The sequence below is a fragment of the Lactuca virosa genome, chromosome 3 (genome assembly GCF_052849685.1).
Source record: "Lactuca virosa cultivar CGN04683 chromosome 3, Lactuca_virosa_CGN04683_v6, whole genome shotgun sequence".
NCBI classification, from domain to species: Eukaryota; Viridiplantae; Streptophyta; class Magnoliopsida; order Asterales; family Asteraceae; genus Lactuca; species Lactuca virosa.
Window position 1 is genome coordinate 313,067,966 of NC_136428.1, and position 72,089 is coordinate 313,140,054.

The window sequence follows — 72,089 nt, forward strand, 5'->3', positions numbered from 1 at the left end:
TTTATGAGGTTTTTCTTAGCTTTAAGTAACTTATATGTATTTTAAACCTTTTTCTTGTAAGATAAGTTGAAATAAGTGTTGTGTTATACCAATATCATCATCCTGTGGTAGATCTTTAAGTTCATGAAGTTGACAACACATAAACACACACACACACACACACATATATATATATATATATATATATATATATATATATATATATATATAGAAAAACACACAAAATCATGCATACACATAGATCTACACAAAACAACTTGTATTCTCCCCCAAAACAAAGTAAAAATCGAAAGTATGGGGTATGAAATCACATTGCTTAGAAGTTTTTGGTTTTTGGTGAGGAAATGAGAAGATCTCGGCCTTTGATATGTTCATGAGAAGATTTTCGAGATCTATGATGTTCTAAGAGCATAGATCATGAAATGATGTGGGTTAAGAAGAGATTTTTGGTGTAAAGTTGAAGTTAAACCATAAAGTCAAACAAGAACTTACCAAAAGTGATGAGCTTTGATGAAGAGTTTTTGATCTTTCACAAGATACATTCAAAAATTTGGAGATATGGTGAGTGAATTCTTGATGTTATAGAGAGCTTTTTGGTGGAGTTGAAATGAAAGAAAATGAGAGTGGTGAGACACTCTTTGCCCGAGAGTTAAGAAGAAGAGAGAATGAGAGGGAAAACCTTGCATGGAAGTATGGGATTGGGTAATTACATGAAGTGTAGTAAGCTTAAGTGCATAGAGGATATTAATGAGGTGTCATGATCTTAATATGTCTCCATATTTCATTTCTTTTTTTTTTCTTTTTTTTATTTGGGCCGAGAATGGGATAGTGTGAGGAGAAATATAGTTCTAGAATTGAACATACTTGAAACTACAAGGTCCAAGGTGGAAGTTTTCGGCCCATTGGGCTCTCTTAGGGGTTTACGGCCCAAAAGAGTGAACATAATAGGTTTTAGGCCCATTTAGGTTCAAGAAAACATCTATGGCCCATTAAGGCCTATAAAAATGAAGTGAGTCATTTTAGGCCCAACATGGCCCAAAATACTTTAGCTTGATGAATGTGGGTCCAATTAGAGTCCAAATAGGGTTCCTTGGCCCAACTTACCCAATTTGAAAGTTTATTGGCCCATTAGGCCCAATATGAGGATCCTAGTCCATAATAAATTTGAACCGGGATTTTTAGGGTTTTCAACCCATAGTTGAATGTACGAGATGTATTGTATTAGGTTTTGAACTTCACTCAGAAGTTTTGATTCAAATGGGTGATTTCAATTTAGTATAGAGTATGATATCCGCTTAGAGTACAAGTCTTACAATAGTTGATGTTTACATGAAAACAGAATTTCCTAGCTAAAATGCTAGTTGTGACATTGTAGCCCGTGCAGGCATTTTTAATATGTCCCAACGTCCTTTAACGACCCCAAAAGCACGTTCTACATCCTTTCTTGCTGATTCTTGTGCCGCATTGAACCGTTTTTTTTTTCAGTTACTGGATATGGATATGCCTTCAAAAATACAACCCATGATGGATATATTCCATCCGCAAGACAGTAACCATGCTTGTAGTGTTCATCATTCATATAAAACGAACAATCGGGTCTTGTTCCAAAATAATTGTCATCAAACAGTGGTGATTGGTAGAGGACGTTTAAATCATTGTTTGAACCGGCTACACCGTAGAATGCATGCCAAAACCATAAATCATGTAACGTCACCACTTCTAGTATCATTGTTGGATATTGATAGTCACCCCTCATGTATTTGAAGGGTTTTGAGCATTCTAACACTCCTATGGTGTACATGCAACCCTAAAAACCTTAGATGGCATACCTTTTGATGGAGCTTGAAGTCTTTAACTTTAAGAGCTTAGCCCCAATAGTGTGGAAGCCTCAAGTGGAATCACAAATCACCAAAAACACCTTGGAAAGCTTGAGAGAACAGTGACCACACTAGAAATCGGCCCACTCTTGTATACTCACACACAAGTGCCATTTCATGTGCCAAATACCTCTTTATATAGTATGGAGGATTAGGGTTACATTCATATAAACCCTAATACCCATGACCTTTCATTTCCATAGGATCCATGGGTTAAAAACTCCATGGACTATCCATACAAGCTTAGCTCAACCTAAATGAACTTGGCCCATGCTATATATATAAGAGTCCATATTTAATTAGTTCCTTTTGATCACTAAATTAATTCTAAATTAATTCTTGATCAATATTAATTAAATAATATGATTTCCTATTAATATATTACAACTCATAATATATTAATAAACCATAGACATACTATTCTCAAAAGAATATCCATACAAATGTTCCGATGAAGTGTAACCCAAATGGACCATGCTACTCTCGGGTCAAATACATACCAATAATAGTTATGGGCTTAGACATCTAATCCAACAGTCTCCCACTTGGATAAGTCTAAAACTATTATTGCATATGACTCAAAGATCCCGACTAGCAATCGTAGCTCATAAAGCCGCTGCCGAACTTTGACCTTGTCAAATGACTTGTCCATTAGATAAGAGATCATATATTCCTCCATTATAGATATCATATGGACTGAGACATGGATTATAATCATTCTCTCTGTCCATTTGTTGTTTTCCGATTTTCGATTTATGACGACTGGCTAATTGAACAAATCAAATCAGTCCAGGCTTGGCCAAGCACTTAGAGGTGTCATCACTAAATCATCAAGGGGCCCACAGATATCGCTTTTATCCCTCCAAAGGTAAAAGGAATGGATAAACTTCGATTCATATGTTTGTACTAACCATTTGTTGAATCATACACAAATGCACGTTTTATAACATCAAGTTACTGAAGCGTTTTCGTGCAATCCATGTATAACCAACTCACAATCAACAAATCATATCTCTAGGTTTGAAGAATATAATATATTATCGTCTCATGATCACTCGTGATAAAATCCATGAAGTGATTCAAATAAGTGTGGGTTTAATCCAATACTCGAATCTCATTCCAGGAGCACTCATGAATGTTGTAGCAACTCTTGCTATGTCTAACACCTTATACATCTACAAGCCAACTTCATGACAGTCTTGATTCATATCTACTTCCAACATATGATTGACAGTGGAAAATTTGAATAACCTAGTTATTCGGGAAGTCAAAACATGCAAAGTGAAACACAAGAATAATACTAATCCTATATGGCCCCAAGCATCTTTGAGAGTAAATAAAACACCTTTTATTTAAACACCATATTGATAACTCATTATTCATTGTATTATGTTTCGTATAATCACCTTTATACTTGAATCTGAAACAATAGTAATGCCATGCTCCAAGCATGCACACTAAGTTTGTCCAAACAATAGTTATGCCATACACCAAGTATGCACACGATGTTTGTCTATGATCCTTACTTTGTGGAATAGATCAATTCAACATAATTCCAATGATTCTCATTTCACAATCCCAAATCCTTATCGTAAATGTAAGAATTCCAAATTCCTTCCATTTACCGAAATCTATTAGATTCTAAACTTATATGCACTGATCCTCTTGTAATGATTATGCACAAAGTCACAAAGACTTGTCAACAGAAATTATAGAGTATTCCAATGTAGATCAATTCCATTGAAATGAAGTCTCATATTCAAAGTACATTCGTTTGAACATCCTTCTTGCATTAAGTTTTCTAATCTTACACAGATTGAATAACTTCCACCTATGGAGACATTTCCACATTCCTATTTTGACTATCACTTCTGAACAAGAGTTGCCTCTTTTCAGAATATGTCAATATGGTCCTTTCCAAAAATCTACACCATACTTCCAACTGTCCATGAGCAACCAATCTTTGGTAAACCTTAGATTGTCATCGACAATTGCTTAATCAATTTTAGTCATGTCCAATTCCAGACCTTTTCCCCTCTTAATGCCCTATGCATTTGGAAAATTTAGAAAGGATAAATATTATAGCACATGTAATCGATCTTATATCCGAAACATATGGGACACGACTCATGATGTCTCACATAAAGACATGATCCCAGACCAGTCTTTTGCTACAATATTTTTAATTTGCCATGTTTTCATAATTCGACTATGAAGAGGGATGTCGTAATCATAATCGAATTTTGAGAATGCAATATATATAGAATTTCCTTAAGTTGAACCATTCCAACATAAAATTCACACACATATATATATATATATATATATATATATATCCTTGACTAAAGATGATTAAAATCTCAATCTAATCTTTTAGAATTGAAATGAAGTATAATTTCCTCTCCCTTAATTATAGCAAAATAACTTTTCCATTTGAAACTTTTGTTTTCTATAATTCACACTTAATATAATAATCATGCTCCTACTAACATGATAATTATTAGCATAACACTTATGCTCCCACTAGCTTTGACATGTACTCAGAAATCAACTGGACTTCTAGAAATCAATACTTTATTGACTTTCTTACCAAAGTTCAGATTTCTGATACGAGATGCTTTGATAAAACTTTATCAAAATCATACACCTTTCCTTAGATAGCTCATATGTGTGTCTAAACAATTTTAGAACTATGAAAAGGGATGCCGTAATCATAGTATCAATTGTTTAGACCTTTTCCATTTCTCACAAGTCCATGTTAGTGTGCCGGTTACCCACAGACGCTCCACTAACGACTTTAAGAATTCAAATATCACAATTGCTATCTACTTAAAACCTACTTAGTGAAAGCGTTTCCTCACCATCATTTTCATGAATCGGAGAGAAACCTTATGACACTTAGATTTTATGGTGTATGTGTTCTTATCCATATGAATTTGTCAAAACCATAATCACAAGACAAAGTTAGTGACAAATCCAAACTCACATGGACTGAACTTGTGCAATCTTAAATTCTTGCCACCTGGCAGCACAAGGGCCTACCATTGCTTCCAAGTTGTTATGAAAACAGCCGAGAACATGTAGAACTCAGATGCATAGTCAACTTTAACTGGAATGGGCACAAAAATAGGAATATGTCAACACGATAGGTTACAAACCTCAAGTCGTGTGCTAGTGATAAACTACAGGTTTTATTCTTGATTAGTTCTTGAAACTCTTTCAGGATCTTTTAGACTCCCACTGTCCTCTTGACATATAAGACTCTCTTGCCAAGAACCATTCCTTGACAAACAAATATTCAAGAGATAGTGCGGATTCTTATCAAGACAAACACTTCACACAATTGCCGTTAGTTGGTCTTTGTTTTATCCAAAACATCACAACTTACCAATTTCAAATGTACAAGAGTAGAAAACATTTTACTCTTACATTTGACAAGTGTTATAAACCTTCTTTAAGATATGTCACTCAAGTTACAATTTTGGAGTATGACTCTAAGAATTGTTTTGGAACGAAGTATGACTCATCTTCTTGATTTAACCACTTCAACAATTCATGACTCCTCTTCTTAGCCATAAGAATGCACTAAGATGTCCTTAGAGGATGAATTGTGATATGGTTTCATAACCATTAAGATGATCATAAAACATGATACTAAATTACTCTCCCATCTTTTCAGATTCGAGAAACTTTTATCTTTCTGCCTAATTTGATTCTTCTCATTCATTCTGCCATACATCGAAACGTTTCCAATGTTTTAGAATTACACTTAAACTTGTAAGTGTAACCATATTTACTAACTTTTAGTAAATCATGATGAATAGCCTTATCGATCTTTGTGGTGGACCTGACCAGCGCACAACCAAGTGTACCCGATCCCTTTGTCCTTCACTTGACTCACATATACATGTGAACAAGGAATTAATCTTAATTTTCCAAAGATGAAAATTCTCATTCATCATACAATACAACTTGCATGATTTCAAGTTTCGGTCCAATTGAAAACTTGGGTGATGAGAATCTTTCCTTATTTGGTAAATTTAGACACTACCACAAAAGAAAGAATCAAATTCATATCTCCATTATTGCTAGAAACATACAAACATCAATTTTCCATAAATACCATTGCAAGGAGATATAAAGTAAAACAAAAACAAAATTTTATTTATTTATAAAATGCGGAAAAACTTTTTCCATACAATGCAACTTTAAATGAAAACTATGCGATTACATATTTCCTAGCAATCTATCATAACCCGTAAGTAGTAGCTCAAAAATCCGATCTTCGAACCATGCGATTGAAATCCATCTTTGCGATCAGATTCAACATACTCTTCTTTTAAGCTTCCTTCCCTTTGCTTGATCCTGCAAAACATCAAAATGCAACCTAGTCACATCATGTATTAAGAATCAACAATTAGGAACTTAACAGAGTTAGATAGTGGACTTACCTGAAGCAGAGTCAAACTTTTTGATTCTTCATTCTCTCAGATCTTTCAGTTAGTTAGGGCAGCTTCGCAACCAATGACCCTTCTCTTGACAATAAAAACATACAGACTCTTTGGGAATGGTACACGGGACTATCACATAATTATCCTTTCCCTTTACCTTTTGGTCAACCGAGTTGACCAAGGCCGATCCCTTTCCATTGGGAAGAGAAAGCTTTTCTGGACTTCCAATGTTACCATTGTCAATGTCCATGGAAGTTTGAGAAATAGACCTTCCACCCAAATTTACTTTTCCAGTGCGCCAAAACATTTCTGATTTAGCAGCAACAAGCAAATAAGAAAGATCAATAATGCTTATGTCGTGATCTGTCACATAGTAGTCCTTAATGAACTCACTATACGACTCAGGAAGTGACTGAAGAACCCAGTCAATAGCCAACTTCCTTGGAACAACGGCACCCAACATTCTCAACCTGTTAATGTGTGACTTCATCTCTAAGACATGAGTACACACAGGTCTTCCATCTTTATGTTTCATTGCAAGTAGGGCTTGAGTGATCTTGAACTTTTCAAGTCTTCGAACTTGTGGGTCAGGGAGAATTATTGGAGGAGGTGGAGGAAGAGAAGTATGATTTCCAGGATCCAATCGCGGGACATCATCTTCATTAGGAAAGATTTTTCCATGGGATTTGTGAAGACCATAGTTGTCTGATCTAGACATCTACAATGGGAGAAATTCAAGTTAGTTGATTTAAGTCCTTAATATAACACCCAATCTGAAATATTAAGGCTACGACCCAACACAATATTTTATAACTTGGAAGAGGGATGCCGTAATCCAAGCTATAAAATATTTGAAGGTAGGCGAATGACGATTCACCAATTTCCACCATGAAAAACGAAATAGGCATTAGGTTTTAATTGGATTGAAACTCCTAGATCTTTTGAGATTCATTGAAATTTTCAATGGAATGTTTAAATCTTGATTGTGCCCTTTCATGTTTTGTGACTGGGATGCCGAGGATCACAAAACAAGATGTGAATAACCATGCAAATTAACTTGGTACTCTTAATGTTTATCACCTAATCGATGTGTCGGTTAACCACTCGCGCTCCACCGATCTATGATAAACCTTAAGCCACCCTTTGCCAACCTTGTTAAATCCAAGTTAGTGTGCCGGTTAACCACACACGCTCCACTAACGACTTAACCAAGGTGCAAAGTGTAATTTCATGGGTTAGCACCAAATTCACATTTTCCTAAAGTAACTAAGATTGAGAATTTATAAAAGGTTTAGTTACTTTATATTTATCATTATACTTATAATGAGAATTATAGTCCTTTTCCTACCCGTTCGGCTAATGACCCTCTACCAGTCAAGGAAGCGGTGGGTGAGAGTGGACACCCATTAAGCTGCCATTTTATAGGCAAAAACCTTATACCCCCCTTATAGACCGGCTTCGTGAATGAGGTCTACTAACGGTAAGACTGACTTGCTCTTATATATATATATATATATATATATATATATATATATGTATATGTATATTATTAACTTATAATACTATAAAGTATAAGGGTTGAATTTTAACTTTTAAAACTCTAGGGTTTGGAATTAAAGTGTGTGTGAGACTTTACAAATTCCAAAACTTGAGGGCAAGTTTTGAACAATTCAAAAAAAGCTTTTGGATTTTCATAACTTATGAGTTTAATTAAGGTTTTTTAAAAAACTTTTTGAAGAGACTCTTGAACATCCATAACTTGAGGACAAATTATGGAGTCTATAAAACTATTTATGATAAAGACTCTTCAATCATGTAACCTATGAGTTTTTAATGGATCCTTAAAAGAAAATGACTTTTGGTAATCCATAACTTGAGGACAAATTATGGACTCCATTAAAACATTTAGATCAAGAATTAACTAACAAACAATTTGCAAATAATTCCTATGATCTGCCAAAACTCATAAGTGTATGAACAATCATATCAACAATTTCAAGAATCATATAAACACATATAAAACTTGAAATTTTGATAATAACCTTGAAATTGGTTTATCATAATCATTACCACATCAAAAAACAGGTTTTATAAGTCCAAAAGAGTTTAAGGTAATGATTCTAGACCAACTCCAGCACCAAAACTCGAAAATCTGCACTCAGGCCTGCCAACTCATCGAGTACAAGAACTGACTCGGTGAGTTGGTTGAATATATGTATGGACTCGTTGAGTTCCATGAGGGACTCGACGAGTCAACTGGGCAGAGTGCAGAAATTCAACATTTTTCAGCAATTTGCATCAAGTATAAAGAAAACAAGCCTAGGCTCTGATACCACTTAAGGATTTTGAGCATTCTAACACTCCTATGCTATACATGCAACCCTAAAAACCTTGGATCTATGTTTTCTCTATTATACATGCAAATATTTGATATTCCAAAGTTTTAATCCTAACTAGCATAATATGAAGCAACTATACTACAAAATCCTAGTTAGATGACATACCTTTTAATGGAGCTTGAAGTCTTGAACTTTAAGAGCTTAGCCCCAATAGTGTGGAAGCCTCAAGTGGAATCACAAATCACCAAAAACACCTAGGAAAGCTTGAGAGAATAGTGACCACACTAGAAATCGGCCCACTCTTGTATACTCGCACACTAGTGTCATTTCATGTGCCAAAGACCTCTTTATATAGTATGGAGGATTAGGGTTACATTCATGTAAACCTTAATACCCATGACCTTTCATTTCCATAAGATCCATGGGTTAAAAACTCCATGGACTATCCATGCAAGCTTAGCCCAACCTAAATGAACTTGGCTCATGCTATATATATTGTTGGGTTTTGAGCATTCTAACACTCCTATGGTGTACATGCAACCCTAGAAACCTTGGATCTATGTTTTACTATGACACATGCAAATTTTATTTCCAAGGTTCATAACCTATCTAGCATAGCATGGGGAACTTTTGAACATAAATGCTAGTTGAAGAACATACCTTATGTTGTTTGGATTCCTTGAAAAACCTTGTGAGCCTAGCACCTCAAGTGTGATGCCTCAAATGTCTCACACAACACCACAATACTTGGAATAACCTTGAGTGAAGTTCACTAACACCTCAAAAACGGCTAGCCCTCTTTCTTGCTTGTACAAGTGCCGATTTTGCTAGTCTAGGGATCCTTTTATAGTTGTGGCACAATTAGGTTTACACCATGTAAACCCTAATTGGCATGGCTTTCCATATTCCATGATCCATGGGTTTGTAACCTCCATGGACTATCCATGGAGCACCTTATGGGTTTTAGCCCAATCCAACAAACCATGGATCATTAGCCCACTATACAAGAATAGATGATTTACACAATCAACCCCATATATTTAATTAGTCTCTTTTTGATCACTTAATTAATTCCAAATTAATTCTTTGATCAATACTAATCAAATAATATTATTAATATATTAGAACTTATAATATATTAATAACCTTAAGTGTCCTTTCTCTCATTTTGGTCTATCCAAGCATTGCAAAGCCATGCAACCCAAATGGACCATGTCGGTTCGGGTCAAGTACATACCAAATATAGTTATGGACTTAGACACTATATCCAACAGTCTCCCACTTGGATAAGTCTAATAACAATAGTTGTAGATATGACTTCAAAACCCGACTAGCAATCGTAGCTCTTTCAAGGTCTCGTGGAACTGAGATACTGATGATACGCCATTTAAGATAAGTGATCATATAATCCTCTGCTCTCAAGATATCAGCCGGACAAATACATGGAACATGGTCTTACTTATTATCCAGCATTTGTTTCTCGATCTCTGATCTGTTTGACATAGAACTAAATTGAACAAATCAATTAGGTTCTGACCGGGTCCGGTACATAGGTCAAAACAGAATCATCGAGGGGCCCAGATGTCGCTTCTAATCCTAGAAGGAACAGATAAATGTCGACTCATATGCTTGTACTGACTACTTATTGAATTATGCACAAAAGCACGTTTTATAACATCGAGTTACCAATGCGTTTTCGTACAATCAATGTATAACAAACTCATAGTCAACAACTCATATCTCTAGGTTTGAAGATTTATATGATATTACCGTCTCACGATCACTCGAGATAAATTCCATGAAGTGATACAAGTGAGCGTGGGTTGAGTCCAATACTCAGGCCTTATGAGCACTCATGAATGTTGCAGCAACCATTGCTATGTCTAATACACCTTAAACAATCTACAAACCCAATTCATGACAGTCTTAATTCAATACCTACTTCCAAAGTATGACTGACTGTGGAGAGTTTGAATAATATAATTATTCTGGAAGTCAAAACATGCAAAGTTGAAACAATAGTAAACGATTAACATAATATAGTAACACTTTACTCATAAATAAATAACAACTTTTATTTAATCATCAAATGTCAATTACATTTTACAAGTTTCAGAACTATCTAATTATTAAAACTAATATCATCCTTCATCCTGATGCGCCTCGCATGCTGTAAATGCTTAACCCTACTCAGTCCCTTCGTGAGGGGATCTGCTGGGTTCTCATCTGATGATACCCTCTTTGCCACGAGGAGTCCTTCTTCTATTTGATGTCTAATGAAATGGTATTTTCTGTCAATGTGTCTGGATCTCCCGTGATCCCTTGGTTCCTTAGCTAAAGCAACCGCACTTTCGCTGCCACAGAAAATTTCCATTGGCTCTTTTATAGCTGGTACAACTCCAAGGTCTCCAATGAAGTTCTTTAGCCATATCGCTTCTTTTGCTGCCTCGCTTGCTGCTATATACTCTGATTCGCAAGTTGAATCAGCTACCGTCTCCTGCTTGGAACTTTTCCAAGTTATTGCTCCTCCATTTAGGATAAAGACCCAGCCTGACTGAGAGCGGAAATTATCCCCATCATTCTGAAAGCTAGTATCGCTATACCCTGCCACTCTCAAGTCATCACTGCCACCAAGGGTAAGGACCCAATCCTTAGTCCTTCGCAGATACTTGAGCATGTTCTTTACCACAGTCCAGTGAGCCTTGCCAGGGTTCCCTTGATATCTACTGACCATGCTCAAGGCAAAGGCCACATCAGGGCGAGTACAAGTCATAGCATACATGATCGAGCCCACAGCGAAAGCATATGGTACATGACTCATCTCAGCTATCTCAGCCTCTGTACTCGGACTCTGAGTCTTACTCAGTTTGGTGTTACTCTGGATCGGTAATTCTCCTTTCTTGGAATTTTGCATGCTGAACCTATTCAGCACCTTATACAAGTAGGTACTCTGACTAAGTCCAATTAGTCTCTTACTCCTGTCTCTTAAAATCCTTATCCCTAGGATATAGGGAGCTTCCCCAAGGTCCTTCATAGCGAAACACTTCCCAAGCCAGGACTTAACCTCCTGCAAGGTTGGTATGTCATTTCCTATGAGTAGTATGTCATCCACATACAACATCAAAAAGCTAACTATACTCCCACTAGCCCTAACATATACACAGGACTCATCCTCGCTCCTCGAAAATCCAAACTCTTTGACTTTCTCATCGAAGCAAAGATTCCATCTACGAGGTGCTTGCTTTAATCCATAGATGGATTTCTCAAGCTTACACACTCTATTAGGGTACTCTACACTGACAAAACCCTCTGGCTGACTCATGTAAACATCCTCAGCCAACTTTCCATTAAGGAAAGTGGTTTTGACATCCATTTGCCATATTTCATAGTCATAAAATGCAGCAATGGCTAGCGTAACCCTAATAGACTTAATCTTTGCTACTGGTGAAAAGGTCTCATCATAATCAACTCCTGGAGTTTATGAAAAGCCCTTTGCAACCAGTCGCACCTTATAAGTGTGTACATTACCATCCATGTCGGTCTTCTTCTTGAAGATCCATTTGCACCCTACTGTCTTGCGACCTGGTACATTGTCAACCAAGTTCCAACCTTGGTTGTCATGCATGAACTGTATCTCACTCAACCAAGTTCCAACCTTGGTTGTCATGCATGAACTGTATCTCACTGTCCATAGCCTCTTTCCATTTAACAGCCTCAGGGCCTGCCATGGCTTCCGTGTAGCTATTAGGTTCATCCAGACTTACCAGTGTACTATCACTGATAAGCGTATCACCTTCCGCAGTAATATAGAAACCATAGTAATGCTCAGGTGCATTCCTAACTCTCGTGGAACGCCTCAGAGGTATGGGCTCGTCAATCGGATCAACATGAGTTCCTCCTCAGGTTGATTGCTCGGGTTTGAGGTTCCTTCACCACTTGACTCTTGAATTTCTTCAAGATCAATTTGCCTCCCACTGTTTCCTTGGCTTATGAACTCTCTCTCACGAAAGACTCCTCTTCTAGCTACAAAGACCACATTCTCACTAGGTCTGTAGAAGAGGTAACCAAAGGATCTTTGTGGGTAGCCGATGAAAATACACCTCTCACTTCGAGGTTCGAGCTTATCATGAGACTCACGTCTCACAAAAGCCTCGCAACCCCAAATCTTGATGTGGTCCAAATTGGGAACTTTCCCAGTCCACATCTCATGAGGTGTTTTGGCAACCTTTTTAGTAGGGACTAGATTCAGGATATGGGCAGCAGTCTCTAAGGCATACCCCCAGAATGAGATTGGTAACGAAGCTCGACTCATCATGGAACGAACCATATCCAACAAGGTTCGATTGTGCCTCTCAGCCACACCATTCAGCTGTGGTGTCCTAGGAGGTGTCAATTGTGAGAAAATCCCACATTCCTTAAGATAGTCAAGGAACTCGATACTAAGATACTCTCCTCCCCGATCGGATCGGAGCATCTTGATGTTCCTGCCTAGTTGATTCTCCACTTCCTGCTTAAACTCTTTGAACTTTTCAAAGGTTTCTGACTTATGCTTGATTAAGTAGATAAATCCATATCTACTATAATCATCAGTAAAAGTCACATAATAGCGATTAGCATCTCTTGTGGCGGTTTTGAAGGGTCCACACACATCAGTGTGTATAAGGTCCAACAAACCTTCACCCCTCTCACAAGTACCAGTGAAGGGTGACTTTGTCATTTTTCTAAGTAAACAAGACTCGCAACTATCATCAGACTTTAGGTCAAATGATTCCAAAACTCCAGCCTTTTGGAGTTGGCCCATGCGCTTCTTGTTAACATGTTCAAGACGACAATGCCACAAGTATGCTTTGTCTAAACTATTTGAAGAATCAATACACGACACATTATTTCCTAGATTATCTACAACATTCACAGCTTCATATACACCATCACAAGGTAATGCTTTAAAGTAAAATACATCATTGTAATAAACATTAATAGCACCAGTATCATTATTAAATGAAAAAGTAAACCCTTGTTTATACAAGCCATGAAAGGAAATAATATTTCTCGCCATTTCAGACGAGTGACAACATTTATTCAAATCTAACATTAACCCGTTATTAAGCAATAAAGAATAAACTCATATCTTGGTAACAGGTGATGCTTTCCTATTCCCCATGATTATGTTTATCTTCCCGTGCTCCACTTTCTCACTTCTTCTTAGGCCATGCAAATCAGTACAAATATGAATACCACAACCTGTATCAAGCACCCAAGAGTTAGTATGCAATGCGTTATTAGACAATATAGTGTAAATACCTGCATGGGTGGGTTTAACTTTCCCATCCTTTACATCCTGCAAGTATTTGGGACAGCTTCGCTTCCAGTGCCCCTTTTCCTGGCAGTAGAAGTATTGTGCTTCCTTTGGGTTTGAATAAGGAGGAATGGAACCTTTCTTGGTTCCACTTGAAGAGGAGCCATCAAGAGACTTTCCCTTGGTACCCTTAGAAGGGGTCTTCCTCTTTTTCCCCTTTCATTGCCCAATTTCCAGGACAGGAGCAGTAGTAGGAGTAGGAGTAACAGTTGATTTACTTTTAAGACCACTTTCAGTGGTCCTTAAAAGTCCTTGAAACTTACTTAGTGTGACTTCCTCCTTGTTCATATGATAAGTCATACGAAACTGATCATAACTAGGAGGTAAGGAATGGAGAATGATGTCAATCGCCATGTCCTCAGGGAAGTCCACATTAAGCTTCAATAACCGGTCCACGAACCTTTGCATTTTCTGCAAGTGACCGGTGAGGGATTCTCCCTCCTTCATCCTAGATGTTATCACGGAGGAAATGATTTCATAGCTTTCCTGACGAGCACTCTGATGGTACCTATCCATCAGATCCTGGTGCATCTCAAAAGGGTAGAAATCTTCATATGATTTCTGGAGTTCTGTTGTCATTGTGGCCAACATGATGCAAGACACCTTAGTGGCATCTTTCTCATGGGTAGTGTACTCAGTAATCTCCTCAGGAGTAGCAGTCGACTCATCGATAACCTTTAGCTCCTTATCAAGCACATACTATTTGTCCTCATAGCGAGTAATCAATCTGATGTTCCTAATCCATTCATTGAAATTGGAACCATCAAAAGTGACTTTCCCACACAAGTTCATTAGGGAAAAGGAGCCTGTAGGGTTTGAGCAGTAGCAGTGTTGGAAGACATCTGAAAGAAAGAAAGACAAGTTTTATTAGATAAAGAGTCCTTAATAAGTCACCCAAAATGAAATATTAAGGCTAGGACCCAACAAACTATTTATAGTTGGAAGAGGGATGCCGTAATCCAAGCTATAAAATATTTGAAGGTAGGTAAATGACGATTTACTAGATTCCACCACAAAAACGAAATAGATTATTAAGTTTTATTGAATTTGAAATTCCTAGATCTTTTGAGATACATTGAACTTTCAATGGCATGTTTGAATCTCGATTGTGCCCTCTCAAGTTTGTGACTGGGATGCCGAGGATCACAAACAAGGTGTGAATAACCATGCAAATTGACTTGGTACCCTTAACTTTTATCACCTAATCGATGTGCCGGTTAACCACACACGCTCCACCGATCTATGATAAAATTAAGTTACCCTTTGCCACTCTTACTAGTCCTTGTTAGTGTGTCGGTTAACCACACACGCTCCACTAACGACTTGGTAAGGTACAAAGTGTAATTTGATGGGTTAGCACCTATTTCACATTTTCCTAAAGTAACTAAGATTGGGAATTAATAAAGGTTTAGTTACTTTATAATTTCATTATACTTTTAATGAGGATTAAGGTCCTATCCTACCCGTTCGGCTAACGACCCTCCACCAGTCAAGGAAACGGTGGGTGAGAGTGGACACCCATTAAGCTGCCATTTTATAGGCAACAACCTTATACCCCCTTATATACCGGCTTCGTGAATGAGGCCTACTAACGGTAAGACTAACTTATTCTTATACATATCTATATATTTAAACTTTTAATATAATAATAGTATAAGGGTTGAATTTTAAACTTTTAAAATTCTAAGGTTCAATTTGGAAATTAAAGTATTAGAGTGTAAGACTTTACAAATTCCAAAACTTGAGGGCAAGTATTGAAACTATTCAAGACTTTTCATTTCATCACTTATGAGTTTAATGGTCCATTAAGATGAAGACTCTTCATTTTATGTAACCTCTTATTCTTTAATGACATTTTTAAAGAAGTGACTTTTGGTTATCCATAACTTGAGGACAAGTTATGGAATCCATCATTAGGCATTAAGATCAAGAATCATATTAACAAGCAAGTTACACATAATTCCTATGATCTTCTAAAACCCATAAGAACATGAACATTCATATAAAAATTTCAAGAATCATATTAACACATATAAAACATGGAATTTTGATATTAGCCAGTGTAAATGGATTAGCATAAGCATTACACCATCTAAAACAAGTTTTAAAACACCAAAACAGTTTAGGATAATGTTTCTAGTCCATTTCCAGCAGCAAAACTCGAAAATCTGCATTCATGGGGCTCCTACTCGTCGAGTGCAAGAACCTACTCGACGAGTAGGATGAATTAACTCATGGACTCGTCGAGTCCCCCATGGACTCGGCGAGTTCATGCTGCAGAATGCAGAAAACTGAGTTTTTCAACAAGTTTGCATCAAGTATCAAACAAACAAGCCTAGTCTCTGATACCACTGTTGGGTTTTGAGCATTCTAACACTCTTATGGTGTACATGCAACCCTAGAAACCTTGGATCTATGTTTTACTATGATACATGCAAATTTGATTTTCAAGGTTCATAACCTATCTAGCATAGCATGGGGAACTTTTAAACATAAATGCTAGTTGAAGAACATATCTTATGTTGTTTGGATTCCTTGAAAAACCTTGTGAGCCTAGCATCTCAAGTGTGATGCCTCAAATGTCTCACACAACACCACAATACTTGGAATAACCTTGAGAGAAGTTCACTAACACCTCAAAAACGGCTAGCCCTCTTTCTTGCTTGTACAAGTGCCGATTTTGCTAGTCTAGGGATCCTTTTATAGTTGTGGCACAATTAGGTTTACACCATGTAAACCCTAATTGGCATGGCTTTCCATATTCCATGATCCATGGGTTTGTAACCTCCATGGACTATCCATGGAGCACCTTATGGGTTTTAGCCCAATCCAACAAACCATGGATCATTAGCCCACTATACAAGAATAGATGATTTACACAATCAACCCCATATATTTAATTAGTCTCTTTTTGATCACTTAATTAATTCCAAATTAATTCTTTGATCAATACTAATCAAATAATATTATTAATATATTAGAACTTATAATATATTAATAACATTAAGTGTCCTTTCTCTCATTTTGGTCTATCCAAGCATTGCAATGCCATGCAACCCAAATGGACCATGCCGGGTCGGGTCAAGTACATACCAAATATAGTTATGGACTTAGACATTATATCCAACATATATAAGAGTCCATATTTAATTAGTTCCTTTTGATCACTAAATTAATTCTTGATCAATACTAATTAAATAATATGATTTCACATTAATATATTACAACTCATAATATATTAATAAACCATATACATGTTATTCTCAAAAGAGTATCCATACAAATGTTCCGGTGAAGTGCAACCTAAATGGACCATGCTACTCTCGGGTCGAATACAGACCAATAATAGTTATGGGCTTAGACATCTAATCTAACAGTATTGGCCTCTTAATTCCGTTGGGTAATTCCTCCAATTCTAGTATGTGCAATCAATGCTACGAGGCATTCCACGGAATCCATGTCTAGCTTTATGTGCTTCATACAAAAGTAGAATGTTAGTGGATGTCGGGCGACGTAAATATTCAGCCTTATATGTCACACCCCCAAACCGGAAAGTCGGAAACGTTCAGGGGTGGAGGACGTCATGTTTAGTATCACAACACATGCATCATAGTAATCAAAGTAACAAACACCCATTGTATTAATATGAAAGTGTTTACAAAGTATGTGGTTCACACAAGATTGACTTCAAAAGTAAATAACAAAACAAGACATGAAGCTACTATGCTTCATCTTATGAATCCCAATGCGCGTACCTGTCTACTAGTTTCCAGAGAATACAAGTTCTTTTGAAAGAGTAGATCAACATTTAAGCTGGTAAGTTCATAAGTATTTTAGTGATGTAAAGTAAACTGAAAGTTCTTTTTAGAAAAGTGCGCATGTTCCTTCAGAAAATGCTATATCTTCTAATGTAATGAAAGATAAGTAAAAATGACACTATAATTCCTTCTATGAGTACTAAATGGATACAAGTTATATACAATCCAGACCAAACAGACAATCGGTTGTGTGAATCTGCCCTAAGCCCACAACCAAACAAGGAACAGGGAATGAGGCAGAAAGCACACATCCCATTGTTTGTTAGATCTTCACTGTATATAACCATGGCGTATTCATTTGGTACTTACGGAGTTAACTTTAATAGTTCCTTTATTTGATGAAAACATTCATTAAGAAAAACCCTTATTTCCTTTAGTGAAAATGGTAACCACAATAGTTCCTTCTATAATCACTTAGTTTATACTAGCTATATATAATCTAATATCGAAGGGATATTTAATTGTGTGAATCTGCCCTAAGCCCACAACCAAACAAGGAACATGAAGTAAGGCGGAAAGCGCACATCCAACTACCTATCGGATATTAATTATATATAACCCTAACGTATAAACTAAGGTATTATAGAATTAACCACTAACGGTCCTTTAAGTTAAACTGGTTTAATAAAATGGATTAAACCCTTTTTCTGATAAGTTTCCAGTTTAGCCTACTAAATGTTCTATCTGAAAAGTATGTTTTTGTACTAGAAAACGGTATATTGAATTTGTATACTATGACCTGACCCATGCCTGGTACTCCTTATGATTACTTGGTGTATACGGAATATATATATATATATATATATATATATATATATATATATATATATATATATATATATATATATAGCTAAGATCAAATAGATAGTAGACTGGGTGCATCTGCTCTAAGCCCACAACCAAACAAGGAACAGGAAATGAAGCGGAAAGCACACATCCTACTGTATGCCAGACCCGATTAATATATATCCCTGATGTATCTACCGAGGAATCATAAAGTTAGCATTATAGGCCTCCTTTTTACTGAATGTACCAAGACCCGACTGTACTGTTTGTCTTTTTTAATGATGTAAGTTTTCCCAAGTTTAAGACTATCTTTACTAGAAAATAGTTTGCATTACCTTTTATATGAGAAGATCACAATATGAATGTAATGTGAAAATGAAAGCATTCAGTAATATTGAATAAGTAATTACTGAAGCACTTACTACCTTAAAACCAGTTTGTTAATTAAGGTTAAAATGTGATGTGGTTATAACCATACTGATATGACACGTGTTTTAACACGACGACCTAATGGCGCCGAAACTGATGTGATATTTTTCACCCGTAGACTTGCAAGTCCCATTGTAGCTAGCAGCAAGGCGTGGGGTGTCAATCCCGTATAGATCCATACACAAACTCATGCTCTCCCTCCAGGAGACTCTGGTTACAAAACGCGACCTAGCAAGTATATTGCTATGCCGTGAAATAGTGGCTCACATTAATGTTATAGTATTCTTGTAGTTGTATAGTATGTTCCTCCCTATACTAGTTGTAGTATGTTCCTCCCTGTACTAGTTGTAGTATGAACTGAACCCCTAAACTATACCTATTATAGTTTACTAGTATGTTTACTTGAATTGTTACTGACTTGAAGAAAAGACTCATTTATCTACTGAGTTATGATTGTATTTTAAAAACAGAGTTTTATATACAACAAAGTGACAGAACTTTAGAAGAGTTTTTGAAATGATTTGATCACTTATAAAAGCAAAGAAATCTTTTAATGTGATGATTATCACAAATAACATTTACACAATTATCATTGTGTTCAACTTGTATTCCCCCCCCCCTCCCCCTTAAAAGCATATAAAACATTTAAAAGATTGATTATAGAGGTATGAACTCACCTTATGTGGGTGATTCAATTGAAGGTTCGCGTAAGGATGAGAAGTTCCACGAATGAATTCCCGAGACACAAACGAGTCGATTTGGGATCCCTTGGGAGTTCACGGCCACCAAGAACAAGTGTGTGTTCTTGGTGTTCTTGGTGAAAGATGATGATCTTGAAGATCTAGACAAAAGTGGGGAATTCATGGATGAAATCATAGGATTGTACTAGATCAAGAAGGTTATCAAGGAACAATGGAAGAATCACTTACAACTTGGACGAGAAATGGAAGAAATTATTGATGATACTTGAGAGAGAATGGAAGTTCTTGAGTTGGGATTGTGAAGAATGATGAAGAAATGAGGGAAATCTATACATAATGGGGATAGATCACGGCCACAAGAGAGTTCACGGCCGTGAACTAGGTTTGCGGCTGTGAACCTCAAATGTTTGGTTCTCTGGTTCGGGTGCAGCCTTCTGGTCTCGAGTTTATACTCCCTAACACTCAACCCTTGAGTGTACTAGGCTTAGAGATCATTAGAATGACCCTTAACAAGGCTAGAAGGAAATGGAATTTAGTCTGACTTTTGGTTGATTGGCTGGACTTACAAGATAAAAATTTTCGGGTTGTCACATCATCCCCCCGTTAGATGGAATTTCATCCCGAAATTAGCTTTCTTAGAGGTACTCCTGGGGCTGTGCTCCTCTGAATGGCAGAGTACCCACTCGTAGACCTGGGCAACTTTGCCCTAATGCTCATGATAGGATTCATACCTGGTCCATCTATCATCACCTCGTGTATACAAGTTGTATATAACTATGATTAGTAAGACGGTCGGATATGAGACTCTGCCCCAGGTCCACAACCAAACATGGAACAGGAGATAGGGCGGAAACACACATACCAAATCTGCATAATCATAATATATACCACCCTCGCGTATTCACTTAATAATGATAGGTGGGCTGTATTCATCCTTAGCCTCTGTGCTTGAACTCGATCTGCTGGACGAGTGGTAGTTCGGGAAGGTCTGCTGAGTATATGGTCGTCAAGGTTTCGGAGGGCAAGGTACTCCTCGCATGTGTACTTTGGGGTTTTAGAAGACAAGAGACAATACTGAGGTCTAGGTCGGGTTGTCGTTACGAATGATGAGGGTTTCGTGAATTTGACGGTCAAGGTGATGGAAACATATGAACTTAGTATGGTGAGGACCACGCCAATCCATGACGAATGATGACAACGGACTCTTTACAGAAACAAATGTTAGGCCGATTTGAAAGAAACATTTGTTATACGATGGTGTATCCCGAGTGTGCTCGACAATGTACTCTTTGTAAACGTTCTAGTGCTTTCTGTTTTCTCCTTAATATTATCACTGCCACAAATCGTACCGCGATAAGCGAGTACTAACAGTGAAAGTGCATTGATAACTAGTGTCGATACTCTATATTATGATCCTCCTCGGTACCTCTATGATCGCCTGGCATATACAAGTTATGTATAATTAAGATGAATAAGACGGTCGACTGAGTGACTCTGCCCTAAATCCACAACCAAACAAGGAACATGAATTTAGGCGGAATCACTCACTCTAAGTCTGCAAAATCTTAGCTATGCACAACCCTGGTGTACATACTAAGCCATCATAGCTTCCCTGAACAGATCTTTAGTTCTCTCATGAATGTTGTGACTTATTCATATGAGTGAGTTATTATGATTACTTTTAAATGTTTTCCCCAAGTTTTAATCTTATATAAATATAAATAAAATTTTAAAGCAATTCTCATTTCGAAGACGTACCGCTGGTCGCTGGTGACTCCGGGGTAGTTTCTCTTGCGGTGATCATCAGAATTCGTCCATCCGCTCCTGAGTTCTTCGTTATCGGGCAGTCCCTCTTGTAGTGCCCTGTCTCACCACAACCATAGTAGGCCTGGTTTACTTCTATTCTGGGGACTTGGGAGATCGGTTGTGCCGATGCCCTGCAGAACCGGGCAGTGTGCCCCTTCCTATGGATATTCAGGCATTGCATTTCCCGACATACTCCGGTGTGGTGGTAGTTACACCCATCACACTTCGAGAGAGTTCCAAAATATCGACTGGCAGGTGCTGGAGTAGCAGGTGTTCTGGTGGCGTATATAGTACCCATTTGTTGCTCCTGCGGGGTTTCCTGTGTTGTTCGCTCTTTCCTCTTTTTCCCCAACTTTCATTTATAGTCCCCTCCCTTTGATGGCTCGGGAACGGGAACCACCACGCCATGGTGGACTTCATGGTTAATGAGTCGTTGGGCCAGGCGTTTGGCGCTATCGACTGTAGTTGGGTTAGAAGACAGTACATCTCCTTGAATAGGGGTAGATAAACCTCAGATGTACCTTTCTATCTTCTTATTTTCTTGGGTAACCATCTCAGGGCATAGTGTTGTCAGGTCGCTAAACCTGTCAGTGTAGGTCACTATGTATGAGCCGATCATGGTATGCTCCCATGGCTCTTGTTCCAGCTTTTGAACTTCGCCTCTTGGGCAGTATTCTTCCAACATCAACTCTTTTAGGTTCTCCCAACCTATTGAGTTAGCCACTGATAGGGTCAGTGACTTAACATGGCTATTCCACCATGTTAGGGCTTTGTTGGAGAAGGTGCAGGCAGCAAACTTCACTTTGCTCCCTTCTGGGCACAGACAGATTTCGAAGACTGGATCTGTTTTCTCGAACCATCGCATTAGAGCAATGACTCCTCCATTTCCATTAAAGGATTTGGGTTTGCAGTTCATGAAGTCCTTGTACGAACACTCACGTGGGTGTCCGTGGGTAACTCCGGGGTTTGTTAAGTGGGTACCGCTACCGGTTCTATTGGTACCACTTTCGCTGATGTGAGTTAAAGCAGTTGTTACTGCGGCTGATATCGCTGCTTGGAGAGCAGCAGGATCGAATTGTGGTGGAGGCAGTGGAGTTTGAGTTGGAGTTATCAGAGTAGTGTGTCTCGCTGATCGACGGGGAGGCATATTGCTAAAAGAATACAAAGATGAGATGGAAATAAGTCTATAGCAGTAGTTATAAGCCAAAAATTAAATGACAAAGTTATCCTAGTTCTGAGTGTATATGGTTTTGACTTTCATAGGGTTCTGGGAACAATTCATAAAGGGCAGTTTATATAAAATAAACTTTATGAATCAGAAGTGGCTATCCTCGAATGAATCTCTGTGAATTGAATAACTGATACTGGCTGCATGAAAAGAAATAATTCTAACACATAGTGTGAGTAGTGTATCCACTAGCTCACGAAGTCAATTAAGGTAATTATTTATTAGTGTGACGCATAAGACGTTTTGTTTCTTCGGCTGATCCTTCTTTGAAAACTTCTCATGAACCTGCTTTTGTTCCTCCTTGACTCTTCTGCTGCCCGCTATGAGGAAGTGGTTACATCTATCTGGGTTTGTCGTACGAGAATGGAAGTGTCTAAAGAATCTATGAGATTAAGTGTAACATTATGGGGTGATCCTTACCGGGTCCTCCTATAATTGCGCAATGTATACAAGTTGTATATAATTTAAGATTAAATAGACCTTCGAATATGTGATCCTACTCCAAAACCACAACCAAACAAGGAACAGGATGTGAAGCATAGATCACAAATTCTAAATCTATAAAATCTCAACTATATAAAACCTTGGAAGTATACACTCCGGAATCATAGACCTACCAGAAGGGTCTTTTAAATTTTCACATAGGTTATTTATAGTGCCTAAAATACTCCTATAGTATTTTAATGTAATGAACTTGGTATGTTTTAAACTTGTTGTTGTCTTATAGTATCATAAAATACTCCTATAGTATTTTAACTTTCATGTTCCGATCTAGAAATCCCTTGTGTATAGAGTTAGGTAAGTTTTAAGACTGTTGCAACACCACATCACTCCCAAACACATGTCGGTCACATCTCAAATGAATATAGTTGATCAGGCTATATTGATCCCATATATGATTACATAACTGTCCATGTTTGACCGCAGTGTTCAACCTTTAAATACTTATGTTCTGTTCTTCTTGTGATACTTGTTCTAGTATGTATATATGTATAAGCAAGTATGTATACTTATATAAAGTATTGTTATATTTAAAAAATATCTTATTATTCAGAGTACTTCGGCCCCATTGTATTTATAGTTGTATATCTTTTATAGGTTGATATACTTGGTTCACTATAAACAATGCTCTGATACCAATCTGTCACACCCCGAAACCAGAACCGCGGAAACATTCGGGGGCGGAGGACGTCATGTTTAGTATCACAACACATGCATCATAGTAATCAAAGTAACAAACAACCATTGCATTAATATGAAAGTGTTTACAAAGTATGTGGTTCACATGAGATTGACTTCAAAAGTAAATAACAAAACAAGACATGAAGCTACTATGCTTCATCTTCTGAATCCCAGTGCGCGTACCTATCTACTAGTTTCCTGAGAATACAAGTTATTTTGAAAGAGTAGATCAGCATTTAAGCTGGTGAGTTCATAAGTATTTTAGTAATGTAATGAAAGATGAGTAAAAATGACACAATTCCTTCTATGAGTACTAAATGGATACAAGTTATATACAATCCAGACCAAACAGACAATCGGTTGTGTGAATCTGCCCTAAGCCCACAACCAAACAAGGAACAGGGAATGAGGAGGAAAGTACACATCCCATTGTTTGTTAGATCTTCACTGTATATAACCCTGGCGTATTCATTTGGTACTTATGGAGTTAACTGTAATAGTTCCTTTATTTGATGAAAACATTCTTTAAGAAAAACCCTTATTTCCTTTAGTGAAAATGGTAACCACAATAGTTCCTTCTATAATCACTTAGTTTATACTAGCTATATATAATCTAATATCGAACGGATAGTTAATTGTGTAAATCTGCCCTAAGCCCACAACCAAACAAGGAACATGAAGTAAGGCGGAAAGCACACATCCAACTACCTATCGGATATTAATTATATATAACCCTAACGTATAAACTAAGGTATTATAGAATTAACCACTAACGGTCCTTTAAGTTAAACTGGTTTAATAAAATGGATTAAACCCTTTTTCTGATAAGTTTCCAGTTTAGCCTACTAAATGTTCTATCTGAAAAGTATGTTTTTGTACTAGAAAACGGTATATTGAATTTGTATACTATGACCTGACCCATGCCTGGTACTCCTTATGATTACTTGGTGTATACGGAATATATATATATATATATATATATATATATATATATATATATATATATATATATATATATATATAGCTAAGATCGAATAGATAGTAGACTGGGTGCATCTGCTCTAAGCCCACAACCAAACAAGGAACAGGAAATGAAGCGGAAAGCACACATCCTACTGTATGTCGGACCCGATTAATATATATCCCTGATGTATCTACCGAGGAATCATAAAGTTAGCATTATAGGCCTCCTTTTTACTGAATGTACCAAGACCCGACTGTACTGTTTGTCTTTTTTAATGATGTAAGTTTTCCCAAGTTTAAGACTATCTTTACTAGAAAATAGTTTGCATTACCTTTTATGTGAGAAGATCACAATATGAATGTAATGGGAAAATGAAAGCATTCAGTAATATTGAATAAGTAATTACTGAAGCACTTACTACCTTAAAACCAGTTTGTTAATTAAGGTTAAAATGTGATGTGGTTATAACCATACTGATATGACACGTGTTTTAACACGACGACCTAATGGCGCCGAAACTGATGTGATATTTTTCACCCGTAGACTTGCAAGTCCCACTGTAGCTAGCAGCAAGGCGTGGGGTGGCAATCCCGTGTAGATCCATACACAAACTCATGCTCTCCCTCCAAGAGACTCTGGTTACAAAACGCGACCTAGCAAGTATATTGCTAAGCCGTGAAATAGTGGCTCACATTAATGTTATAGTATTCTTGTATATGTATAGTATGTTCCTCCCTATACTAGTTGTAGTATGTTCCTCCCTGTACTAGTTGTAGTATGAACTGAACCCCTAAACTATACCTATTATAGTTTACTAGTATGTTTACTTGAATTGTTACTGACTTGAAGAAAAGACTCATTTATCTACTGAGTTATGATTGTATTTTAAAAACAGAGTTTTATATACAACAAAGTGACAGAACTTTAGAAGAGTTTTTGAAATGATTTGATCACTTATAAAAGCAAAGAAATCTTTTAATGTGATGATTATCACAAATAACATTTACACAATTATCATTGTGTTCAACTTGTATTCCCCCCCCCCCCTCCCCCTTAAAAGCATATAAAACATTTAAAAGATTGATTATAGAGGTATGAACTCACCTTATATGGGTGATTCAATTGAAGGTTCGCGTAAGGATGAGAAGTTCCACGAATGAATTCCCGAGACACAAACGAGTCGATTTGGGATCCCTTGGGAGTTCACGGCCACCAAGAACAAGTGTGTGTTCTTGGTGTTCTTGGTGAAAGATGATGATCTTGAAGATCTAGACAAAAGTGGGGAATTCATGGATGAAATCATAGGATTGTACTAGATCAAGAAGGTTATCAAGGAACAATGGAAGAATCACTTACAACTTGGACGAGAAATGGAAGAAATTATTGATGATACTTGAGAGAGAATGGAAGTTCTTGAGTTGGGATTGTGAAGAATGATGAAGAAATGAGGGAAATCTATACATAATGGGGATAGATCACGGCCACAAGAGAGTTCACGGCCGTGAACTAGGTTTGCGGCTGTGAACCTCAAATGTTTGGTTCTCTGGTTCGGGTGCAGCCTTCTGGTCTCGAGTTTATACTCCCTAACACTCAACCCTTGAGTGTACTAGGCTTAGAGATCATTAGAATGACCCTTAACAAGGCTAGAAGGCAATGGAATTTAGTATGACTTTTGGTTGATTGGCTGGACTTACAAGATAAAAAATTTCGGGTTGTCACATTATACGTTTAGACAACACTATAGAAAAAGTTTTGAAGAGTTGTACGAGAAGTTCTTTCTAACATATTCAGATACTCTTCTAACGAGTATGAGTTATAACCCTTCACTAATTGACATATTATTGATGTGCATTTTTGTAGCGCACAAGAACTTCTTTGATTTGTTGATTCACATGTTGTTTTCAAATAAGGATAATTCGTCTCCAGGTCACCAACAAGTCACATAAACAAACATTTGCTCATACGGGACCTTCTACGGAATTGTATGTGGCTATAGGTTGAATCATCCGCAAAATAATGTCGGATCAGCAGTCGTTCAGCCTCTAAACGAGTATGAGTTATAAGGTTAATTCGTCTCCAGGTCACCAACAAGTCACATAAACAGACATTTGCTCATACGGGACCTTCTACGGAATTGTATGTGGCTATAGGTTGAATCATCCGCAAAATAATGTCGGATCAGCAGTCGTTCAGCCTCTAAACGTTGGATTGTGTTTCTCCTTTGAATATCGCTTGAACTAGCATTATTCTGAAGAAGAAGTTGTAAAGTACGAGACAATACAAGTAACAAATTATTGTTAATAAGTTCATCTTCAGATGATGAAATATCATCGTTACCTTCCATTACTATTTTTTAAAAGTTTGGATTCCTTTTGAATATAGAGAAAATATAGAGAGAATATGAAAAAACATACACATATATAGATAATGAAACAATCATACATACATACATACATACATACATACATATATATATATATATATATATATATATATATATATATATATATATATATATATATATAGATAATGAAACTAATGTACATATAGAGAATCTTAATAAAAAGAAAAAAGAAAAAAAGAAAAAGAAAAAAAAAACATAATAATAAGGAAAAAGATTCTCCAGCCAAATGATGTCGGCATTCTAAACTTCACGGGTTCTCCAACTCCCAACCATACTTAGTTGCAATTTGTCGTTTCCTTTCAAGCACCGTGCACAAAATATCACTAGTCAAATGATCATGCGGTCAAAGAAAATACTCTATATCTTGGTTTTCAATCTCTCGGTCCAACAGTTGAGCTTTCCGTTCTTCATTAGCTTGGTAAATAAGTAATTTTTCTTCCGGATACCATTATCTTTGTTCCGCCTATGTGTTGGTTGCAGTGTTGATGCCAACAATTTGTTTGATGAGATCGAACATTTCATTTTGTGTTGCCAATGCCGATGCCACTTTCTTTCCTTTTCTTTTTCTCTAAGGAGGTGAGTCTTCAAAACTAGACGATTGTTCTTGTTGTTAGGAGAATCCAGGAGGACACTTGTGTATCGGAAGATGTTGTGTAGGTATTGGATGAAGATGTTTTGGTTTGTTTTGAAGAAGGAGACAAGGAGTCTTCACCAACTTTTGTAATCGATGCCCATTTCACGTTGTCTTTCAACCACTCCCAAGCTTGTTGACAAGGAAAAGCTTTCTTATTAATAGTCCTTTGATACTCGCTTAGTGAAGCTTGTAAAACATCAACCTCAAATATCCTGCTAGCCACACTGTTCATCCTATGGTTATAGATGGAGTTGAAAGTGTTACATTTCTTTTGGAGGTCTTTCCATTTTGAGTTTATTTGGTTCCGTGACCAATCTGAACCTCTCATTTGAACATTAAAATGCTCTAGAACCCTCTCCCAAAATGCATCGAACCTTTGTTGATTTTCGAGTTCTTTATCTTTAGAAACATCAACATATGCCTAGCCAAAGCCAACTCTTTGTGTTTCACCCATTTTTTTTTTGTTTTTGGTAGTGTGTATAGTTGCATTTTTTCTCAGCAACGTGTTTCAACTCCTCGTTGGTTTCTTCTTTTCTTTCGGGAGCCGGGTCGTCACTAGAACTACCAGATTCTAAGTTTTGAGCATCACGGAACTGGAGATTATCGGGTTAAGAAGATTGGAATTGGATTTCTGGAACCCTTTGAGAAAACTGATTCCATGGATTATAACTCTAATTTTCCTCTAGAAGCTTAAATGTGTTGTAAGATTTGCACTGAGATATATCGTTGTAGGTAGTTTTTGTGGTTTTGATATTGCTGATAGTTTGGATTTTGAAAATCTTGAGAAAAAAATGGAATATCTTGACATGAACCGCCTTGTGTGGCTTTGCGTCTTTGGCTAAACCAACTTGTTTAGCTTTGTTTCGGGAATCCATTGAATGTAACCGAAGAAATTGAACGAAATAAAAAAATTTCCAGAGTAAAAACATTACAAATGATTGAATTATGTATTTATGTTTAAAAACTTATAAAACAAAAAATAAAGAAAGGAATATAGTTACATGCATTCAAAACAATTCAAAATAAAGTTGCGGTCCATACATTGAAGTAATTATCTGAAAAGTTGCAGAACAATACATTAATGCAATACGTGCAGATGTGTTCACCAACCCAACTGAAAACCTTAAACCAAAGAAACCACTAAACCCACTTAAGTGGGTACTGTTTCCCGACGGTACCCCCGCTACCGCCTTATCTCCTTTCCAAATTGCATTCGGACTCCGTCCTCCCTAAGGCAAGAGATGGCATAAAAATGCTAGGGGCATTGGGGCGTTCAGATTGTAGGATTATTTTATTAAAAATTATCAATTATCAATTCTTGGTATTAGCTTTCTATATAATTTAGGTTTTCATCTTTTAGTTGCATTCAAAACTTAATACGGGGTCATTTGGCGAAATTTAAGAGCAAAATAAATATAATGGTTAGAGATTAAAGGATGATTTAAAAAAAAAAAAAAGATTTTATCTTGAACGTAAATGGATAAGATTGTAAAATCATATTGTCTTACATTTTATTCATACTCAACTTTCTACCATATCAAATATTGACATGTCACTTTTGATGACACATTTAATGAAATTAATAATAATTCAATCTACTTATCACTATTTAATTTCTCAAATATTTATGGTTAGAGATTAAAGTTTTGATGTTTATTTTTTGAAAATATTACTATTATTGAAGATTATATACAAAAAATAATTTATAACTGCAATACACCATTTCATGCCATCGTCACGGTAAAGAAGCCTCATCAATGAAATAAAAAAATCGGCCTATGCGAAAAAATGTTTCATTTCATTTCATTCCTACGTGACAAACAGACAAAAATATTGCACATCAAAGACTACAAATTAAAAATTAATTCCGTTGTAAGGCTCTATTCCATTCACGATTCCTCCAATCTCGATTACTACCACTAAAAAGCTAGTTCCTAAAGATTCAATAAAAACTTACTTTTGTAAGCAAACATGCTTCCCAAGGGAAATAAAAAGATTATGACCTCAAAAAGCAAAAAGCAAAACCATATTAGCACTATATCATTGCCTCAAAGTAAAGAGAGATGAAAAAAATATACACCACCCACTTACAAGTTCTTTCACTTTTTACCCCTTAACAATCAACAAAAACAACTATCACCCTTATTTCCGAAACGACAACCTTGAAAACTGAGAAACCAAAAACTCCCACCCCCTAGGAGACCCCATTTTACCCAACGAACCCCCTTCATTTCCATCAAATTCCCTCCAAAACTTAATCACATGTAAACTTTCTTCTTCAGTCGATCTCTGAACCACAATCTTTGAAGCAAAACCTTTCTCCCTCATTCCCAAACATATTTGCAACGGATCATTAGCAGCAAGAAACAACATATACAACCACCCTTTTTCCGACAAAAGCTTATCAGCAATCGGCAAAATCTTATCGATAACACTCCGCCCATTTTCACCGCCAGCCCAGGCGGCAGCAATCCCATCACCGCCCACTTCCGCCTCGGGTGTCGGCACGTACGGCGGGTTCACCACCATCACATCCACCATCCCCGCGAGCCTCCGGTCGAGCCCGGCGGCAATGTTGGTGGTTAGCAACTCGGCGTGGACCCCGTGGGCTTGGAGGGTCTCGTGGGTTACTTTTAGGGCGTTTGGGTTGATGTCTGTGGCAAAGTAATGAGTGGTTTTGAGGTCTTGGAGGATGAGAGCGAGACTAGTGATGACATAGCCACTTCCGCTTCCGATTTCGATGCAGATTGAGGGGCGGTGGTTTAAGAGGTGTTTCCGGTCGGCTAACAGCGCGTCCACCAAAGCGAATGAGTCATCGCATGGCTCGTAGACTTGAGGGTGTGAACTCGTGAGTCGGATTTGTGCAATTCGTGAGGGCATCTTTGTGGAAAATCTGTATCAAACAAGTAAAGTTTTACAACTCAAAAACACAAAAGTTGTAAAGTTTGGTTGGTTCATATGATGCTTTTCTTTTTGAGGAATGGAATCTGTCAAAGGAATTGGAATCCAATCTTTCACGTGTTTAGTTCGCTAGAATTGGAAATATGGAATGGAAATCAATCACATTTCTTTTTTGTTTTCTGTTTGATTTGTGAATCGATAAAAAGAAAATGAAAAGTAAATTATACTAAAGGATGAACATGTTTGTGTCCATTAGGTTTATCATTTGAGGACAATTTGGTCTTTTAATGAAAAAATAAAGAGTGGAATTCAAATCTTATCACCCACCCTAGGAATGATAAATCTCTTTGAATATATGGATTGTTTGAAACAGACCATACTTAAAAGTTAAAACCAATTTAAACACAATTATTGAGACACGAACATTGATCTCAACAGCCCCAACAATAATGGTGCCCTGATTAACGAAAGATGAATCTTCAATAACAGACAAGACAGCCAAACAAGCACAACAATCAACCACCATAAACACTGTTTTAACTAGGATTCCACACCAATTCAGATAACAGGTCAAGATCTACACAGCACTAGGAGGAAATGAGGAATAGAGCACACATGTAAATATGAAAGTAAAGGCAACAAGATGCACAGAAACAAAACCAGCAAACAGTATGTTCATCAAAGCAAGAAGCAGTGAGTACAAGAAAAAGGAACAAGTAGAAAGGATAGAACAACTTACATAATTTCTTCAATAGAAGATAAGCGCTGCAGATATTGGAAGAAAGGTCCAGAATCGCCCAAAGAAAGCCAGTATCCACGATGAAGATGTTAGGGTTTATCAAGAGTAAACCCTAAAATTATTGCAAGGAACACAATCAGCACAATACTGAGACTCGATCGCACAAACAAAACCAAAACAAGAAACAGAACACTTTACTCAAATCAAAATCAAACAACGAGAGAGAAACTATTTAATTGTTCAAGAACGATAAACTCAACAGAAGAGATATCTAAGAAAACGTTTGAAATAACCAATTACACCGGTGTATCGATGATTCCTTAACAGAAAGTGATTAGAAAGACAACGATGATAGATTCGATGAATCCGACCAATGCAAAGAGACTATGACAAATGCTAATAATCCAGGGAAAACAAATCTAGAATTCCTTATATCACAAAACCTCAACAAAACAGAAGCTATCATAATCCAAACTAAGAATACTCGTGTTTACATAAAGAACAAAATACCTTGAATGAACGTTTGCCGGAAATGAACCTTGACAGAACTTTGGGAGGGGATAAAATCGATGAACAAATAGGGGGCAGAGAGGTTTGGTTAGGTTGCGCTTTGATTTTGTTTTGTCTAAGCAAAAAGAGTTTTATCGATTAGTACGAGAGAGGAAGGAGACAGCGGAAGGGGTGGCCGGCAGGGAGGTGATGGAGATGGTGAAGGGTAGTGGGGAGTGGTGTCGCTGGTTTATCGCAAACGACGGGGATTGGGTAGGGTTGTGCTATGGTATGGCCTATCTATGAGTTTGTTACTTTGTTACTCGAACAACCCAGCCCTGTCACGCCTGTTTTAAGTTTTAAAAATGAAAATGCGACTTTTATTAGAGGAAAAAAAGATAATATATAATTTAAATTTTTAATAGCATCTTGGAAAATAGCTAAAATTTATATATATATATATATATATATATATATATATATATATATATATATATATATATATATATATATATATCAAAGTAAATATACCCTTAAGGATATATTAGATTAGATACCCGATACTTAAAACTGTGTCGTTTGGCTATTGACTTCGTTTGAAATTGATACACGAATACTTCATTCTTAAAACATGAGAACTACGGAATCCTTCCTAAAAACACTAAGGTTCCATCGATTCTTGATTTTTGTTGATTCACCATCGATTTACAGCAGGTTGCGGTTCTTGATTCGTTTCAGTTCTTCCATTAGAGTTTTACTGATCAGACCGAATGCTTCCATGAATGCGTGTATGCACTGATTTTTATTGATTTCGTATATGCCTTGATTTTCGAATCCTATTTAGAATCGAGGTATGTGTTTATATCATCCCTTATTTCTTATTTTTTCTGGTTAATCAGGTGACAAGATACGGCTTTTTCGATTTCATCTTCTTCAATTTGTTCTTGGTGTTGCTTAGGTAAAATTAAAATAGATTTATACTAATTTCATTAGATTATGGTTTGTGAACGATACCAAGTTAATTCTATGGTAATTTATATGTATTATTCTTTTCAGATATAATGTTGTCGGTAATGTACACCAGGTGTTTGTTTAAATGTCTCAGTGAAGTTTTGTTCACAGAAGTGTCAATGTTAATAGCCAAGCTTCCAGTGATCTAGAAGGGTAGAGATTTATACTTTTACCCTTGTTGGGTTAATCATCCTCTCCCATCGCACACTATTATCATTCTTGGATCTTGATTCTCGATTTAGTGTCAATTACTTCTCCATCTGTTGACAATTTCTCATCACGATTTCCGATTCCCATCGTTTGAAGGTATGTTTTTTTTCTTAATTATGTAGTGGTCTCATGAATCATGATGATATGCAATGTGTGTTTTATTATTCAAGATTTTGAGGCTTTTACACTTAATCTTCTAAAAAGAACTATAGAAACATATAGAAATAGTGGACGTTGTTGGGTTAATTCCTTCTTGTGCAAGAGTCTCAAATTTATTATTTTTTTCTACCAGTGGCACTAGATGTAGTTGTATTATTTTAGATGAAAGGATGGGAAAGCTTATGTGATCAAATTGTATCATAGATTTAAATTCTTGAGATTGGTATACTTGGAACTTGCAACAAAAAATGGTTCCAAAGCTTCAAGTTGGTAATCACGTGTCATAACTGTTAGCTAGTTCATTGATAGAATTATTTAATTATATTTTGTTAGAATAACTCTAGATAAACTATCCAAGTAACATAGATGATTATAAAATTATGGAATTATTATGTGAATATGAATAGTGATTTTCACATTTAGTAGATCAGGGATTCAAATTTTGCCCTGGTGATCACAATTGTGTCTACACTTTCCCCTACCTTCACATTATTATAAGTATACTTTGTCTCATGGAAGCTTCCGTGATACTTTTACTTGCGTTCTAATTTTTAATTTTGACAGTTATTGAGACCAATCTACCATCTACATGTTTGGTTATTGAATCCGAAGGAATTGGAATCTTGGATTCGATTTCGTTAGGTGTTTGGTTGCCAAATGAACGAATTCAATTTTGGAGGATTCCTCAATGTAACGACCCAAAAATCAAGGGTAAAAATTTCATTTTTCATTACAGTCAAAACACATATATCTTTTAAATCCAAGCTTTCCAAAAACATTGCTAATTAAAAACATTTATCAGAGTTCATCCCAAAATCAAATATTACGGAAAACACGGGTGTGTGCACGATCCACATAATCCATATCAATTGCATAAACCTTGCATATACACATATAAGGATGTCATGGAAACCCTCCCAGGTCTTATACACATAATCACATAAATCATATCAACTACACAAGCCATGCACATAAACATATAGGGAAGCCATGGAAACCCTCCAAGGTCTTACTCCGGGTGCCATAGGAACCCCCTCATGGTCTTAGCCCACGGCCATGGGAACCCCCGCATGGTCTTCACCAGCTACCAATCAAACCATACATTCAAACATATAAGCTAAACATGCAAACATATAAGGATGCCCTGGAAACCTTCCAATGTCTTAAACCGGGTGCCACTGGAACCCCCACGTGGTCTTAACCTACTGTCATGGGAACCCCCACATGGTCTTAGCTACCTGGCCATGGGAACACCCACATGGTCTTCCCTAACTACCATGGGAACCCCCGCATGGTCTCAACTAATCAACAGAAATGTCATACAAACCATAGAAACCATGCATACAACATATAAAGGTACCAGGTGCCATAGGAACCCCCTCATGGTCTTAGCCCACTTCCATGGGAACCCCCATATAGTCTTAGCCTGGAATGCCATAGGAACCCCCCAATGGTCTGACATCCAACTGCCTCGGGAACCCCCCCGGGGTCTTCCACGCAAGTATCACAGAAATTGCTAGCATATCATATATCACATAATCAACAACAACCCACATATCATAAAATAGGCCATGGGAACCCCCACATGGTCTTCGTATAAATACATAACATATTGACAGCACATTCGCAAATATCCACTACATGCAAGAGTCACGAAGACAACTGGCATACTATATATAACTAATTGTCATGGGACCCCCGCATGGTCTTCACATAAATACATAATGTATCGATAACATATCCGCAATAATCATCACAACTAGATAAATGGGTCGGCCTTGGTGCCTTCGACCCATTGGTATGGTGAGGAGACTCACCTCACACTGCCGAGTCCCGCGGATAAAACTCTAGTTGCTGGTTGACAGATTCATGAACTGTCAACATCAAAACAACACCCAATTAATAATTGGGTTCCAATACATAACCATAAGTCCATGCTTGGGGTAAAAAAACTACTTTACTCCCAAGCTAGCTTGATCCAAGCCCAAGGCCCAAACACACACTCTGAAGGCCCAAAAACCAATCAATGAACCAAGGCCCAATATATGGCCCAATTTTCCAAATTGGGCCCAAACCTCTACATGGTCTTATATTAAGGCCCAATCATTTATTCTAGTCCAAACATTTGGCATTCCGATGGTCCAATATCTCATAATCATCAAGGCCCAATTTTGGCCCACTTATGGGCCAATTTTCAAAATTGGGCCCAAGCCTTCCCAATGGGCCTTATCCTAAAGCCCAATAATTTGCATAGTCCATAAACATGTTCCCCATTGGCCCATGAAGGCCCACAGCAACTCGGTCCAAGAAATGGCCCAATCAAGAACCCAAACCTAATTAGGGTTTTTCACATAAAATGACGATTAGGCTGAAGTGTTCCTACTTAACCCATTAAGGACTTAATCCATTAAGTCCATCACTCCACTAGACCAAACATACAATGTGGTCGGGCGTAATTCAAAATTCCAATTCCAATGGTCCAAACGCGGTTCCCAATAATTCCAAACTAACAAATCCAAAATTAGGGTTTTATAAACCCTAATTAGGGTTTCCAACCCAATCGTGTGCCAATTAGTCAAATGGTTAGGTTTTTAGGTCAATTAGGGCTTCATTAGGCCATTTAGGGTTAAATAAGTCGGGTACCACCCACTACCACCTCGGGTAGTGGTGGTCAACGACGGCTCATGGCGGCGGGCACCACCTCGTGGTGGCTGTGGTTACGATTCTAGTCCGAAACATGTCCAAGCAAATCAATTAACAACCCAATCACACATAAATGCACACCGCCACCCAACACGGCGGCTGGTGGCGGCAGAAGGCGGCAACCACCACCTCACGGTGGTGGTGGTGGGGTTTTCTTCGGATTTTTCGGCCAAACGATTACATACAATATCACACTCATCAAAACACTCATACACGCACCAAAACACGCATACAGCCACCCCCACGGTGGCTGGTGGCGGTAAAAGAAGTGACAGAAATGGCAGCCACCATAGCTGGCGGCCATGGTGGTTCTTTTCGGTTGTCGGCCAACAAACACACGCACATACAGCTTGCAAACGGCAACACCGTCACGAACACGAGATGTATCAGAAAACATGCACCCATCTCCTCCACTTCGGGGTGACAGACGCAACCGCAGCACAACAACAAGTGGCCACTTGGAGCTATGATGGCGACGAAACACGGGCAGGGGCGTAGCAACCGAGGAACAGAGAAGATACGGTGATTGTGAACGACAGCAACGGCGGTGAGGCAGCGAACGGTCGGTAAAACATCACCGCAACAGTGGCGGCACCATTGCGGGTTCCTCGGCAGTCTATCCTCGTCGGCAACAGTGGTCCGTCGTGGTCTTGGTTGATCGGAACAACAAGGGGGTCGGGCGGTGGCGGCTGGACGATGGAGAAAGAATGTTGAGAAAGAAGGTCCCTCCCCATAGGATCTTTTTCAAATTAAGCCTACAATTTACAAAACAGCCCCCAGAATCCAATATTCATAACAATTCAAGTCCCATAAGTTACCATTTAACCCTCAACATTCCAAAATCCTTTCAATCTAAGTCCGATAATTACCAACCACCCCCTGACTCCTGAAAATATTTACAAAAATAAATCCCAAAGATATACTTTAACCCCCGAAAATCCAAATTATATCATTTGGCTCCCCAAAACCAACACCCCGCTAAATATTATGGATTTTTAGGCCACTATAAAATATAAATTTACATCTTGGGGTTCCGGGTTTATTATTTAATTACTCTATTTCAAACGGAATGTGTCACAACTAGGATTTTTGGGTAGGAAATTCTGTATTCATGAAATCAACTCTTGTATAACTTGTAATCTAAGCTAATGTCAAGTGCTATGCTCAATCAAAATCAACCATTTGAACCCAAAATTCTTGAGTGAAGCTCAAAACTTAATTCAATACATCTCATATACTCATGTAACATCCCAAAAATACAGTCCAAAGATTTCGTTTTTAAAACCATAAATATCTTCATCATATAAAGTGATAGGACACATGTCAAATATATCAGAGTATAAACATCCCAGGTTAAACAAATGGTGTGTGCACTGCAATCTTCCCGAGCTCCTCTTTTGAAAACTGAGTACCTGAAACCAAAACTGAAAACCGTAAGCACGAAGCTTAGTGAGTCTCCCCAATCTACCACATACCATCCACATATAACATGCAACTAGGAGATACGGACCCCGCCCACACTCATGGAGATACGGGCCCCGCCTACACTCCGCTATCTAGGAGATACGGGCCCCGCCCACACTCCGCTATCTCTGAGATACGGGCCCCGCCCACACTCAGCTACTTCGAGGTACGGGCCCCGCCCACACTCGACTACTGTGAGATACGGGCCTCGCCCACACTCAGTTGTTGTGCCAAAACATACAAGTATCACACAGACAACATGTATAACTAATCTATCGTTCAATCATATATCATATATCATAATCAAGTACAGCTACGAGATACGGGCCCCGCCCCCACTCGACTAATAAGAGATACGGGTCCCACCAACACTCTGCTACTATGAGATACGGGCCCCGCCCACACTCGTATTCCTAACAACATATACAAGCATCACATAGACAACAAGTATAGCAATCCAATAATCTGACTGATATCTATACTCAGATAATAATGAGATACGGGCCCCGCCCACACTCAGATACTAACATATCTCATATACAAACCGGCCTTGGTGCCTTAGACTCGTTCCTACTGGAAGAGGACTCACCTCACACTGCTGAAGTCCCGCTGACAAAACCATAGTTGCTGGATGACAGATTCCCGAATCTGTCAATCATCAAAATAACACCCAATTAATAATTGGGTTCCAACTCATAACCATAAGTCCATACTTGGGGTAAAAGACTACTTTACCCCTATCTTAGCTTGACTCAAGCCCAAGGCCCAATCCAAAGGCCCAAAAGTCTAATAATGGACCAAAGCTCAACTATGGCCCAATTTTCCAAATTGGGCCCAACCTCTACATGGTCTTGCCCTAAGGCCCAATCATTCATTCTTGGTCCAACGCTTGACATTCTCATAGTCCAACATCTCATAACCATCAAGGCCCAGACTATGGCCTATCTATGGCCCAATTTTCCAAATTGGGTCCAATCCTTCATATGGGCCTTACCCTAAAGCCCAACTAATTACTCTAGTCCATTTGATTATTCTTGGATGGCCCATTAATAAACCAATTACCAAAACCCAATCGAAAGGCCTAACCCAAGGCCCAAGTGAAACTAGGGTTTCACATAAAATGACGATTAGGGTTAAGTGTTTCTTACTTAACCCATTAAGGACTTAATCCATTAAGTCCTTTACTCTACTGGATAAATGACATGGAATAATTTGGGCTTAATACACAATCCAATCCCAATGACACAAAGGTGGGTCCAAATAAGTCTAAGGCCCAAATACTCTCAATTAGGGTTTTCTAAACCCTAATTAGGGTTTCCACCCAATCATGGCCCAATAGGCCCAAAACTAATCCTTAAGCCCATTAGGGTTTTGCTAGTACATTAGGGTTTTGCTAGTGGGGCACCACCTACTACCACCTCGAGTAGTGGTGGTCAATGGTGGCTCACGGCGGCGGCCACCACCTTACGGTGGTGGTTATCATTATTTTTATTATTAACCAAAGCTAATTACAATTACAATGATTAATCCAAACATAAACACACACACACACACTAACTAACACACACACAACCACACCATGGTGGCCGGCGGCGGTGCTTGGCGGCAACCACCACTTCACGGTGGTGGTGGTGGCTTTTCCAGTGAACCTCGGCTAAACAAACATACATACAATCTCATAGCTGCCAGAACAATGATAACAGATGAATACACACCCAAAACTACACCCACAGCCACCTCTCACGGTGGCTAGTGGCGGCGGAAAAGGAAGCAACGGAAGCCACGACGGCGTAGCGGCGGAAGATCACGGCAACAACGAGATAGCGAACACACACACACCACTATCGAGATCCGACGGCAGTCACCCACCCGGTGGCGCTCATCGAACGACAGCAACGTCGCTCTAGACTGACAGCAGCGATGTGAGAGCTTCTAAGGTGGCGACTGAACAGAAGAAGAAGAGGGAATGGCGGCTATCAGAGGGAAGTCAATGAAACAGTAGACGCAAGAAAAATGGTGATGAACGCAACCATAAACGGAAATCGCACCTTCGTCGGGAAAAACGACCACAACGTCGTAGCACCCACAGGGTGGTTGAGCTCCGCCCTTAACTTCGCCGGTGGACAGAACTAGGTCGATGGTCGCTCCGGTGATTCTTCGGTGGTGGCGAGGAGGTGGCGGATGGGAGGGTGGCGGCTGAATAGTAGTGTTAGGGTTAGGGTTCCCGAAATATATAAATACCTGGTGCCTCTAAACTTATTTTCATATTGACAGGATCAACCCCTCCTTCATTAAAACTTTTCAACTTAAATGAAATATTTACTTTCTTGCCCCTGGTTCCATAATTTATTCTCAATTTGAATCCAACACTTACACTTTTACCCCCTGATTCCATAAAATCTTTTTAATTTAATCCCAAAAGCATTCTTTAGACCTCCAAAGCAAATTACAATGTCAATTACACACTTTTTCACTAAATTCTTTATTTAAATCTACTCATATGCCAGAATAAAATAATACTTGAAACACATCTTCAGATTTTAGGGTTTGAATTGGAAACGGGGTGTTACAACTCAAGTATGGGTTTGAAACCCTAATAACCCGGTTCAAACTCAGAATGGACCAGGATCCTGTTATTGGGCCTAATGGGCCAGTAAACTCTCAATTTGATTATTTTGGGTCAAGGAACCCTATTTGGACCTTAATATGACCTATATTCATTAAATATAAGCATTTTGGGCCATAAGACTTCTCATGGACCTTATTGGGCCTAAAATGTCTCACCTTGTCATCATAGGCCTTAATGGGCCGTAAATGGGTTCATAAGCCCTATTGGGCCGAAAACCCCATTCCTTCATCGTATTGGGCCATAAACCCCATTCCTTCACCACCTTTGGGCCGTAAACCCTCAAGAGGGCCCAATGGGCCGAAAATTCCCACATTTGGGCCTTGTAATTTCAAGAGTATTCAAATTCTAGCCCAACACACCTCTTATTCCCTCTTCTCACCCAAATTCTCGGTTTTTATATAAAAAAAGGGAGAAAAGATGGGGATTAAGCATGTGACACCTCATAATTATCAAGTGGATATATAGGCTAATTATCCAAGTTAAGCCTTAATCCTCCATGTAATAACCTCATGTCAAATCACCCTCTTCCTTCTTCTACTTTCGGACGAGAACCCCCAACACACCCCCATCTCTCTCATTTCTCCAACACAAAGTCCTCTCTAAGCCTTCATTTCCCCAAGGAAAAATCGTATGGGATTGTGTGTGTGTTCAAGAACACATCATCAAGGTTCATCATCATCTTGATAAGATACCTTACATTCTAGTGATTAACTTCATCATATGAAAAATCTTTCATCCATTAACACATCATCTCGTTAGCCCTGTTGAAAATACCCGATACCCGAATTACCCGCCCGGTTTTTTTGGGTATCGGGTAAATCGGGGTCGGGTAAATCGGGTATCCGGTAAATTTATTCGGGTAATCGGGTAACCCGATTTTTTTCAGGTCGGGTAAAGGGTACGTTTGTTGGGTTTCGGGTATACCCGAATTACCCGAATTATTTTAAAAATTCTTTTTTTTTTCGTAGAGCTTGTACTCTGTAGCAGGTATTTGATCACGCTTAAACTAACTATTATTATTGTAAAACATGAATCTCTTTTATTATGACAATATGAAACTAGCAATATTAAAAGTAATTGTTTATATATCATCATGTTCTTTAAAACTTAAGTGTTTTCTAGATTATAGTTTTTATTGCAATTAACAAACTCATTATCTTGACGAAACTTCAGAACATGGCAAAACTTATGGCTACAATTATCTTAAACATTTTAAACTTTTAAATTAAGATCTTTAAATATTTGTTTTTTTAACATCTTATTAGATTAGATTAAGTTGTTAAAAAATTACTTGATATCTCAGGTATTATTGACTAAAAAATCTCAATGTTCAAAGATTGAGTAACTTCGTTCATGCCTCGTTTGCTTATATAAACAAGACTAATAAAGCACGACGTATTTATTTCATTAAATTTATTTTCAGGTGAAATTAAAAAAAAATTATATATTTTGGGTAATACCCGAATTACCCAAACCCGACCCGATACCCAAATTACCCGAATTTAATTTGGGTCGGGTAACGTGTATTTTTTTTAACATAAAAAACCCGAATTACCCGACCCGAATTACCTGAAACCCGAAAAAATTACCCTATCAACACCCTTACATCTCGTGATCCATGCTCTAGATCCATCTTAGGTTCGAAAAATCCCCTCAAGGAGGCTTCTAGGGCCGAGATCCTCATCATTCTTCATCAAAAACCGAAATCTCTAAAGCGAATTGAGTTCATACCCCCTATTTTCGGTTTTTACAGTGTTTTGGGGGAGAATACAAGTTGTTTTGTGTAGATCTATGTGTGTATGCATGATTTTGTGTGTTTTTCATGATATATGTGTGATTATGTGTTATAAAATCCATGAACTTGAAGATATACTAAAATGTGATGATATTTGTAGAACATAACACTTATTTCAACTTATTATGCAAAGAAAAGGTTTTAAAATACATCAAAGTTACTTAAAACTAAGAAATTTGCATAAGAGGGCCAAAAATGACAAAATAACCAAAAATGAGGTATTTTTATGTAACTTACGGTTTTTAAGGGACCAAAAAGGATGTATTTTGATAAATATGAATCTTTATGGTATTTGTGAATCTTAAAAAGGGCTAGGAGTGTAAAAGTTCATAAATGGGCTTCTTTTGGGCTTTTACGAATTTTTGGGCCAAGATTGTAAATTTTTGGACTTTTGTGGGCTTAAATGTCATTTTCAACAAAGTTGTGCCAAAAATGTAAATTTTTGATAAGAAGAACTAAAAATGTGAATTTATTAAAACTTGGGCCAAAAAGATGAATTTATTTATAAATGGGCCGAAAATGTGAATTACTTGATATCTCAGGTATTTATAAACTTGGGCCAAAAAGATGAATTTATTCATAAAACCAAGACAAAAATGATATTTTTGACAAAGGTGAGTTAAAAATGTTATTTCTACTTAAAACTAGCCTTAAATGCAAACTTTGTCCTTAAAGGACCTAAAATGTCATTTTTACCAAAAATGTGCCATAATTATAAATTTTCGGTTTTTAGGACCAAAAATGACCTTTTACAAAAAGGTGGTGTAACATCCGGATTTCCAGGTACTGTATTTATCTAATTATTTTTGAGTTTTGGAGAGGGACTCGGCGAGTAGGCGCTTAGACTCGCCGAGTAGAGCCGCACATTGTTAGACTGGATTAATGACTGGACTCGGCGAGTCCATACGTGGACTCGGCGAGTCCACGCTGTTTAATGAAACCCTAATTTCTTGGGTTTGGGACCTATTTAAAGGCCCTTAGGGCCGTCACTTGCGGCTACCAAACCCCAGAGAGAAACCCTAAAAGAGCTAGAGCGTTTGTGAGAGGAAAGGAGCCATTTCTTGATCTTTGTGATTGATTTTTGCAAGAAGGAGGTGATTTCAGCTTGGAGGAGACCAAGGAGGTTGTGCATCTGGGGATTTCGAGCAAAAGACTTCATCTTTGAGGTATTATGTCGCCCCTTTATCTGTTTTGTTGAAGGAACCCATAGATGTAGAGTTTTTATGTCTTTTATTGGAAGGAGTTGTGAGAATATGGCCCCTATTCATTTTGAGACTTCGGATCTGGACCCATAGTGGTCTAAAGAGCTTATTCCAGCTTGCTTTATGTTGAACTATGGAGGCAATGAGCTTAGGTTGTTGTGTTTGGGGCTAAATCACCAAGTAAAGCCTCCTAGACGTCACATGAGAGTCAAGATCCAAGCTTTATGTGATTATCAGGCTTGGGAAGGTCAGATTTATGGTTCTAAGGAACAGATCTGACCTCAGGAGGTCATTTGAGTTTGTGCATGACATGAACTCGCCGAGTCCAAGGGCAGACTCGGCGAGTAGGGTTAGGGTTTCCCGTGAATCACTCAGTGAGTGACTTGCCGAGTTGGGGGAATGACTCAGTGAGTCAGAGGGGGAATAGAGGACTCGAGTTCACGACTGAACTCGCCGAGTCACATTTGTGTACTCGGCGAGTCTGGTCAAGAGTTGACCGTTGACTTTTGTTGACTTTCAGGGTTTGGTCAACAATGGAACTTGTGGACTGTTTGAAGGGTAAAATAGCCTTTTAGCCTTCTTAGAGGACATGTGAGAGTCTAGTCTAGCCTAGAGAGCCGTGATTGATGGAGATGATTATGTTATGTGTATAGGCAGAGGCTAGATCAGTATATACACAGGCGGGATATTATCCGAGACATCCGAGGTGAGTCTTCTCACTATACATTACCTAGAGTGGTATTTATGTGTAGACCAGAGGGTCTTGTATGCTATGTGTATGTATGAGATTATGTGCATTGTATAGACCGGACCGAAGGGTCCAACGATACAGACCGGACCGAAGGGTCCAACGAGCTATGACCGGACCAGAGGGTCCAACGAGCTACGGGACTGGAGGGTCCCGCTGAGACACATCGGACCGGAGGGTCGTATTGTAGCCTCGAGTGGCGTATGTGTTGTATGTGGTATATTGGGGAACTCACTAAGCTTTTATGCTTACAGTTGTTGTGTGATGTGTTTCAGGTACTAGTGAGGATCGCGGGAAGGCGTCGGCATGACTCGTACACACGAGAGAGGATTTATTTATATCAGATCTTGGGACATGTTTTGTGATGATACAGAGATTTATTATGATTTTGTGATTTTTATGTGGTGGAAAGTATGTTTTGAAATGAAAATTTGTTTTGAAAAATTGGGTGTTTCAAGTTGGTATCAGAGCCTTGGTTTGAGGGATTCGGGTGCACCTTCGGGCGTATCTGAACTCAAACTGAGGATTTGAGAGAATTTCAAAATAAAATCCACAAAATTTTATTAAAGAGTAGAATGTTTTGAAAGAGCAGAGCAGAGCAGTGTGTACGATCAGCCAGCGCCCGAACGGTGATTTCCCAAAATACCCTTACCTTATGTGTTATGAGATATTATGAGATATTATGCATGCTAGAGTAGGCTAGGTAATCATATTAGGACTAGAGTGGCCTGATTTGTGATGCCTTAGCCTAGAAATGATTTTGCTGCTATGTGATGCTTGAGAGCGAATAGGTAGCAGTGAGGAGCTGTTGAGAGGCCTACCGAAGGGTAGCCTATGCCAGTGAGATATTGTATACTTGTGATCTGGGATCCAAGGAGGAGGACTTAGAGTGAATGCTGATGCGGTGTGGATGGTAGTATAGGGCCCGTACTACTGAAGACACCGGAGCAACGCGCACCCTAAGTAAGAATCCATTGGGTACTAAGGAGCAAGTAGGGTTGAGTTATCGAGTGCGAGTATACTCGAGCGAGTCTCTGATATCTTGTGTTGTATTTCAGAGAGACATCATGGTTGGGACGCGCCACCGGCCAGGGACTAGCGAGGGGGTTGTGAGCGATGAGGAGCTCCGCCAGATGATTCATGATGAGGTGGCTGCTGCCATCCGCGCTGAGATTCCAGAGATGTTCGGGTCTATCAAGACCACGATGATGGAGGCTTTTGATGAGCGGTACGCCGCTCTTACTGATGCAGCTGTTGCTGCGGCCACCGCAGCCGTTGCTGCTGCCAGGCCGCAGGGGGGTGACTCGTTGCTGTACAGAGAGTTCAGCAACACGAAGCCACCAGAGTTTGATGGGACGCAAGATCCGATTGCTGCTATGAGATGGATTACCGATGTTGAGGGTTGTTTCTATATCTGCTCGTGTCCAGAGCATCTGAGGGTTCGGTTTGCGCTGAACCAGCTTCGCTTGGGAGCGAAGGACTGGTGGAAGTTTGTGACGGCAGACTTCACTACTGCAGAGCTGACTGCGGTGACCTGGGAGAGGTTCACCACGATGTTTCGAGATGAGTATGTTCCTCCGGTGGAGAGGGAGCGATTGGCTCAGGAGTTCTTGACCCTCAAACAGGGTACTGATTCGGTTACTGTGGTTACCCGGAAGTTTCATGAGAGGGCGATGTTCTGCCCTGAGCAGGTGTCTACTGAGCAGGCACGTATGAGCCGGTACTTGGGTGTTTTGAGGAGGGATATACGGGAGTTCGTGTCGAACTCGACTTATCGGACATTTGTTGAGCTCCAGGCAAATGCCCATAAGAGGGAGATTGAGCTGGAAACGCAGGCCAGGGAGGAGGCCGAGTCTCAGAGGGTGGATCGGCGACCGGCACAGTCTCAGCCGGCGGCCAAGCGGGCAAAGCCCGCTGATTCGAGATCTGGGGGTCCGAAGGGCCGCATTTGTGGAAAGTGCGGCAAGAGCCACGAGGGGACATGCAAAGCTGGGGTGTGTTATAAGTGTGGGAAGAAGGGGCATTATGCGAGGGACTGCCCCAAGGGATTCACGGTTTGCATTCATTGCAACCAGACCGGCCATCGGAAGGCCGAGTGCCCACAGCTACTGCAGAGATCAGCGCAGGGATCTGCGCCTGCTGTTCGAGCTACAGAGAGTCGGCCGGCGAAGGCCGAGGCGCCGAAGGCTCGCGGGAGAGCCTTCCAGTTGACAGCGGACGAGGTCCGCGCAGCACCCGATGTGGTAGCTGGTATGTATTCTTTCCTCTGTTTATATTGAATTTGTGATATTATGCTTATTCTGAGGTATGCATAGGTACATTTCTTGTGTGTTCTGTACCTGCTTTGGTGTTATTTGACTCGGGTGCGAGTCGGTCATTTGTGTCGATAGCGTTTAGTCGACACATCAGTGTTCAGCGAGAGGCGTTGAGTCGACCTCTACGAGTTTCTATAGCCGATGAGCGAACAGTGTATGCTACTGATGTGATTCGAGGATGTGTACTCGAGATCTTCGGTGTCGAGTTCCCGATATATCTGGTCCCGATTGCTATGGGGGACGTATGTGTCATAGTAGGCATGGTTTGGTTGAGCCGATGTGGGGCTGTGATAGACTGCGAGCGACAGTTGGTGACGATACGAGATCCCAGTGGGGGAGTACTTACGGTGTACGACGAGGGTACCCGTTCTAGCTCAGCATTTTGTTCGGCCGCTAGAGCGAGGCAGAGTCTACAGCAGGGCTGTAGTGGGTTTGTGGCTTATGTGGTGGATACGAGAGTAGATGCAGAGAGACCGAGGTCGGTCGATGAGGTCCCGATAGTGCGTGAGTTCCCGGATGTTTTCCCGGAGGAGTTGCCGGGAGTACCTCCCGAGAGGCAGGTAGAGTTCCGTATTGAATTGGTTTTGGGGGCAGCGCCTATCGCCAAGGCGCCCTATCGCCTTGCGCCACCAGAGATGCAGGAGTTATCCTCGCAGCTTCAGGAGCTACTGGGGAAGGGGTTTATACGGCCGAGTAGCTCGACGTGGGGAGCGCCGATCCTTTTTGTCAAGAAAAAGGATGGTTCACACCGGATGTGCATTGATTACCGGGAGCTGAACAAACTGACGGTCAAGAACCGTTACCCCTTACAAAGGATCGACGATTTATTCGATCAGTTGCAGGGAGCGTCTTGGTTTTCCAAGATCGACTTGAGATCTGGATATCATCAGATGAGAGTACGAGATGAGGATATCCAGAAGACAGCATTCAGGACTCGTTACGGGCATTACGAGTTCGTGGTGATGCCTTTCGGGCTCACCAATGCACCGGCGACATTCATGGATCTCATGAACAGAGTATGCAGACCGATGTTGGATCGTTCGGTGATCGTGTTCATCGATGACATATTGGTGTATTCGAGATCCAGAGAGCAGCATGAGGAGCATTTGATAGAGTTACTTGGAGTTTTGAGATCGGAGAGGCTTTATGCCAAATTCTCCAAGTGTGATTTCTGGTTACGAGAGGTCCAGTTCCTAGGGCACCTCGTTAACCAGAATGGGATTTTGGTCGATCCGGCCAAGATTGAGGCAGTGATGAGTTGGGAGGTGCCGAGATCCCCCACCGAGATCAGGAGTTTCCTCGGGTTGGCCGGCTATTATAGGAGATTTATCAGGGATTTCTCCAAGATCGCCGTACCACTCACCAGATTGACCCGGAAGGGTGTTGCTTTTTCATGGGGCCCAGAGCAGCAGGCCTCCTTCGAGACACTTCGCCAGAGACTATGCGAAGCCCCGGTGTTAGCCCTTCCGGAGGGAATGGAGGACTTTGTGGTGTATTGTGACGCATCGATATCGGGGCTGGGAGCGGTGCTGATGCAGAGAGGGCATGTGATAGCATACGCATCAAGGCAACTGAAGCCTCACGAGACGAGGTATCCCACCCACGATCTGGAGCTGGGGGCAGTAGTGTTCGCCCTCAAGATCTGGCGTCACTACCTGTACGGGGTTCGGTGTACCATATATACGGACCATAAGAGCTTGAAGTATTTGATGGATCATCCCAACCTGAACATGCGTCAGAGGAGATGGTTAGATGTGGTGAAGGACTATGATTGCGAGATCCTGTACCACCCAGGCAAAGCTAATGTTGTAGCTGATGCCCTGAGTCACAGGGCAGAGAGTTCCCCGATACGAGATGTTTGTATGAGATTGACAGTGATGACTCCGGTGTTGGACACCATTCGAGGGGCGCAGGCTGAGGCCATTAGGTCGGAGAACCGGAAGAGAGAGCGGGTTATCGGACAGGTATCAGAGTTTGTTACCGATGGTCGAGGACTTATGACCTTTCAGGGTCGGATCTGGGTGCCGTTCGTAGGTGGAACGCGTACCATCTTGATGGAGGAGGCGCATATATCGAGGTTCTCGATCCATCCCGGGGCCACTAAGATGTATTTGGACCTGAAGAGAGAGTATTGGTGGCCCTGTATGAAGAGGGATGTTGCATGGTTCGTAGAGAGGTGCTTGACCTGTCGCAGAGTTAAGGCCGAGCACCAGAGACCGCATGGTAAATTCCAGCCGTTGGAGGTTCCCGAATGGAAATGGGAACAGATTACCATGGATTTTATCACCAAATTGCCGAGGACTACTAGGGACGTCGATGCAATTTGGGTGATTGTGGACAGGTTGATGAAGAGCGCTCACTTCCTTGCTATCAGTGAGAGCTCTTCCGCTGAGAGGTTGGCAGAGCTGTATGTGAGGGAGGTGGTATCACGGCATGGAGTACCGATCTCGATCGTCTCAGATCGAGATGTGCGTTTCACTTCCAGATTCTGGAAGAAGTTTCATGAGGAGTTGGGTACGAGGCTGCATTTTAGTACCGCATACCACCCCCAGACAGACGGGCAGAGCGAGCGAACGATTCAGACGCTCGAGGACATGCTCCGGGCATGCGTACTCGACTTCGGAGGAAGTTGGGACACGTACTTGCCCTTGGCTGAGTTTTCCTACAACAACAGCCATCATTCGAGCATTGGTATGCCACCTTTTGAGCTGTTGTATGGGAGGAGGTGTCGGACTCCCATTTGTTGGGGTGAGGTCGGGCAGCGTGTGATGGGTAGTACAGAGATAGTGCTTCAGACGACAGAGCAGATACAACAGGTCAGACAGAGGTTGTTGACCGCTCAGAGTCGCCAGAAGAGTTATGCGGACAGGCGCCGGTCCGAGCTCGAATTTCAGGTTGGTGACTTCGTCCTCCTGAAGGTATCTCCTTGGAAAGGAGTGATCCGATTCAGGAAGAGAGGCAAGTTGGGGCCTCGGTATATTGGTCCTTTCAGGGTGATCGCCAGGGTGGGCAGAGTAGCGTATCGTTTGGAACTACCTGCGGAGTTGAGTCAGATTCATGATACCTTCCACGTATCTCAGTTGAGGAAGTGTATCGCCGATGAGTCGGCAGTGGTTCCCCTTGAGGACATCCAGGTGGATGCGAGCCTGAACTATATTGAGAGGCCAATCGCGATTCGGGATAGGAGGATCAAGGTTTTGAGAAACAAGGAGGTGTCATTGGTTCAGGTCCAGTGGCAACATCGGAAGGGGTCCGAGCTGACTTGGGAGCCGGAGTTAGAGATGCGTGAACAGTACCCAGAGTTATTTGCTGAGAGAGACTTCGAGGGCGAAGTCTGATTCTAGTAGGGGAGAATTGTAACATCCGGATTTCCAGGTACTGTATTTATCTAATTATTTTTGAGTTTTGGAGAGGGACTCGGCGAGTAGGCGCTTAGACTCGCCGAGTAGAGCCGCGCATTGTTAGACTGGATTAATGACTGGACTCGGCGAGTCCATACGTGGACTCGGCGAGTCCACGCTGTTTAATGAAACCCTAATTTCTTGGGTTTGGGACCTATTTAAAGGCCCTTAGGGCCGTCACTTGCGGCTACCAAACCCCAGAGAGAAACCCTAAAAGAGCTAGAGCGTTTGTGAGAGGAAAGGAGCCATTTCTTGATCTTTGTGATTGATTCTTGCAAGAAGGAGGTGATTTCAGCTTGGAGGAGACCAAGGAGGTTGTGCATCTGGGGATTTCGAGCAAAAGACTTCATCTTTGAGGTATTATGTCGCCCCTTTATCTGCTTTGTTGAAGGAACCCATAGATGTAGAGTTTTTATGTCTTTTATTGGAAGGAGTTGTGAGAATATGGCCCCTATTCATTTTGAGACTTCGGATCTGGACCCATAGTGGTCTAAAGAGCTTATTCCAGCTTGCTTTATGTTGAACTATGGAGGCAATGAGCTTAGGTTGTTGTGTTTGGGGCTAAATCACCAAGTAAAGCCTCCTAGACGTCACATGAGAGTCAAGATCCAAGCTTTACGTGATTATCAGGCTTGGGAAGGTCAGATTTATGGTTCTAAGGAACAGATCTGACCTCAGGAGGTCATTTGAGTTTGTGCATGACATGAACTCGCCGAGTCCAAGGGCAGACTCGGCGAGTAGGGTTAGGGTTTCCCGTGAATCACTCAGTGAGTGACTTGCCGAGTTGGGGGAATGACTCACTGAGTCAGAGGGGGAATAGAGGACTCGAGTTCACGACTGAACTCGCCGAGTCACATTTGTGCACTCGGCGAGTCTGGTCAAGAGTTGACCGTTGACTTTTGTTGACTTTCAGGGTTTGGTCAACAATGGAACTTGTGGACTGTTTGAAGGGTAAAATAGCCTTTTAGCCTTCTTAGAGGACATGTGAGAGTCTAGTCTAGCCTAGAGAGCCGTGATTGATGGAGATGATTATGTTATGTGTATAGGCAGAGGCTAGATCAGTATATACACAGGCGGGATATTATCCGAGACATCCGAGGTGAGTCTTCTCACTATACATTACCTAGAGTGGTATTTATGTGTAGACCAGAGGGTCTTGTATGCTATGTGTATGTATGAGATTATGTGCATTGTATAGACCGGACCGAAGGGTCCAACGATACAGACCGGACCGAAGGGTCCAACGAGCTATGACCGGACCAGAGGGTCCAACGAGCTACGGGACTGGAGGGTCCCGCTGAGACACATCGGACCGGAGGGTCGTATTGTAGCCTCGAGTGGCGTATGTGTTGTATGTGGTATATTGGGGAACTCACTAAGCTTTTATGCTTACAGTTGTTGTGTGATGTGTTTCAGGTACTAGTGAGGATCGCGGGAAGGCGCCGGCATGACTCGTACACACGAGAGAGGATTTATTTATATGAGATCTTGGGACATGTTTTGTGATGATACAGAGATTTATTTTGATTTTGTGATTTTTATGTGGTGGAAAGTATGTTTTGAAATGAAAATTGATTTGAAAAATTGGGTGTTTCAGGTGGACTTTTTATGTCATTTTGGTAAACAACATAGCTTAAACAATGAACGTAACAAACCACTGATCAATTTCGGTATTCACGTCCTTATTGGGCCTGGAAATAATATACATGTTTAGTGGGCCTTAGTTGTCCACTTACATGTTTATTGGGCTTGGAATATACCTTATATGTTTATTCGCGTAAATTCGATTAAGGATCTAGTGAGACGTTTCGTTTGGCACCAAATGAGTGTACAAACGTAGCCTATAGTTATAACCAGAGTCTCCCGGAGTGAGAGCGTGAGTTTGTGTATAGATCTATACGGGGGTGACGCCCCACACATGAGCTGTTCGCTACAGTTAGACTAGGTCAGTCTAGGGTGACAAACCGTACCTTAAACAAGTCGGCGTCTATCAGACGTCATGACAGGCGAAATTGTCATTATCAAGTATGGTTATAACAGCTCACTTAGAGGAATTAACATTATAAAATTTACGGGAAACCATCTTTTGTGGATAACACGGTAACCTACACGCGCTGGTACTCAACCTCGGGTGTTGAGATTTCCAACATTCTCTTACGCAAACACATCAGGTTGTCTGGGACCATTCTCTTTATACTCTCACAAACATTAACACACATGCATTAATACAAGATCAGACACAAACATTTCAACTATTTTTCAGAAAATATTGGATTTTCTGGTGTATACAAAACATTTTACTCAAACATGCTTATGAACTCACCAACATTTTTATGTTGACCTTTTTAAATTAACTTGTATTCTCAGGAAATCATTGAGCAGGTTGGTCAGCAAGATTACATGGATATTTTGTTATGTTTTGTTTTCATCATACTTTGAATATTTTTTCATGTAATATTGAAATACAATATTTGATGTAAACCAATGACAGTTGTAATATTACATGTGTGATGATGATGAGGATGTTATGTTTCAATTATATACTCTGTGATGATACTACAAGAATGAAGTCACCCAAGCCCCGGACGTTTCCGCCGTCTGGTTCGCGGGTGTGACAGAATGTTACACTCAGAATCCATGTTTATGCATATCGTTGTTCCTTGGGTTGGGTTGTAAGAATCGAATTTTCGTATTCGTTTTTTTATTGAAAGACCAAATTGCCCTTATAAACCTGTTGAAAAATTACGTTCCAATTTTTTTAAGAAACTGAAATTGAAAATGGTAATGATGTGTGTGTAATGTTTTGTATACATAAGGTTTATTTCCTTATGTGGAATTAATAAACTGTATGAATGAGACAAAATGACCATTTTACCCTTACAATCCAAAACAAAACAAAATAAGGTTATGGTTTTTGATTTATGATATATATTATTTTTTGTTGTAGGGTGAGCGCATCTGTCATGACTCTTCCATCCAACAATGATGTTGTGGACACTTCCAACACAAAAAAAGAAGTCTAGTTGCAGGTTACTAAGTCATCTACACCTCTACACAACCTTACTAACTAATGACTGAAATACCCTTGTTGCAGGTTCCATGATCTGGAAACCATTTTTGCATAATGATAGACATAATGAGATATTAAGAGCCCAAAAGATTTGGGATCAAAGGATCTTAACAAAAATAAACTCTAGAATTGTAGATGTGGTTGTTGTATAGCAATGTACTTACCCTTTTTTTCAAAATGAGAAATGTACTTATACTTATCATTTTTAATCAAAATTAGCAATTGAGATTATTCGCTTTTGGTCGTATTATTTATGTGACTTGAACTTCCCTATCCTTAAGTTCTTGAGGATTACCATCTTTGGGACAGGGGAAAAATCGTCCAACAATTTTAAAAACCATCAAACTTATGTGTAGATTAACACAACACTAACCAAAATGACAACCTACTTTCATTCTTAACCTAGAACTGCAGAAAAGTTTCATTTTGAACCCAAAATGACAACTTTGTTTCATTTTAACCCAAAATTGCAGAAAAGCTTCGTTTTGAACCCAAAATGACAACCTACTTTCATTTTTAACCTAAAATTGTAGAAAAGTTTCGTTTTGAACCCGAATGACAGCCTACTTTCATTTTAACCCAAAATTACACAAAATTTTCATTTTTAACCCAAAATAGCATTATACTTTCATTTTTTCACAAAATATCCTCATACTTTTGTTTTTTTCACAAAATACCATCGTACTTCCGTTTTTTTTTCACAAAATACCCTCATAATTTTGTTTTTGTTTTCACAAAATACCATCATACATTTTTTTACAAAATACCCTCATAATTTCGTTTTTTCACAAAATACCATCATACTTCCGTTTTTTTTTTCACAAAATACCTTCATAATTTCGTTTTTTCACAAAATACCATCATACTTCTATTTTTTTCACAAAATACACTCATAGTTTCGTTTTTTCACAAAATACCATCGTACATTCGTTTTTTTTTCACAAAATACCTTCATAATTTCGTTTTTTCACAAAATACCATCATACTTTCGTTTTTTTCACAAAATACCCTCATAATTTCGTTTTTTCACAAAATTCCATCATACATTCGTTTTTTCACAAAATACCCTCATAATTTCGTTTTTTCACAAAATACCATCATACTTCCGTTTTTTTTTCACAAAATACCCTCATAATTTCATTTTTTCACAAAATACCATCGTACTTTCGTTTTTTCACAAAATACATCATACTTCTATTTTTTTCATAAAATATCCTCATACTTGCGTTTGAAACACATAGTGGCAACCAAATTTCAATTATAATCACAATAATCATAAACAATCAACAAATTTCATTCGAAAACATTAAAATAGTTAAGAAGCATCAATAACTTCTAGATTATTCATACATTTTTTGTGTCTAAAACATGAATAAGGTGCAGTTGACCAAAAAAATGTTATGAAGCATCTAGTTTTTCTTTTGCCTACAGAAATAACACATTTCATCATTATATCTCTTGTAACGATTCATCTGTCTGATACATGAAAAAAATAAAAATTGTTATTATAATCATTAGAGTTCTCAATCATGAAAATTAAATTATTATTATTCTTACTTTTCTTTTTGATCAACTAGTAGCATAATGACTCAATCCTTGACGGTAAGAGCATGTTCGTTTTTTAGGGCTTCTAAAGAAGACTTGATTCTACTTGCAAGTTTAGGACGCCCTTTTGTAGTAGTTGGACCAAGAGGATCACGGATAGATAACTGTGGCATCATATCTACTTGCGAAACTCCCATACAAGAACTTTGAGATCCATTCTCCAAAGATATAGATTTTTTTTCGATTTTCTTGATCATTTAAAAGATTTATCAATATCGTATTGAGTTTTTGTATCTCCGAAGGGGAGTCCCTTGCTTGTTCAGTTAGTTTAGTAAAATTCGAAAGAACACAAAATAATGTGTAGGCACTAAATCCATTTTCATTATTTATTTCTCTGAGTCTGATACTAACACTACCCAGTTTGTACCTAGCATCAAAGGTCCATCGCGGTAAAATATCGTGACTCGGCAGTTCTTGAACATGCTTCTTCTTCATCACATATAAGTTATGCTTACATAAAATCCCATTTGTCTCATACATAGAACACGAACATGTGACGCTGACTTCATTTAAAGAACGAAAATGTAAGAATACCCCAATATTTATTATCAACATCCAATTGCCCAACTCTATATGTGTTTTCTTCTATAGTTTTTGTTATAGTCTCGTGAGTCAAATTGGTAATAGCTTCAGTCCATTCTTTTTTGAAAGTATTAAACATCTTTCTAGTATAAATTTGACTTGCTTTTGCTTCGATTCAACGATGTCACTATTTACCCATTGTCTGTGCGTCTCTTGAAAATCACTGTAACGAGAAACATACGATCGAAGGTGCTCAGTTTCATGCTTCCTGATATGCCATGAACAAAAGAGATGTCGAGTCTTTGGAAAAACTCTTCTTATTGTATTGCCCATAGCTTTGTCTTGATCAGTAATAATTACCTTCGGATACTTGTCAAACATACATTTGAGGAAATGTTCAAATAACCATTCAAATGTCTCTTCCTTTTCATTTTCAAGCAATGCTCCACCAAAAAGTATAGACTGCCCATGATGATTCACCACAGTAAAGGGAGCAAAAGGCATCTTGAATTTGTTCATCATATAAGTGAAATCAAACACAACAACATCTCTGAATTTTGTATAGGCATATCTTGATCTACCATCATCCCAAAAGATATTTCTAGGATATCTATCATCAGACAAATCCACGACAAAATATTGGTCACCGTCAACTAATGTTTTATCTTGAAAATGTTTTATACGTCCATAGAACTCATTTCCTCTATGTTGTTTTTGATGCTCAGATAAAACATCAACACATTTCTTTGAAGTTACATCAGCTACATTTGAGGTTTTCATTGTATTAACATCCTTTTTAATCTGAGAAGGTTTCAACCCTGCTTGACCAAATTGCACCATAAGAGATTTACCTTCTATTCAACGGTGGAAATTGCAATGAGATCGATACTTCATCACCTTCGTAGGTGTCATGGTCAAGTCGTGATTGTGTGTGCCATTAAACGAGTCCACCAACAATTTCCCATCCTCCTGTCTTGTTATTCGAAGTATTGCTTGACATCCGGTTCTAACATCTCTATGACGTTTTTTGTAACGCCCGTAGATCCGGGCTAGTCAATTTAGAGATAATACGGGGTCGAAAATGACTTTTCAACAAAAGATTATTTAGAATAAATAATCTTAACCAAGTTGTAGAATACGTCTCAAGGGTTCCATACATATAAAGAACGCCGAATTCCGAGTTATAACGAAGAAGTTATGGTCCGTCGAAGTTTTACGGCAAAACCGGCACGACACCGGGATACGTAAATAGTGAACTTACGATGGAGGACTTTTTAGCCTTAGAAATCTAAACAAAAGTTGTAGTATAAGTTAAACTGAGAACATACAAAAAAAAGAACGCCCAAATCCGACTTCGTATAAGGAAGTTATGAATTTTCTAAGATTTGGCTTAGCAGTGCACAGCCCGAAACTCGAATTTTAGATCGCGCGGTTTTTAGCCTACGCGACCTAAATGAGAATTGAAGATCTCATTAATAGGAACTCAACGGTAAAAAGACAGACAAAAACAGAGTCCGTATGTAGAAGTTATGAATTTTACGCGGACATTTAACAGTATAATCTCCTCGTACTGTTAAATTTAAGATCGGTAGAGAATTATCCGACGGAGTCAAAATGAAAGTTGTAGATCTTATTTTTACCTACGCGTGGATATAAAGAACGTCAAAAACGGAGGTCGTATGTGAAAGTTACGAATTTTAGAAGTCGGAAGTGTGATGTGCGAAAATGGGTGATGTGGCACAATCTTGGCCATTGCTTTCTCCCCAAGTCTTGCCACTAGATGGTGACACGTGGCACGAAGTTCAGCCATTTTTCACCCTATAAATAGAACCTCTCCCACCCTCATTTTCTTCACACCTTTCCCATTCTTTCTTCTCTTTACTCTCTCTCTAGAACCTCTCTCTAGCCCCGAAACCCCCCGAAAAGCCTAGAGAACCTCCCTAGCACGAGGCCGAAGCCCCGGAGTGCTCGACGGCTCCGAGAAGAAGAGATTTTCGGCTCGGGAACGCTGCTCCAAGCAAAGCCCGGTTTTCTATAAAACCCGTTGTAAGTGAGCTACGCCTACGCTATTTTTAATATAGCTTTTATTTAATTATAGTAACGTTATTAGGAACTTATAATAAGTACTTGGGCTATTATTATGGGTTATATAACTATTGTTTAACGCTTATATAATAGTAATAATAGCTAGACTATTAATTAGTCTCGGCGAATAATAGACTAAACTCTAGTGGTAATAATACTAGGTTTCGTCGAAGGAAATTATTTTTAAGAAGTGAAGCGCTGTCTGAGTTCGGAATCACCACCTTTTCAAGTGAGTGCATGGTCCCTTTCAACTTACACATAGATATGAAGTATTTTATATAAATTACGTGATGTGTGTGCATATTATCTGTATACTTGCTATCTATGCTGGATGAACGATTTTATACATGTTTTAAATGATTTAAATTGTATATGTATTTTATATCTACAAAATGTGTTGGGTAAAACATGGGTAGATGAATAGTTGCTGTGTGACAAAATAAAATAATGAGAGGCCTCGATATAGATGTTATTGATGATCCAGTCATCTAGCGGAGTATAGATGACGACCACGGACTATTCTAGACAGTCCAGTGGAACGCTAGCAGGCTCGCAACCTGTAGGTGTTTATTTGAACTGTGTGCTCACCAGCAGTACTCCATCCCCCACATGGTTGCCTTATTTAACATGAATTGCTGAGGAACCCCCAAACCATGTGTTGTCACCCCGATGAAAGTCCTTAGACTAGGTCCCTTGTGTTAGATGTTTTAGGGACGTAAAGTGAGGATAACGGGAACGGGTAATCGGGTTTGTTTGGTTTGATAAAGTTAATAAACTTATTTATTGTGGGTTGAAAACCCTATGTACTCACCAGGTTTCCCAACCTGACCCACTCAATTTATTTATATCACAGGTGTTGATATGAAGTCACATTAAACTGAGAGATTAAGGAGATATAAATCACTAGTGATAATGAATGTAAGTTCTGTTTATGCTTATGTTTCTGTATTGACGATGACATCCCAAATGTTTTAAAATGAATAAAAATACTTTTATTCGGAAATGCTTTGATAACGTATTTGTCATGTTTTACTAGGAACAAATTCCGCAACATTTTTATTAAAAGAGGTACTCTGATTTTTATAAAGCATAAACAAAATCGGTCTTTTCTGGCCGTGAAAATGGGGATGTCATAGTTGGTATCAGAGCATTAGTTTAAGCGAACTAGGAATATGGATTTATTTCTAGACTTAAACTTAGAATGCTAAGCAAGGATTGTGAGGAGTGTGTCTAATAAAATTTAGGTAAAGCACCTAAATAGACACAAGCACTAGCTATTTTAGGGAAAATGCCTAACATGCTTTTATGTGCTAAATGATTCATGATATGCATTGTATGATCAGATCTATGGTCTGTTGCCGACCGGATCTAGAAACTTTATGTGTTCAGATTTCTAAACGTTTAATTACGGTATTAGAACTGGCATATAACTTTTCGGAGAAATAGGGAGAATTACACGTCGATCGTAAATAAAATCTTTCCTATCTTAATTCTCGTCATTGCACACCGAACGTCTGATTGGTATATAGATCGAAATGGCAAGAACCCGTAGTGGAGCCGGGAATGCAAATGGGAACAGGAATCAACCACCAGTGATTGAACAAATACCTGTTGTAGCAGATGCTCCTGAGCCAATTACAATGGCCGGAGTACAAGCCATGATACGGGCTATGTTGGCTGAACAACGAGAAGAGATGAGGCAAATGTTGCATGAAAATAGGGACGAACCTACAATGCCAGTTGAACAGCCCGAATTGAACGATGGACAGTCAGAAGGAGGGAACTACAGTGGGACCGTTGGTCAAGCCAACCCACCAATAGTTCGACAAAACAACCAATATGACGGAGTCGAGAGGAATGGATGCAAGTACAAGGATTTTCTGACTTGCAAGCCATCGACTTTCACTGGAAAGGAAGATCCGATCGGAGTCATGGATTGGATCTCGGAGATGGAGTTAGCTTTCATGACTTGTGGTTGCAGAGGCAAGTTACAGACCACCTTTGCAGTACGTTAATTCCGAGGAGGTGCTGTGCACTGGTGGAATACCCTGGGGAAGACTCTGAGCCCCAATGAGCCCCTGCAACTGACATGGGCAGAGTTTTTGGTGCAGTTCAAACGCAAGTACTGCTCAGTCCAAAACCTGCTCGAGCTAGAGAACCAGTTCCTGACCTTGAAGAAAGGAAGCATGTCAATTGATGAATACACCAACAACTTCACAAAGAAGATGGAGTTCGCCTTGCGTCTTGTTCCGGATGAGCTGACGAAAATCGACAAGTACGCAAAGGTACTTCCATAGGAGTACGCGGTGCCAGTGCGTCAGGCACCTACTCTGGAGGCAGCTATCTGGGCTGCCAAGTCTGTAGAGGATATGATTAAGGGAAGAGCTGCCAACAAGATTGAGGTTGGAGAAAAGAGGAAGTTTGAGGGGTCTACGAGGCCCAATAAGAAGATCAAGTCTGGTTCAAAGGAGTTTAGCGGAGGACGAAACAAAGTGAAATGGTGCGAGAAGTGCAAGAAGAAACACTTTGGGAAATGTAGCGAGGAAGTGACTTGCTACAAGTGTGGGAAGACCGGACATTACGCCAACGAGTGCACCGCCAACAAAAGGGTGTGTTATGAATGCCGTGAAGAAGGGCATGTTGCTAAGGATTTCCCGAAGAAGAAAGAGGCGGCAAAACCAAACATTCCACCGAAACCGAAGGCAAGAGCGTTCCATATGATCCTTGACGAAGAAGATGGAAATGAAAGGGATCAGGAATGAGGATCTATGAAGTAGTCGTGTAAGTAGTACCACGTGGTGTAGCCTATTAGAGACATAGTATAGGTTGAACTTGAACACCTATGTAATCGTTTCAAGGAATAATATAAAACCTTCGTTTTGTTATCTAATGTGTCAAGTTGTTATGTGATTTTCTTGTATGGTGACTTGGGTGAACTGCGAGACAATACTTGGGACGAGTATGAGTAGGTGTGAAAGGTAGTAGAGGCATATACTACCGGAAGCACATGACTCACGCTTGGATCAGGGAAAGTCACAAGGTTACCAAGAAGCTAGTAATTGATACCGTTTTATTCAAATATGTCGTTACCATCGTTTTGGTAATGACTGAGAGGAAGATTGTTATTCTGACCCTAGTGGTCATATCGAGTTGAGTCCGACTACAATAAGTATGTTACGTGGTTCAGAGAACCAAGTTTGATGTAGCATCTGACTTAAGCCGGAAGATTGAAATAAAAGATAATCAAAGCGAGCGGTAGAGGTATCGCGATAGTTGCTTGTAGCTAGAAATGCTACCTTTTAAGATGTGATTAGAACATGATGAAATGTATAGTCTGTTCTGGAAGACTCTAAGAGAACTGAGTCTAAGCGTGGGAACATACGATGGTAAGTCATTAGAATATGACACATCGGTCCATTGTAGTAATAAAATAACTTATCTTAAGTTTGTTAAGAAGAAGAAGCAGTCTCCAGTAAGGATCGAGATTGTGACTTGAAGGTCATAATTTGGAGTCTAACGTGAGATAGGGAGCAAGTGCAAGATCGAGCACCGCCTGCAATCAGGAAGTCTTAGAGTTAGATACTCGTTCGAAGAAACATCAAAGTTACGGTTATTACTTAGGATGAAGAGATAACGTATGGAGTCATCATGTGAGCCCTGTTTCGTTGATGATTCTGGGACGTAATCATCCTAAGGGGGAGATAATTGTAACGCCCGTAGATCCGGGCTAGTCAATTTAGAGATAATACGGGGTCGAAAATGACTTTTCAACAAAAGATTATTTAGAATAAATAATCTTAACCAAGTTGTAGAATACGTCTCAAGGGTTCCATACATATAAAGAACGCCGAAATCCGAGTTATAACGAAAAAGTTATGGTCCGTCGAAGTTTTACGGCAAAACCTGCACGACACCGGGAGACGTAAATAGTGAACTTACGATGGAGGACTTTTTAGCCTTAGAAATCTAAACAAAAGTTGTAGTATAAGTTAAACTGAGAACATACAAAAAAAGAACGCCCAAATCTGACTTCGTATGAGGAAGTTATGAATTTTCTAAGATTTGGCTTAGCAGTGCATAGCCCGAAACTCGAATTTTAGATCGCGCGGTTTTTGGCCTACGCGACCTAAATGAGAATTGAAGATCTCATTAATAGGAACTCAACGGTAAAAAGACAGACGAAAACAGAGTCCGTATGTAGAAGTTATGAATTTTACGCGGACATTTAACAATATAATCTCCTCGTACTGTTAAATTTAAGATCGGTAGAGAACTATCTAATGGAGTCAAAATGAAAGTTGTAGATCTTAGTTTTACCTACGCGTGGATATAAAGAACGTCAAAAACGGAGGTCGTATGTGAAAGTTACGAATTTTAGAAGTCGGAAGTGTGCTGTGCGAAAATGGGTGATGTGGCACAATCTTGGCCATTGCTTTCTCCCCAAGTCTTGCCACTAGATGGTGACATGTGGCACGAAGTTCAGCCATTTTTCACCCTATAAATAGACTCTCTCCCACCCTCATTTTCTTCATACCTTTCCCATTCTTTCTTCTCTTTACTCTCTCTCTAGAACCTCTCTCTAGCCCCGAAACCCCCCGAAAAGCCTAGGGAACCTCCCTAGCACGAGGCGGAAGCCCCCGAGTGCTCGACGGCTCCGAGAAGAAGAGATTTTCGGCTCGGGAACGCTGCTCCAAGCAAAGCCCGGTTTTCTATAAACCCGCTGTAAGTGAGCTACGCCTACGCTATTTTTAATATAGCTTTTATTTAATTATAGTAACGTTATTAGGAACTTATAATAAGTACTTGGGCTATTATTATGGGTTATATAAGTATTGTTTAAAGCTTATATAATAGTAATAATAGCTAGACTATTAATTAGTCTCGGCGAATAATAGACTAAACTCTAGTGGTAATAATACTAGGTTTCGTCGAAAGAAATTATTTTTAAGAAGCGAAGCGCTGTCTGAGTTCGGAATCACCACCTTTTCAAGTGAGTGCATGGTCCCTTTCAACTTACACATAGATATGAAGTATTTTATATAAATTACGTGTTGTGTGTGCATATTATCTGTATACTTGCTATCTATGCTGGATGAACGATTTTATACATGTTTTAAATGATTTAAACTGTATATGTATTTTATATCTACAAAATGTGTTGGGTAAAACATGTGTAGATGAATAGTTGCTGTGTGACAAAATAAAATAATGAGAGGCCTCGATATAGATGTTATTGATGATCCAGTCATCTAGCGGAGTATAGATGACGACCACGGACTATTCTAGACAGTTCAGTGGAACGCTAGCAGGCTCGCAACCTGTAGGTGTTTATTTGAACTGTGTGCTCACCAGCAGTACTCCATCCTCCACATGGTTGCCTTATTTAACATGAATTGCTGAGGAACCCCCGAAGCATGTGTTGTCACCCCGATGAAAGTCCTTAGACTAGGTCCCTTGTGTTAGATGTTTTAGGGACGTAAAGTGAGGATAACAGGAACGGGTAATCGGGTTTGTTTGGTTTGATAAAGTTAATAAACTTATTTATTGTGGGTTGAAAACCCTATGTACTCACCAGGTTTCCCAACCTGACCCACTCAATTTATTTATATCACAAGTGTTGATATGAAGTCACATTAAACTGAGAGATTAAGGAGATATAAATCACTAGTGATAATGAATGTAAGTTCTGTTTATGCTTATGTTTCTGTATTGACGATGACATCCCAAATGTTTTAAAATGAATAAAAATACTTTTATTTGGAAATGCTTTGATAACGTATTTGTCATGTTTTACTGGGAACAAATTCCGCAACATTTTTATTAAAAGAGGTACTCTGATTTTTATAAAGCATAAACAAAATCGGTCTTTTCTGGCCGTGAAAATGGGGATGTCACATTTTTTCTCATTTTCACTTGAAGCATTTTTGTCCATCCGTTTGAAACCTTCTTTGTTGCATACATATATCTTCCAAAAAGGCTCATTTGTTTTAGGATTTTTAATTGTGTCATCTCTACGTATACCAAAGGCATGCAAAAAATGCATAATCATTATAAAATGTATAGGCATCATCGGGTGTATCAAAAAAACATTTCCCAATATCCTTTCATCATTGACATCATCTTCGTCAATTTCAATCTTCACACTAAAATCGTTAAGTTCTTCAGATTCATATGTTGCTTCCACAAAATCATTCGTGTCAACATTTTCATTTATATATAGTTTTATAGCCTGATCAGCTGCATCGATTTCAAACACCATGGCCTACATAAAACCACAAGTAAAAGTCAATGAGAGTTTGACCCTATTAATGCCATGCCAGTAACTTTTTAGAGACGGCCTAACTTTTTCATTATATCAAAAGCAATAAATTCAACTAAATTTGATCAAACAAAAGCAAAATGGATAATAATAGAACATATAAAATAAAATTTATGTTGATAAACAATCGGAACAGAAAACATATGCAAAATTTAATATACTTATCATAATAATCACTTTTCCCAATTCAAGAATTGTTCGATCAAGTACCACTTAAATTTCTGATAGAGGTCCATAGTAGTTGAAAATGAAATCATTGGTGAATTGTGAAAAGTGTTACAGCAAACCAAACAAAAGTAACATGGACATTCACCTGTGAATTGAAATTCTTGGGATGTTGCAGCCATACTTTATCGTTTTTCTAGGAATCACGAATTCTATGATTCTTTTCCTTTGAAATCGTCTTTTTAACTCCTGTGAATTGAAACCTTTTTTTTCGTATGAATTACAGTAACTTGTAATTCCGATTACTCTTTTGTGAATTGAACCTTTTTTTTTCTGTATGAATTACAATAACTTGTAATTCCGATTTTTTTTTGAAATCTTTTTTGTGATCGTATGGCATTTTTTTTCATTCAAAATCTCAGGGATTATGAAGCAGCGCCGATCATAGAACAAGAAGAATTGACCAATTGAATTCGCCAGTGAATAAGGAAACACATATGGAAATCGTTTTTTTTTTCAAAAATTAAATCATTAATCAAAACTACGTAGTTTAAATGAATGGGTAGCTAATCTTATATACCCTTAGGGGTATATTCACTTTTTCCATATATATATATATATATATATATATATATATATATATATATATATATATATATATATATTATGAATTAAGCGTAATTAATGTAACTATAAATCAAATCAAACTAGTAACTTTGATAAGAACTTTAATTGAGAAGAAAGAATATTTAGAGAGAATATGAAAGTTATATCTCTTATAACTTTTGGTGTGTCTCATTCTTTACAATGGAGGGGTATTTATACTACAAATTTTACTAACATATAATTGTAACTAGTTAGAAATGTTGACAAATTTACCATGCACCAATTATTATGTCATCCACCAATTATTTACAACACCACCAATTATTTACAACACTTCCCATTGGATGACATCATTTTAGCGTTCAACTTTGACGTACTGCCTCATTAAAAACCTTGCTAAAGAAAACCCAGTGGGAAAAAAACTTTAGCGAAGGGAAAAGGAGTGCAGTGTATAGTTGACTCCCCCTTATTTAGACATCTGTCACATTATATTCTATGCACATGTCGCATTCCGATGCCATGGACATGTTCCCTGAAGATTGCAGTAGGAAGTGCCTTTGTAAAAAGGTCTGCTGCATTGTTACTGGATTGAACATATTTGATTTTAACTTGATGGTTCTTTATAAGCTCTTGAGTATACTCAAAAAACTTTGGAGGTATATGTTTTGTCCTATCGCTCTTGATATATCCCTCTTTCATTTGAGTGACACATGCTGAGTTATCTTCATAAATTAAAGTTGGACATATATCCTTTTCAAGTCCACATGAAGTTAAAACTAGTTGTGTCATCGATCTTAACCATGTACATTCTCTACTAGCTTCATTTAGTGCAATTACTTCAGCATGATTTGAGGATGTGGCAACAAGTGTTTGCTTTTGAGAACGCCAGGAAATTGCAATACCTCCATTCATGAATACATATCCAGTTTGAGATCTAGCTTTATGAGGATCAGACAAATAACCTACATCTGCATAACCAATCAAGCCTTGTTTTGAATTGTTAGGGTAAAATAACCCTAAATCACTAGTTCCTCGAAGGTATCGAAAAATATGTTTGATTCCATTCCAATGTCTTTTTGTTGGGGCTGAACTAAATCTTGCTAACAAGTTTACAGTGAAAGAAATGTCTGGTCTAGTACAATTGGTAAGATACATAAGAGCTCTAATTGCATTTAGATATGGTACTTCTGAACCAAGGACTTCTTCATTTTCTTCACATGGACGAAATGGATCCTTGTCAATATTTAATGATCTAACAACCATTGGAGTACTTAAAGGATTTGCATTTTCCATATTGAAACGTTTCAAGACTCTTTCTGTGTAATTTGATTGATGCACATGTATTCCGTTAGGCATATGCTCAATCTGTAAACCAAGACAATATTTGGTTTTTCCAAGATCTTTCATTTCAAATTCTTTCTTTAAAAGTTCAATCACTTCAAGGATTTCTTTATTCGTTCCAATGATGTTTAGATCATCAACATAGACTGCTATGATCACATATCCAGATGTTGTTTTCTTAAAAAATACACATGGACAAATAGTGTTATTTTTATAACCTTTACTTGTCAAATAATCGCTTAAACGATTGTACCACATGCGTCCAGATTGCTTTAACCCATACAAAGATCTTTGTAATTTTATAGAATACATTTCTTTGGGTTTTGCACTTAACGCTTCAGGCATTTTAAATCCTTCAGGGATTTTCATATAGATATCACTATCAAGTGATCCATACAAGTAAGCTGTAACAACATCCATAAGACGCATCTCTGAATTTTTAGATACTGCCAAGCTGATTAAATATCTGAAAGTGGTTGCATCCATTACCGGTGAATAAGTTTCTTCATAATCAATTCCAGGTCTTTGAGAGAAACTGTAACACCAGCAAAATTAGGTCAAAAATAAATTTGTTCAGTAACCATAATTGAGTATACTAAGTGGTAGATATCGTAACTAGGTTTCCAAAAATATAAAGAACACTAAAATCCGAGTTATAACGAAGAAGTTATGACTGATCAAAGATACGCGACAATACCGGTAAAACACTGTTAAGCATAAAACGAGAAATTTCAATAAAATACCTTTCAACCTTAGGTGTCTAAATGAAAGTCGTAGATATCCCAAAACCATGAACATACATAAAAAGAACGCCCAAATCTGACTTCATATGAGGAAGTTATGATTTTTCGAAGTTTCGGACATAGTAGTAGACAGCTAAAAACTCGAAATCGAGATCGAGCGACTTTTTGCCAACATGACCTAAACGAGAATCGAAGATCTCATCAATGGTATTACAACGGTAAAAAGTCTGACAAAAACGGACATCGGACGAAGAAGTTATGGATTTCTAACAGAGTTTTCCTGTCCCGGCCTCCTAAAAATAATATATTAAAAATAAAGTCATAATTAGCCAACGGAGTCTAAACGAGAGTTGTAGAGCATAATCTCACCTACGCGTGGATATAAAGAACGTCAAAAATGGAGTTCGTATGCGAAAGTTATGAATTTCTGAAGTTCGGGCGCGAAACTCCAAGACTGTCAGTGTTCACGACGTGAAAACAGTGTTCACGACGTGAACTGACTTCTGACGCCTTCTGGAGCCTGACAGACGCAAGTTGCGATGACGCACCTGATGACGACTGAACTCACGACGTGAATATTTGAGATTCACGACGTGAACCCAGAAAATTCACCCTATAAATAAGGATTGAGGGCAGCCGGCTTTGGTTGTTCATTTCCATCCTTTCTCCTACTTCTACTCTGTGTTAAGCCTCCCGAGACCACCCCGAAGCCCCGATAGCACCTCTAACACACGAAGCAAGTCACGAAGTCCCGAAGATCCCGAGTTGAGTCTCGTCTTCTTCAACTCACCACTTCTATCAAGTGAGTTCATACCCCTACACTTTTCTAAGCTTTTTATATGTTTTATAGGGGGGGAATACAAGTAAACACCCGGTTAATCCCGAGTGAAAACATCAATCTTTTGCTATACCTTTCATGTTGCGTTTATAACTATCATATGGAAATTGTTAACATGCAAAACACCTCACAACACAACTTTACCCTTATGGGATACAATATGTTTTATAAATGAAATACATTTTTTTTATACGTTTGCATACTACATTATATCAAGGCTAACCATTTCAACTATAACACCATGTAGTTACAAGTAAATATAACTCATCATTATGTTGTTATTAACATCGTCGAAAGGATAATCTTTTCATACAAAATCATATAAATTATATTGATTATACTTTACAAATCAATCCACTTTTTCTATCGTACAAGGTTATAAATAAAAATCGTTATTTTTATTTACTAAAAGGTTTATCATATATTTCTCATGAACTTATTGTTAGCGAATCATTTGTGAGACAACAGCTTTGTTTAGTTTTAAACGAGAGTCTTTCCCTTATAACCAGAGTCTCCCGTTCGGAGAGCGTGAGTTTGTGTATAGATCTATACGGGACAAACAATCCCATGCCCTGACTGTTAGCTACAGTTGGAACGAAAGTTCAGGGGTTACAAATGTCATTTACAGTAAGGGTATCCGTCATATTAGCATGGTTATAGGAACTCGCAACGCGGAAACAATGACTCATACATGTAGTAATACTCAACTCAATCAAGCTAGGGGGATAATAACTATATGATCACTTAGTATTTACATCAGGGTTATATATGGTTTTCATTTGATAGACAGTGGGATGTGTGATTTCAGCTTCATTTCCTGTTCCTTGTTTGGTTGTGGATTTAGGGCAGAACACCCAATCGACTTTCGGTTCCAGTCTTAGTCATATATAACTTGTAGGGACTAAGTAATCATGATAGGGTATTATCAGCACATTCAGAATTCAGTATAGATACAACTACAACTAGTTTTACTTAATAATAAAACTACAAGTTATCAAACTTAGTATGACATATTTACTCACAAGTTATAGTCTTGGTCATTTAAGACTGCCTCTCACTCTTAGGAAAATATAGGATTTTCCGGGTTTAACACTATCACTTTACAAGCAAACAGTTTTACAAATATATTATTAGGGAAATTATAGGATTTTCCGGATCTAATACATTCATTTTATACACAACGAATCATAACTCATTTCATAGGAAATATCGGATTTTTCTGGAAACATATGCATATAGTTACATATTGATATGACTACTTAGTGGATATGTTTGGGTTATATAAAATGAAGATTTGATAGACAGTGGAATGTTTGATTTCCGCCTTATCTCATGTTCCTTGTTTGGTTGTGGACTTAGGGCAGATTCACCCAATCGACTGTCGGTTCAAGTCTTTGAGTTTATATAACTTGTATGCACTTAGTAATCATGGTAGGAACCAGTATTGGTCACTTTTCATATACAAATTCAAAGCATCATATATCACTCTTTAAACGTAAGAAACAAATATATATTGCTCTCAAAGCTAAAGGCTACACTTCAAGCTATTAAGAAAATATAGGATTTTCTGTAATATCATAGGAACATTTTCAAGAAACAATAAACTTACCTTCTAAATCAAATACTTATGAACTCACCAACTTAAATGGTGATACACTTTCCAAATCACTTGTATTCTCAGGAAACTAATAAGCAGGTTCTCGTACAAGTTTCAAGAAGATGGAGCATAGTAGCTTCAAGTCTTTGTTTTGTTATCTACTTTTGAAAACAATCAATCTATGTTATGTATTCAATGTAAACACTTTATTATCAATACAATGGTTGTTGTTGCTTTGATTACTATTTTACATTTGTTATGATACTGTACATGACGTCCTCCGCCCCCAATGTTTCCGCCGTTCAGGTTTGGGGGTGTGACAGAAACCTTGAGCAACAAGCCTGGCCTTCTATCTTACAATTTCGTCTTTCTCATTTCTTTTTCGTACGAAGATCCATCTATATCCTAATGGTTTCACAACTTCAGGTGTGAGGATAATGTTCCCAAAAACCTTTCTCTTGTTAAGAGAATTTAATTCAACTTGCATAGCTTCCTTCCATTTAGCCCAATCATTTCTTCTTTGACATTCAATGACAGATTGTGGTTCGGGATCATCATTCATAATATCACATGCAACTGAATAAAAAAATATTGCACCTATATTGTCAGTTTCATTTTGGTCACATATTCTATTTGTCTGACCATAATTTAATGCATCATCCTCCTTTCCTGGGGGAATTTGAATAATTCGTGTTTCTCCAGGAACACTTTCATCGTGATCTAGTGCATTTTCTGCTCCTCTTCTTTTTCGTGGGTTCTTATCCTTAGAACCAAATGGCCTTCCATGCTTCAGGCGTGTTTTAGACTCTTGAGTGACTTGATCATCAGATTGTCCATGTGGAATGTCAATTCGAGCTGGAACATTGACAGCTGGTATATATGATTTAGTCACCCTTTTTGTGTCAGTAAATGCATCAGGTAATTGATTTTCCATTTCTTGGAAATGCATTATCTTTTGAACTTCCATGTCATATTGCTTTGTGCGAGGGTCAAGATATGATAAAGTATGCTCATGCCATGACACATCCTTTTCCAGAATGTTCTTTTCTCCACCTAATGATGGGAAATTTGCCTCATCAAATTGACAATCTGCTAGGCGTGCTGTGAAAACATCACCTGTTAATGGTTCAAGATATCTTATAATAGAGACTGACTCATAACCAACATATATTCCCAACCTTCTTTGAGGACCCATTTTTGTTCGTTGAGGTGGTGCAATAGGGACATATACTGCACACCCAAAAATTCTCAAATGGGATATATTTGGCTCTTGACCGAAAGCAATTTGTAGTGGAGAATATACATGATATGAACTTGGTCTCATGCGTATCAATGATCCAGCATGTAAGATTGCATGGCCCCAAACAGAAACAGGGAGTTTGGTCCTCATTATCAATGGTCTAGCTATTAGCTGGAGACGTTTAATCAGTGATTCAGCTAAACCATTTTGTTTATGTACATGAGCAACTGGATGCTCAACAACAATTCCTACAGACATACAATAGTCATTAAATGCTTGTGAAGTAAATTCACCAGCATTATCAAGTCTCACTCTTTTGATAGTATAATCAGGGAAATGTGCCCTTAATTTAATAATCTGGGCAAGAAACTTTGCAAATGCCATATTACGAGTTGATAATATGCAAACATGAGACCATTTGCTGGATGCATCTATTAAGACCATAAAGTATCTAAATGGTCCAGATGGTGGGTGAATCGGTCCACATATATCACCTTGAATTCTTTCTAGAAATGTAGGTGACTCCCTTTCAACTTTCATTGGAGAGTGTTTTATAATTAACTTTCCAAGGGAACAAGATGTACATGGTTTTATGCTATTGGATTGGGGGAACTTTTGGTCCTTCAATGGATGCCCATGTGTATTCTCAATTATCCTTCGCATCATTGTTAATCCTGGGTGGCCCAACCTATCATGCCATAAACTGAATGTCCCAGGATCACAATGTTTTCCTTCTACTACCATATTTGATTCAATTATATGTATATATGTATAATGCAGACCAAAATCAAGTGTTGGTAGTTTTTCAAGCACATGGTTTTTGTCTATAATATACATATATTTCTTATTTTCAATGGTCATAGTTTTTGTGTCATAACCTTTGAAATATATGTCATTGAAACTTAATAAGTTTCTATTAGACTTTGGAGAAAATAAGGCATTTTCTATACAAAAGCTTGTACCATTTGGTAATATAAAATGGGCTTTCCCGGTTCCCTCTATTAAGTCTGCAGGACCTGATATTGTATGTATGACTGTTTTTGTTGGTACTAATTCTGAAAAATATTTCTTTGATTTCAGAATAGTATGTGTACTACCAGTATCTGCTATACAAAGATCTCCAATCTTTTCTTGGTGTTGTGCTCCAGTTGGACTCATATTAAACTTCACATATAAAAGGAATAATAAGTGAATAAACATAATCATAATTATTATTAAGAAGAAAGTTCATTTATTGTAGGAAAGACATTACATGAAAAACAAACGAAGGAAAAACAGTTTTACTAGAACAATAATAGATTTTTTTTTAGTTTATGTCTTCCATGTCATTGCAGAAATCAGCAACATTTAGCGGAGTGAATTCAACATTATCAATGAGGTTTTCTTCTTTTCCTTTTCCTTTAATGGACTCCTGATAAAGTTGACAAAGATGTGCAGGTGTGCGACAGGTCCTTGACCAATGGCCTGTGCTACCACATCTATAACATGAACCATCAGATTTTTGTGATGTCCCAGTGTCATGCCTTGCCACTTTGGCCTTATCTTGTGTGTGGACATTGTTTCTTTGTGAATATTGGTAATTATTTCTTTTCTGGCCACGACCATGATTATTACCTTGTCCACGACCAGAATTATGGTTCTGATTATGGCTTTGGTTTCGATTAAAATAGCCACGACCTCGTCCTCGACCACGATCTCGCCCTCGTCCACGTGTATTGTTTCGATGACCATCAATATTTGTAGCATTTGCTTCAGGAAGTGCTACTGATCCTGTTGGACGAGATTCATGGTCTTTCATCAAGAGTTCATTGTTTTGCTCTGCAACGAGCAGACATGCATTCAGTTCAGAATATCTTGTGAACTTTTGCATCCGATATTGTTGCATCAAGGTAATGTTTGTTGCATGAAATGTTGAGTAGGTTTTCTCCAACATATCTTCATCAGTAACCTCTTGTCCACAATACTTGAGTTGTGAACATATTCTGAACAAAGATGAGTTGTATTCATTTACTTTCTTGAAGTCTTGAAACCTTAGTGTTCTCCATTCATCTCTAGCATTTGGAAGTATAACTTCTTTTTGATGATCAAATCTTTCTTTCAAAAGATTCCACAGAATACTTGGATCAGTAACATCAAGATATTCAAATCTCAACATTTCATCAATATGCTTACGAAGGAAAACTTGTGCTTTTGCTTTGTCTTGCGCCAAACAATTAT

General features: G+C 38.6%; 1 protein-coding gene across 1 annotated transcript; it reads right to left on the bottom strand.

Moving 5' to 3' along the window:
* Positions 1-29,988: 29,988 nt before the first annotated feature.
* Positions 29,989-32,449, bottom strand: LOC145167333 (uncharacterized). The gene is made up of 3 exons (XM_079086511.1): positions 32,126-32,449; positions 31,616-31,727; positions 29,989-30,868 (listed from the first exon to the last, which is right to left on the bottom strand). The coding sequence occupies exon 3, from the start codon at positions 30,853-30,855 to the stop codon at positions 30,118-30,120; it is 738 nt and encodes a 245-aa protein (XP_078942637.1). The 5' UTR covers positions 30,856-30,868; positions 31,616-31,727; positions 32,126-32,449; the 3' UTR covers positions 29,989-30,117.
* Positions 32,450-72,089: the final 39,640 nt, after the last annotated feature.

Excerpts from the sequence above, each read along its gene's own strand:
- LOC145167333 (XM_079086511.1), bottom strand. The coding sequence starts at position 30,855 with ATGCCCTCACGAATTGCACAAATCCGACTCACGAGTTCACACCCTCAA.